This window comes from Chiloscyllium punctatum, chromosome 18, assembly GCF_047496795.1.
Source record: "Chiloscyllium punctatum isolate Juve2018m chromosome 18, sChiPun1.3, whole genome shotgun sequence".
In the NCBI taxonomy this organism is placed as follows: domain Eukaryota; kingdom Metazoa; phylum Chordata; class Chondrichthyes; order Orectolobiformes; family Hemiscylliidae; genus Chiloscyllium; species Chiloscyllium punctatum.
The window spans coordinates 11606471-11678559 of NC_092756.1; positions in this window are offsets into that span (position 1 = coordinate 11606471).

The window sequence follows — 72089 nt, forward strand, 5'->3', positions numbered from 1 at the left end:
ATGTGCAGCAAAACCCAAACACCATTCAAGCTTGTGCTGTTAGAGTGTCGGTAACCTGCATGCATTAGTACTGCTGGACACTGTGCATTACCACAGTAAAAGAGGAGCTTATTCAGCACCTGAAGCTCACTTCATCCGAATGTGAGGAGGTAATTCAGCCCAGCAACATTATTGGATAAGAATAGGGATAGCCTATTCATTCCCTCCATCCTATTACACAGGAAGTTAAGGAGCCCAGTCAAACACATTGACCTGTTAAACAGGAACCAGGGATTGCTCAATCAGGCACTTGAGCTTCTCCCATGCACCATGAGTCGGCCATTGAGCCCCCAAATCCCTTGTACAGAAATAGAAGGATGTTATCGGCGTCACAACATGCCATATCAATGAAGCAGAGACTGCACTGAGAGACTGCTCCATGATGTTCCTCCTGACTCCATTGCTAATTGTAAATAATTGATACATTAACGGTATTTTGACGGTGAAGAGGAAGACAAATGTTTCATGGGAAGTCTCAAGGAGGCATCTTCTATCTCCGATAAGGTAGACATTTGATCTCTATGGAGGGCAAATACTGTTGGGAATGGCTTACTCTTTCAAAAGTAAGGCATTGTAGCTGCTGACAGGTTTGTGAACAATGTGATGATCAGTGCAGGGTCACTCACCAACTGCACACTGAGGCAGTGAGAGTTCAGTCAGACCCTGAAGCTCTCTCTCAATCAACATGGGATCGCCACAGAGTTACATACACTACCAAGAACCACGTATCATAGGGAAACTACAATTTATCATGCCACCAATGTCTCTCAGTGGAAATAGTGTGTATTCGTCCATGATCTTCAAGTTCCAATGAAGTCAACTCTTATTCTCTCACCGTGCTACAAATTAAACATCCAGTTCCTTCTCACTCTCCTCATGGTACCATCATTCCAGTGATTATTCTGATAAAACTCCTTTGCACTGTCTCTGTGGCAGGGAGATCATTGATTATATAAGAAAGAAAGTCTGTCCACAATAGCCCAAATACTGTCTCAAAACCACTCCACAACTGCAGGACGGTGTCTTTACTACTACACATGATTCAGTTTGGAATGAAGGCTCGCATTTAATTTCCTGCCCTGATTAATGGATTCACTACATGAATTCTGTTCGTGACTTATAACCAAGGGCATTCCGGTCCTTTTTGCCAAAAGCACTTCCCGACCTCTCACCTTCTAAAAAATCCAGCATGAAAAGAACAGTATATGTTGTTCACATTCACATCATTTCTCTGCATTAGAAATAGCGGTGTTCCAAGCACTGACACAGTGATATCCAATCAGTCATGGCCTTCTGTCCAAAGGAGGATGCTAGTCTCTGTGTTCTCTCTATCATCCAATTCTCAATCCATGTAGAATACCCCTCTTACCCAATGACCGTAACTTTCTTCATCACCTGTGTGCAACCGTGTCAATCTTCTTCTGAAAACTTAAATAAACAGTTCACGGTAGTTCTCATTCGTCAATGTCACAACCAACATCCTCCAGAAAAGATTGTTTGCCTGTCCTGAACCCAGGTGGACTCTGCTCAATTAGATCATTGTTCTCCATAGTTTCGTTACAACTGACATGAAGTTATCCCCCAGTTGGTTTTCTGTTTTCACCCTCATTCCTGTTGTAAGTATGTGCGGTCATAATAGCTGCTTTCCAATCTGCAGGGTCCTTTACAGAATCTATAGAGTTTTGACTTCCCTCATATAACTAGGGAAAAGGCAAGAGAGAAGGAGGCCATTGATCTATTGTGATGCACCAGCTCTGAAAAGAGTTATCTAGCAAGCTCAGTTCTCCAAAGCTATCTGTGTACTCCTCTAAATTCATCACTCATCTGGTCCAGCAGCTTACCAACCTTCAACACAATGTGTTTTTCCAGTACGTCGACTTTACCAATACTAAAGTTTGTATCTTCCTCAGTTTTGTCAGTCACCCTGATCTCTAATATTTCCAAACAGATTTTCTGTACCTTCCTCTGTTTGGACAGAACCAATGTATTCACCTCACTGGACAGAGATGGCCTCTGTCACCTCGTGAATACATGAGAGGATGGGATTCTCGCATAATGGGTATGTCCACCACTCCTGTCTGTCAACTTCCAGGATCAAAATGGTTGATGGGCAATTTTGAGAACAGTCCTCTCCCTGGTGTGAGAGTGCACAGCTCTGTAACCTCCTCATTGTTGAAATAAACTGGCTTCATTCTTTGCACCTGGGAAAGGTATAGAATTGGGAAATATTTGTGGAAATCCCAGTAAGGACAGTGCAGTGCCCTGCTCCTCCCTATGCAGTCACTGCAGACTCAATTACACAGTAAAATATCTGTCCAGACCTTGCACAGAGTTGGAAAACCAGGCCCTCTGGTCTCCCTGAATGAATGCAGCAGCTGACAACACAAATCCAAGAAAAGTATCCACAGAACCTCGACTGACTTTCCAATGTCAGGTGCTGTATATATGGCACCCCCACTCAGTGTTGAAAATGCCGAATTCTCCTTTGTTTCTATGACTGACTGATAAACTGTTACATTTCTGTGCAGTCCCTGAAATATGAGTAGTTCTGCTCTCCATGGAAATCAATATCAATGCAACTACACAATTTTCTGTACCTCAGTCAAGATAGTAACAACACTGCTACTGATGGTGAAAATGCTGGGGAGGTGATGGTCTAGTGGTATTTTCTCTAGACTATAAATTCTGAGATTTCCACAAATATTTCCCAATGATACACCTTTCCCAGGTAATGACCCAAACCCGGAGTTCAATCCAGCCACAGCAGATGCTGGAATTTAAATTCAGTAAAATATTAGGAGTTAACAATCAAATGAAATATTGATGATTGTCAAAAAAAAGAACATCTGGCTCACTAGTGACCTTCAGGGAAGGAAATGTGCTGTCTTCACTGGTCTGGCCTACATGTGATTCCAGACCTTCAGCAATGGTAGACTCTCAAAAGCCCTTTGAAATGGCCAAGCCAACTATTCAGTTATAACACTACAAGGTTTCAAAGAAGTGAAACCAGATAGATTGAAGCACTGGCGGCCTACCGCACATTGAAGTGCAATGGTTCAGAAAGGCACGTCCCCAGCATCTTCTCAAAAGTAACTTGGAAAGAGAAATCAATACTGTCCCAGCCAACAACACATATGTGCCATTAATAAAGGAAAACAGATGACCACACTAAGGATGGAAAGACAGAGGAGACAGAACTCACTTGAAACAGAGACTTAGATATGTACCTACATGGGCATGATACTCAGGAATATGGGAAAAGGTGAAAAATAAATGAAAATGATGTCACAATTTATTTCCATATCAGCTGATTATCCACAGTCCCTGCCTTTATTTTTTATATATCTCTACTTCTCCATATATTCAACACACTCCACAAACACACATTACACTATTTCCCAGCTGCTTTCATGTCTGATGTATGCTGAGTGGACTCAAAATGCAAACTCTGTTTTTCTCTCGGCAGAGGCTGCCAAACCTGCTCGGTTTCCCCAGCACTCTGTTCCCTTTTGGTTCAAAACTTCAGTATCTTTCAGGGTTTGATTTAACCTTTATTTTTATTATTTTATGGGAGATTGTCCCATCGAGTACACACAGGTCCTCTGCAGAGCATTGCAGCCAGACCCACCTCATACCCCATTGCTGCATTTTCTATGGGTAACCCGATACCCTACTCTGTCCCTGCGTCTCCTATAGCTAACACACCTAGCTGCACATGATGGGTAATTTAGCATGGTCTATCTACTGAACCTGACAGAGGTGTATAAGAGCATAAGAGGTATGAGCTGAGTGAACAGACAGCATCTGTTCCCCTTAGTCAAAGGGTTAAAAACAAGGGAGAAGACGTTTAAAATTAAAGACAAGATATTAAGAGATGGTTTGTGTCGAGAATGCATTGCCTGAGAGGGTGGATAAGGAAGGGAACCTCACAAACTTTATATAGCACTTGTATCAGCACTGGGTGGTTCAGACTCGATGGGCCTTGTTTTTATTACATGATTCCATGTGGTGCCAGTCATGAAAGCTCTGATATATTCTGAAGCAGCAGCCAATAGGACTTGTTGTTCTGTTCCATCGAACTCAGTAAGTGGCAAGATTACAAACCAGCATCATCCCATGGAGTATGAGCACTTACTCAACCTAGGACAGGGCAGCCATTTCTGAAAACATCCAGGATAATTGACATGCTCAGTGCAAGAATCGTCCAACGACAGCATCAACATTATTGCAGCTGCTTGACACTATTATTTTAAGGACACCAATAACGTAGAAACAGACTTCCCTCCATTATTATATAAACTTCTCGTGTAAGATCGTTATTTCTTAGAAGAATAATAAATTCGTTCTCATATATTCGCATTGACAAAGAGTCTGTTTTCCTGCGAGCTGTTCATAACAGCATGCCGGCTTGTTTTACACTTCATCCACCAGCAGTAATATTTACTCCCAGTTAAACCGGCACATGAGACGCACTGCTGGTACTCCCACTCAACAGTCACTTGGATGGACCAATATCAACTGGACTGGAACTTCTCAAGGACAGATTAATGCCGGTCTAGTTCCGTTAAAATCCCAAAAGAACTAAAAAGACAATTCGATTTTCTAATAATTATTAATCAATGAGGACATTTTATTGATCTGATGTGTTTGTCGTTGTACTTGAAGTTGTGTGATCTATTTCCGTGAAACCATTTCATGCAGAAATTGAAAGAACAAAAAACCTCAGGTCACAGATACAAGGTAACGCAAAATGCCGGGGAATAGTGGGCTATAGGTCTTCAGGTAACTGGGAATAATGTAGTTTGGTGTTTTCTGGCTGGCGTAGATATTTTGGTCTGAATGGTCGGTTTGTATGCTGTATGACTCTATCACTTTACTTGTTGGAAACAGAGAATGTGGTCTCACTATTTCCATAGCTTGTGAGTATCAAATAGTGAAGAATACAATCTCCAAGGGAACACAAGATTTGAAGCTATATCTTTCTCCCTTTACTATCAAATTGTTAAGAACCCCGTTTCTTTCTTTTTAACATACCTGTTAGTGTTCCTGCACCACAAAAACGCCTGTGGTTTATTAACATATTCTGAATAGAAATTAAACACGGGCAACAGAATGCTGACCTTGCTAATGAAAGGCACCTCACAGGAATAACTGAAACGAATCTGCAGTATTAGAGTTATCCATTCTACCCAATCTGATTTGTAAAGCAGTTTCAAGGGAAGTTTTCCCTTTGTGCTGTGCTCCTGACGTCTCGACAACATCATGAACCTTTCATATTTGTTTTGAGTGCCGTTTAAAAGTCATATATAGAAAGCTGTGCCCAATAATATGAAATTAAAAATCTTCATGTTCATGAGAATCATGTCAAAGCTTTTTCAGTGGCTAAAGACAACAGAAATGTAGAAACTTGCATTAGGAGTAAGGAATCAAAACATGTGATAAGGTCGTGAACAATGTGATTGTGACCTCAATCAGACATTCTTCCTTTGCCCTTACAACGTTAGTGCATCATTCTTAGTCAAGAATCTGTCTTCCTCTGACTTAGGAATATTCAATGTCTTATCCTCCATCGTTCTCTGGGAAGAGACTTCCACAGAGACACAATACATTGAGATGATTACACCAAATCACCATCCTCTTAACAGAGACATTCTTCAGTTTTATAATCCATCCAATCACGGTAATCTCTCACACGAGCTGAAATATTGTGTCAGAATTCAACTTGAGAAAACTACTTTGAATATTCAGGGCTTAAACAAGATCACATTTTGTTCGCCTAAACCCCAGCAGATCCAGGGCCAGTCAATTCAAGACCTCCTCTATAAATAAACGCTCCTCAGAAGAGTCAGCTGAGTGAGTCTTGTCTGGATTGCATTTCACATCATTGTGGCCATCGCTCTCTCGATGTGGTTACACCACTACATTGCAAATCTGTAGAAAATCGTCCCTACTTTTAAACGTATTCTGTTTCAGAAAGTTTCAACATTTATCTTGCCTCTCTAAAATTTGATTACACGTAAAGTTTTTATTTTGTAATCCAGGTGCCCGTTTCCTCGGTGCCTCAAGCCAATCTCTCCACTGAAATAATACACTATGTTTCCATTCACCCTGACAATAGCTTTGAGCACATCAACATGTTTCCTACTATGTTCCATACACCAATATTTGGTTGTTCAATTGACCCACCTTAACCTCTTTATAGACTCATCTCCTCTTCATATCATCCTCCTTTATCAGTTTGAACAAGTTGTATTCTTCCCTAATACAGAATATTTGGCCAATGTGGCGACATTGCAAAGTAACTTAAAATGAAACGTTTTACTCCATGTCCAGACTATAAATTTGAGACAATGCGAAAGTGTTCAGCAGTCGCATCATTCAGTTCCCGTACTCAAAACAGAGTCAGATGGTGTGGAATTTGTGTGGGTAGAATGCAGCAACCATAAAAGTGAAAAGCCATAGTTGGAGTTATGTACAGGCCTATGAATTGTAGTCAGGAGCTGGGGTGCATGATAGACAAGGAGATAGAAAAGATGTGTCGGAAAGGCAAAGTTACAGTGACTGTTGGGTTTTCAATATGCAGGTGGACTGTGAAAAGTAGTGGCAGTGGTTTGCAAGGAAAGGAATTTGTGGAATGTCTACGAGATTGCTTTTTGCAGCAGTTTCTGGTGCAGACAACGAGGTAATGGCTAATACTCGATTTAGAGTTGTGCAGTGAGGTAGGATTGATAAGGAAGCTTATGGTGAAGGCAGTGTTCATAATATGATTGAAACTACTCTTCAATTTGAGAAGGAGAAAGTAGAATCAGAGTTAATATTACAGCTGAATAAAGGCACCTACAAAGTCATGAGGGATGAGCTGGGAAGAATTGACTGGGAGAGGTGTCTAGCAGGAAAGACAGTGGAACAGTAATGGCGGGAGTTTCTCGGAGCAATTTCGGAGTCACAGCAGAGATTCATCCCAAGGTAAAAGATGCATTGTACAGGGAGGATGAGGCAACCATGGATGACTGGGGCAGTCACGGCGAGGGTAAAAGCAAAAGACAAAGCAGATATCATGGCAAATGGTAGTGAGATAACAGATGATTTGGAGGCTTACAAAGACGAACAGAAGGCAAAAAAAAGGAATAATGACGAAGAAGATAAATTATGAGGGTAAGCTATAAAGGTGATATAAAGGACGACTCTAAGAGTTTCTTTCGACATACAAACCGCAAAAACGCAAAGCAGAAGTGGATATTGGGCCACTGGAAAATGACGCTGCAGAGATAGTCGTGTGGAACAAATAATAGATGAGACACTGAATAAGTATTTCAGGTCAGATTTCATGGCAGAAGACATGAATAATATCCCAAAAATTCAAGAGAGTGAGCAGACACAGCTGATTAAGAGAAGCTGCTCGAAAATCTACATGGATAAATAACCTGGATGGAGTCATTAATGGTGATTTTCCAGAAATCTCTAGAATCAGGGAGGGTCCCAGACGTCGAGAAAATTGCGAATGTGGCAACCCGTTTTTTTAATAGGTATTTTTTATTGATAAAAGATTTTTGATTTTTTTTACTAAATTACAAAAATAGTACAAACTAGTGTATTCTGCTTTTCAATGTAATAACAACACCATTATAGAATTTAAAAACAAACTGCTAATCTATTCTCCAAACTACCAAAACATAAACTAGGATATCCTGCATTACTCACAATAAACAATAGGGGAAAGTAAAATAAATAAGTAAATAAATAACTCGATACATATTCAAAATAAATTTATATCAGGTCATAACAGAACATGTATTTATACAGGATTCCTCCTCCCGGGAGCCCCAGAACCATCCCCACGGCTACACAAAGTCCCGAAACCATGTGGCTGCTATCTCTTTGTCAATGTAGTTCAAAAAGGGTTGCAACGTTCTATAAAATAATTTCATTTTTTGGTGTACCATATTGGTAAGGACGTCAAGGGGGACCTTCGAATACGCAATTCGATAAAATGCTTTTCCTCATACAAATGGAAAGATTGCTGAATAATTTCCTCCCATGCATCCAAAGAGAGGAAATTTGGGGAGCCATAAGTAGAGACATTGTATCCAACCCAATCTCCATACCCAAAATCTTTGCCAAGGCATTCGCTACTCTGTTCCAACACCTGCGGATCTTATGAATGTCCACAGACAATGCGTGAGAGTACCAATTATTTTTTCATATAGGACACATTGAAGATGCTCCAGCCTTGAACTTTGCAAGTCGTTCAGGTGCCATCTGAGCCCTATGAAGTATCATCAATTGGATAGCCTGAGTTCTGTTACAGATGGAGATCTTCCTGGCATTTTCACAGACGCCCTCCCACATCTCTAAGGAGATTTCCATCCCCAGTTCTTGACTCTAGGTTTTATATAACCGTTTTGCTTGGGAGGCCTCAATATCTAACCAGATTGATTGCCGTTCACAAGAGATACAATCAGCTACGTAGGATAATAGAGAGCTCAATTGGTATGTCCTGAAATCTGGAAAATCCAGCCCATCCCTTAGTTGTGGAAGCTGCAGCTTTTCTAATTTAATAAGGGGCCGTCTATGACTCCAAATAAAGGAGCTGAACCAACCATAAAGCTTATGCAGCGCCTGTCTCGGCAACATCAAGGGGAGCATTCTCACAGTGTATAAAAGGGGAGGTAGGATATTCATGTTGGCCAAAGCTATTCTACCTAGCCAGCATATCGGGAGATCTTCCCAGCGTTGAACGACCTATGCTATTTTCTCCAATAAATGTGTAAAATTGGCTTTACGTAGCTGATCATACGCCGGAGTATTAAAAATACCTAAGTAAATAAAACCTCCCAGTGACCACGGAGAGAGGAAGTGGGATCTATCCGGAAAGTTGAATATACTGGCAAGACTTGCCAGCGGCATGGCATCCAATTGCATAAAATTGCTTTTATAACCTGAGAACATACCAAATAAGTTAACCCCTTGAATTAAGGGTGCACAGATGTCAATGGATCATTCAAGAAAAGGAGGTCATCATCTGCATAGAGCGTAATTTTGTGCTTACCCAATCCAACCTCCAGAGCCATTATATTAGGGTTAGCTCATATAGCTTCCACCAACAGCTCAGTCACTAGCATAAATATTAATGCTGAGAGAAGGCATCCCTGATGACAACCTCTATGCTAAAGCTATCCAAACGTAAACCGTTGGTGATCACCGCTGCTTTGGGATCATTATATAATACTGTAACCTATTTAGTAAAGACCTCTCCAACATCAAACCGTTCCAGCATATAAATGAGATATGGCCATTCTACCCGATCGAATGCCTTCTCTGCCCATAGGGAGATAACTAATCCCAGTATCACTCCCTGCTAGCAGGCTTGTACCATATTTAAGACTCTTCGAATGTTATCAGCTGATTTGCAAACCTTTATATACCCTGTATAGTCATCTTTTATAATAAATGGTAAAACACTCTCCAGTCTTAATACGAACATTTTTGAGAAAATTTTAAAATCCACATTTAACAAGTATATAGGTCTATATGAAGAGCAGTCATCTTGGGCCTTTCCATTCTTAAGAATGAGATAAATATTTGCTTCTCTCAGACATGACGGGAGGCAGTCCTGATTATGTTAATAATTATACCTATTTAAAAGTGGCCTGGCCAATTACCCAATAAATCCTTCATAAAACTTAGTCTGGAATCTGTCTGGACTGGGCGCTTTGACACTCAGGAGCTGCCTCACTGCCTCACTGCCCCGTGTATTTCCTGGGTTGCTGGGGTGGATTCAAGGACAACACCTTCTCTGAGTTTAGGCCCGGGGGGGGGCAGATTTTTTTAAAAAAGACCCTCTCTTCTTCGTTCTATCCACTTCGAAATAGAACTGTATAAAGACTGTTTGAATTTTTTTGATCACAAGTCAGAGCACCAGCACTGTTTCTAATAGACGAAATGGCTTGTGGAGCCATTTTCTTTCTGACAAGGTCGGCTAGATACCTGCCAGGCTTGTCACGGTAATCTAATAATCTCTGCTTCACAAATAATAGTTCCCTCTGAGCTGTTTGAGTAAGTTTCTTGTGTCTTGAGTAAGTGTCTTGTGCTGAAAGATGAAATGAACACCTGACCAAATCCACGCTGTTGTAGCTTCGAATGCTCCTTATCAAGTAGAAGGGCTACATCCACCCACTTTTTTCAACACTTGTTAACATAATTTTCCTTTTGATTGATGAAAGGCTCCCCTTGACATTCCAGGTGCACCACCTAAACGAATGACTAGCCATGATAATCCAAGCAAGCCCGAGACCCCCCAGGAGGGAGAACCCCACCCAAAAGATATTTAATAAAAACCAAAAATGATTCACACATTAAACACTCTTTAAAACAGCTAAATCAAAACAAATAAGAAGTATTCCCAAAACCAAATAATATTAAACATATTTAAAAGGAGATTTTCCCCCTTGTTCAGAGGAGGCATTACTACCTTCCAACGATCCCGCCATAACATCTTCCAGCCAGAGGCATGCGCTCGGCCCAGGCATTACAAAGTAGAGTAAATTAATTCTAACATCTGTCAAGGCAGAAGTTAAAATACTTTAAAAAAAATATTCAACGTTTTTCTAAGGTCTGTGATTCACTGTCGTTTAGTAATGGAGGGTCTATCAACATACACGGCCCCAGCCGCGTTCAGGCGAGCCTCGAGCAGACCCTATGGTTCTCCCTTTTGTCTTTTCCGGGTCACAGAATATGAGCTAAACAAGCCTCGCACATTTGACTTACCAGTCTCCCACATCACCGAAGGGTTACTGGCCATGCCTGATTTGATATCCCAGAAGGTTTTAAATTCCTGCAGAAATATTTTATGAATTTACTATCCTTCTTAAGGAGACGGTCTATACGCCAATGTCGGACACCTATCTCGTCATCACTAGCCTTAACCTTTATATGTAGTGCGGCATGGTCGGAAAGAGTTCTATTACCTACTTTACAAAACAATATTTAGTTCAAAAGGGTCGAGTGGACAGAAACATATCGATTTTGGTATGGCACTTGTGTGGATTAGAATAAGAAAGAAAAGTCTCTACCCTGAGGGTGAACACACGTCCACACACCTACCAGCCCTAACTCCCTACTCAGATCCGCTAACTGCCCAGATCTCAAAGATATGCTCACAGAACTCTTCGGTAATCTGTCCACCCCTGGGTCGATGATGCAATTAAAATCTCCTCCTATAATTGTGTGGTACACCCCGAGAGACATCAACTTAGGGAACACGTCCATTACAAATTTAAATGGTGCACCGGCGGGCAATCGAGATTCAAAATCCCATATTACTCTCCATATATTAGGGCTTTAATTAATATATATCATCCAGACTCATCTATTATCTGTCTTTGCATTTGGAAGGGAAGATTTTGCCCAGTAAGATTGGCAACTCTCCGAATTTTGTGCTGAAAGATGAAATGAACACCTGACCAAATCCACCCTGTTGTAGCTTCGAATGCTCCTTATCAAGTAGACGTGTCTCCTGTCGAAGGGCTACACCCACCCACTTTGTTCAACACTTGTTAATATAATTTTCCTTTTGATTGATGAAAGGCTCCCCTTGACATTCCAGGTGCACCACCTAAACGAATGACTAGCCATGATAATCCAAGCAAGCCCGAGACCCCCCAGGAGGGAGAACCCCACCCAAAAGATATTGAATAAAAACCAAAAATTATTCACACATTTAACACTCTTTAAAGCAGCTAAATCAAAACAAATAAGAACTATTCCCAAAACCAAATAATATTAAACATATTTAAAAGGAGATTTTCTCCCTTGTTTAGAGGAGGCATTACTACCTTCCAATGATCCCACCAAAACATCTTTCAGCCAGAGGCATGCGCTCGGCCCAGGCATTACAAAGTAGAGTAAATTAATTCTAACATCTGACAAGGCAGAAGTTAAAAGTGGACGATCCCCCACACACCATCACCTCGATACACTTAGCAAAACAACACAAGATGAAAATATATAAAATTTAAAAAGTAAAATCCCAGCAAGTAATAACCAACCAAACAAAAAATAAAAGCATCCAGCAGAGTCCCCCAAGAGGCAAATAAACGGCACGAGCTCATGATAAGAGTCCATAAAAAGGTTAAGGAATGAGCAGCCACCTCCTCCCCCACAAGCACCAAGGAAAGATAGAGAAGAAAAAAAAAGGAAGCTAGAAGGAGGAAAACAAGAAAAGAGGGCAAAATAAAATCATCATCCATACAGATCAAATCCTGCAGTCTATCTGAGAGCATCCAGGAATTATTTTACTTTTTCCGGTGATCTGAAGTCATATACAGATCCTCCAAGACATGACTGAAGGACAGCATTGCCGGATATCACATAGATTATTGAATATTTAAATCCGTCAGACGCTTCTTTGCCTCATCAACTGCCTTGCTCTTACAGACCGCAGCCAGAGAACGACATTATCCTGGAGCCCTTGTATATCATGGCATGGCGATCCTTCCCCTCGGCTCTGGAGACCTCCAGTATCATCTGTTTTCCCCAGTAATGTTGAATTTGAACTAGGACCGAGTGGGGGCGCCGGTCCGACCTGGGCCGGCGCACAGCAACCCGGTGGGCCCGTTCAACCACCACCTGGCCCAGCTCCGACTCCAGTTTCAGCAGCTGTGGGAGCCATTGCTCCAGGAAATCAACAAGCTGCCCTTCCGCTTCCCGTTCGGGAAGGCCCAGGAACTGAATATTTTTCCGTTGTTCTCGAATTTTGAGGTCGTCAACATGTTCCTCTAAGGTCGGGACTCGATGTTCCAGAGCCCAGAATTGACCCATGAATGACTCAGCAGTGGTCTCGGTGGGCGCGGCCCACTGCTTCTCCCCCCACCCCTCCCCTGACTCGCTGTCCAAGTTTCTCGATCTCTCCGTCATGTTTCTGCAGCATGACTGAGATTGACTCCCACCTGTACTGGGTCTCTTCAATGGACGCATCAATTTTCTCTCGGAGTGTAACAAAGTCCGAGATCAGGCTCGCCTCTGCAGGTGAGACCACAGGGCGGCCGCAGACGTCTGCCTTGCTGCGAGGTGTGGGGGGTGGGGTGGGGGGTAGGGGTCACTGCCTGTTGTGAAATGCGAGACATTTGCCTTTGGTCATTTTAAAAAGCATCATCTGCTAAAGTTTGATGTATAATGACCAAGGCTGCTGGGCAAAAACTATTTTAAACAATTTAGCAAGTGAGGTGAGGGTGAGTACCCCACTTTGACTTGGTCTTGGGCAGAGCTCTGCAGACTCATACCTACTGGGTCGCCGCCATATTAGATCTCCCTGACACCCTGTCTAAAAAGGGAATAAGGCAAAAGACAGAAAATTACAAACTCGATTAGCCTAACCTCGGTCGTCGGTAAGTTCCTGGATATCATTCTGTCGGATGAGATTTCTGAACAATTGCCAGTGCATGTTAAAGTAGGGTGAAGTCAGTAAGGTTTCATCAGGGGGAGGTCATGCTAATGAATCTGTTCGAATTCCTTGAGGATGTAACAAGCAGGTTAGACCAAGGAGAGCCAGTGGATGCTATGTACCTGGACTTCAAGAAGGACGTTGACAGGTGCTTCACAGGAGGCTGCTGAGTAAGATAAGGGTCCATGGTGTCAGAGACAGGTTACTAATATGTACAGACAGTTTGACTGTCTGGCAGAAGGTAGACAGTGGGAATAAAAGGGTCCTTCTCAGGATAGCAGCCAATGACAACTGGTGTTCCGCAAGGGAACCATAACTTTTTACTTTGTAAATTAACAATCTAGATGAAGGAACTGAGGGCATACCGGCGAGGTGTTTAGGTGATGCAAGATAGGTAGAGGGACAGGTACCATTGAGATGGCAGGGAATCTACAGAAGGACTTAGACAGGGTAGGAGAGTGGGCAATGACGTGGCAGATGAAGTACACTTGGGAAAGTGCGAGGTGATGCACTTTAGTAGGAAGAAGAGAAACATGGACTGTTTTATAACTGGGGAGAAAATTCCGAAATCTGAAGTGCAGAGTGTTGCGAATTCCAGTCAGGATTGTCTCAAGGTAAATGTGCAGGTTGTGTCAGTAGCTAGGAAGGTGCTGTATCTGCCACACATTGTGTTTGAAATCTTATACGAAGCAAAAAAACTGAGTCAACTCTTACAAACAATGATATTTGTTTATTGAACACGATTAATATTAGAACAATAAAACGTATTATCACGTAATGAAAAGCATTACAATCTATCCTATAACTTTGGATGATCACATACCACCCCACAAGAAGTTGACCGGATTCCACGTGTTAAAGTCTTCTTGATCTTCTGTTGGTCTTGTAGGTGTCTTGTCTTTCAGTGGGTATTCTCGAATTACAACTCTCTGAGGGGTTTTACTTTGATTCGTATCCTTCCAAGTCTTCACGCCTTTTGGGAGGGTGTGGAGGATCTGCCAATGGAATGATCAGGTTCATTTACCATGATCAAGGACATCAAGCTCCGCCACTTGCTGTGGCAGGATTTGAACACAGGTCACTCGAACATTATCTGGGTTTATCACAAAAGAATTCAGTGATAACACCACGAGGCCACTGACTTGCCCAATCCTCCCCAGAGTGACTAACGTGTGCAGTATAACATGCACTGGGATTTGCTTCATGTTATCCTTGACTTCCTTATCAAGATATGGATGTTTTTTCTCCGTAATGCAATTCCTCTTCGGTCTTTAGTATCTCCCTAATTATTTGCCAAATTTCTTCAGCTGTCCTGCCTTTGACTGTTCTTTTCTCCCCTCAGTCCACCACAGTCAAATCGTTCCTTAGGCAATGATAATTAAACTGGCCTAACACTAAAACTCTCATGTATGACACAGTCTTCACTCTTTCAATCTGAATGTGAAACTCCAGCACGTTGTGGTTACACTTTCCAAGGCAAAGCTCATCCACCAATGCTTCCTTGTTACATAATATCAAATCTCAATTAGATTAGATGCCGTACAGTATGGAAACAGGCCCTTCAGCCCAACAAGTACACACCGACCCTCCGAAGATTAACCCACCCAGGCCCATTTCCCTCTGAATAATGTACCTAACGCTATGGGCAATTTAGCATGGCCAATTCACCTGACCTGCACATCTTTGGACTGTTGGAGGGAACTCACGCAGACGGGGAGAATGTGCAAATTATACGCAGACATTCCCCCGAGGCTGCAATCGAACCTGGGACCCTGGTACTGTGCTAACCACTGAGCCACTGTACCGCCCCATTCTCTGGTTGTTTCCATGACGTCCTGCTCTCAGAAATAATCTCACATACACTCTATGAATTTTTATTCAAGGATATCACTGTCAAGTTGATTAATTGAGCCAATTAGCATGTTCAACCCACCCTGAGTTACTGTTGTGCTCTTGTTACAAACGCTCACTCTTTTCTACCTCAGAAGTACTTTGGGGGTGGGGGGAGGACGGTGGCTGAAAATTACTCTTCCCAAGAGGTTTCTTCTCTTGCCTTTTATTTGCACTGAGACGGATTTCAATTTTTTTTGGCACAAAACACTTTGGAAATGTCTGAGTTCCCACTCGCACGATCAAATGTTTATTTTATTTTCAATAGCCACATTTGACAGTAAATATCGAGGATTTAAGAGGGCTAAAAGTGGTCATGAGATATCGTTAGCAACCGGGGTTGAGGAAAATCCCAAACACTTCTTTTCAGTAGCAAGAGGTTAACTAGAGAAATGTTTGGCCCACACAAGGACAAAGGAAATAAGTTATGCATGGAGTCAGAGAAAATAGGTGAGATTCTTAGCGAGTACTTTGTATCTGTATTCACCAAGGATAGGGACATGACGGATGTTGAAGTTAGGGATAGATCTCTGAGTACTGTGGGTCAAGTCGACATAAAATGGGAGTACGTTTTGGATACTCTGAAAGGTATTAATGTAGACAAGCCCCAAAGTCTGGATGGGATCAACCACAGGTTACTGAGGGATGTGAGTGTGGAAATAACTGGGGCTTTAACATATGTCTTTGCAGGATGATTGAACATGGGTGATGCCCCAGAGGACTGGAGAATTGCTAATGTTGCCCCCTCCTTTAAGAAGGATAGCGGGGATAACACAGGTAATTGTAGACCGGCAAGACTGACATCAGTGGTCGGGAAGCTGCTGGAGAAGTTATTGAGGGACTTGAGTAAGACGTTTTATTACGTTCCCCGTGGTCGGCTGATGGAGAAGGTGAAGTCGCAATGGGCCCAGAGTGTTATGTCTATATGGACAGAGAACCGGCTGGGCAACAGGAGACAGAGAGTCATAGTGGAAGGGGATTTCTCAAAATGGAGACCTATTACCAGTGGTGTGCAACAGCGATCTGTGCTGGAACCACTGTTGTTTGTGATATATATCAATGATTTGGAAGAAGCTATCGGTTGCCTGATTAGCAAGTTTGCACATAACACCAAGACTGTTGGAGTAGCAGATCGTGAAGGGGAATGTCAGAGAATACAGCAGAATATAGATAGATTGGAAAGATGGGCACAGAAATGGCAGATGGAATTCAATCTGTGCAAATGCGAGGTGATGCATTTTGAAAGATCCAGTTCAAGAGTGAACAATACAGTAAACGGAAACGTCCTGGGGAAAATTGACTTACAGCGAGATCTGGGGATTCTGGTCCATTGTTTCCTGAAGATGCCAACACAGGTCAGTAAAGTGGTCAAGGTGGCATATGGCATACTTTCCTTCGTTGGATCAGTAGTTGAGTACAAGCGCTGGCAGGTCATGTTACAGTTGCCTAGGACTTTGGTTTGGCCGCATTTGGAATACTGCATATAGTTCTGGTCACCACATTAACAAAAGCATGCGGATGCTTTGAATAGTGCACAGAGTAGGTTCACCAGGATGCTGCCTGTGATGGACGGTGCTGGTTATGAAGACAAATCGAGTAGATTATGACTATTTTCATTACAAAGTCGAAGGTTGAGGTCTACAAAATCATGACAGACATACACAGGGTGGAAAGCAAGAAGCTTTTTCCCCAAATTGTGGAACTCAATTACTCGGGGGCATGACTTCAAAGTGAGAGGGGAAAGGTTTAGGGCAGGTATATGTGGGAAGTTCATTACCATAAGACCATAAGACCATAAGACATAGGAGTGGAAGTAAGGCCATTCGGCCCATCGAGTCCACTCCGCCATTCAATCATGGCTGATGCGCATTTCAGCTCCACTTACCAGCATTCTCCCCGTAGCCCTTAATTCCTCTAGACAACAAGAACCTATCAATCTCGGCCTTGAAGACATTTAGCGTCCCGGCTTCCGCTGCACTCCGTGGCAATGAATTCCACAGGCCCACCACTCTCTGGTTGAAGAAATTTCTCCGCATTTCTGTTCTGAAATGACCCCCTCTAATTCTAAGGCTGTGTCCACGGGTCCTAGTCTCCTCGCCTAACAGAAACAATTTCCCAGCATCCACCTTTTCCAAGCCATGTATTATTTTGTACGTCTCTATTAGATCTCCCCTTAATCTTCTGAACTCCAACGAATACAATCCCAGTATCCTCAGCCGTTCCTCATATGCTAGACCTGTCATTCCAGGGATCATCCGTGTGAATCTCCGCTGGACATGTTCCAGTGCCAGTATGTCCTTCCTGAGGTGTGGGGACCAAAACTGGACACAATACTCCAAATGGGGCCTAACCAGAGCTTTATAAAGTCTTAGTAGTACATCTCTGCTTTTATATTCCAACCCTCTTGAGATAAGAGACAACATTGCATTCGCTTTCTTAATCACAGACTCAACCTGCATGTTTACCTTTAGAGAATCCTCGAGTAGCACTCCCAGATCCCTTTGTGCTTTGGCTTTATTAATTTTCTCACCATTTACAAAGTAGTCCATGCTTTTATTCTTTTTGCCAAAGTGCAAGACCTCGCACTTGCTCACGTTAAATTCCATCAGCCATTTCCTGGACCACTCTCCCAACCTGTCTAGATCCTTCTGGAGCCTCCCCACTTCCTCAGTACTACTTGCCTGTCCACCTAACTTCGTATCATCGGCAAACTTCACTAGAATACCCCCGGTTCCCTCATCCAAATCATTAATATATAATGCGAACAGCTGTGGCCCCAGCACCGAACCCTGCGGGACACCTCTCGTCACCGGCTGCCATTCTGAAAAAGAACCTTTTATCCAAACTCTCTGCCTTCTGTTAGACAGCCAATCCTCAATCCATCCCAGCAGCTCACCTCGAACACCATGGGCCCTCACCTTGCTCAGCAGCCTCCCGTGTGGCACCTTATCAAAGGCCTTTTGAAAGTCTAGATAGACCACATCCACTGGGTTTCCCTGGTCTAACCTACTTGTTACCTCTTCAAAAAATTCCAACAGGTTTGTCAGGCATGACCTCCCTTTACTAAATCCATGTTGACTTGTTCTAATCAGACTCTGCTCTTCCAAGAATTTAGAAACCTCATCCTTAATGATGGATTCTAGAATTTTACCAACAACCGAGGTTAAGCTGATTGGCCTATAATTTTCCATCTTTTGCCTTGATCCTTTCTTGAACAAGGGGGTTACCACAGCCATCTTCCAATCATCCGGGACCTTTCCTGACTCCAGTGACTCTTGAAAGATCTCAACCAATGCCTCTGCTATTTCCTCAGCAACCTCTCTCAGAACTCTAGGGTGTATCCCATCGGGGCCAGGAGATTTATCAATTTTAAGACTTTTTAACTTTTCTAGCACTATCTCTTTCGTAATGGCAACCATACTCAACTCAGCCCCGTGACACCCTTTAATTTTTGGGATATTACTCATGTCTTCCACTGTGAAAACTGACGCAAAGTACTTGTTAAGTTCTCCTGCTATTTCCTTATCTCCCATCACTAGGCTCCCTGCATCAGTTTGAAGTGACCCAATGTCTACTTTTGCCTGTCGTTTGTTTCTTATGCACTGAAAGAAACTTTTACTATTATTTCTAATATTACTGGCTAGCCTACCTTCATATTTGATCCTCTCATTTCTTATTACACTCTTTGTTATCCTCTGTTTGCTTTTGTATCCTTCCCAATCTTCTGATTTCCCACTGTTCTTAGCCACTTTATAGGATCTCTCTTTTTCTTTAAGACATTTCCTGACTTCCTTTGTCAGCCAAGGTTGTCTAATCCCTCCCCGGTTAATCTTTCTTTTCTTGATAATGAACCTCTGCACAGTGTCCTCAATTACACCTACAAACTCCTCCTATTTTTGCTCTCGTGTCTTCCCGGTTAGCCTCTGCTTCCAGTCTATTTTAGTCAGTTCCTCTCTCATGCCTTCATAATTACCTTTATTCAACTGTAACACCATTACATCAGATTTTGCCTTCTCCCTTTCAAACTCCAGACTGAACTCTACAATATTATGTTCGCTACTTCCTAAGGGTTCCCTTACTTTAAGATCTTTTATAGAGTCTGGTTCATTGCAAAGCACTAGGTCCAGAGTAGCCTGCTCTCTTGTGGGCTCCATGACAAGCTGTTCCAAAAAGCCATCCTGTAAGCATTCCATGAATTCCCTTTCTTTAGATCCACTAGCAACATTATTTACCCAGTCCACCTGCATATTGAAGTCTCCCATGATCAATGTAACCTTGCCTTTCTGACATGCCTTCTCTATTTCCCGGTACATGTTGCGTCCCTGGTCCTGACCACTGTTAGGAGGTCTGTACACAACTCCAATTATGGTTTTTTGCCTTTGTGGTTCCTCAATTCCACCCACACAGACTCCACATCATCCGACGCTATGTCATTCAATACCATAGATTTAATTTTGTTCTTAACTAACAAGGCAACCCCACCCCCTCTGCCCACCTCTCTGTCTTTTCGATAAGTTGAAAAACCATGGAGGTTTAACTGCCAGTCCTGACCCCCCTGTAACCAAGTCTCTGTGATGCCTACTACATCATAATCATTCACTATTATCTGTGCCATTAGTTCATCGGCTTTGTTCTGAATGCTACGAGCATTCAGGTAAAGTGCCTTAATGCTAACTTCCTTATCATTAGAGATGTTGGAAGTCATATGTCCTAATTTATCCTTGCTTTTTTCTGCATTCTCAGTCTGCCTCAATTTTAAATCCGCCTGGAAACATGCTATCCTGCTGATTATCTTTCCATTTACCTCCATACTCCCTGTCGCTTTCACTTTCCCTTCCCCCCAACTCAGAAGTTTAAAGTCCTACTGACCACCCTATTTATCCTCTTCGCTAGAACATTGGTACCTGATCGGTTCAGGTGGAGACCGTCCCAACGGTACAGATCGCCCCTGTTCCAAAACTGATGCCAATTCCCCATGAAGTGGAATCCCTCTTTCCCACACCAATCCCTTAGCCACGTGTTTACTTGCCTAATTTTCTTGTCCCTATGCCAATTGGCACGTGGCTCGGGCAGTAATCCGGAGATTTTGACCCTTGAGGACCTGTGCTTCAATTTCCTGCCTAGTGCTTCGTAATGCCCAAACAGGTCCTCCACCCTAGTCTTGCCTATGTTGTTGGTACCAACGTGGACCACAACAACTGGATCCTCCCCCTCCCGCTCCAATATCCTTTCAAGCCGGTCAGAGATGTCTCGCACCCTGGCACCGGGCAGGCAACACACCATGCGAGACTCCCGATCCGGCTTGCAAAGGATACTATACTACATAGGGCGGTGGCAGCCTGGAACGTGTGGCCAGCGGAGGTGGTAGGGGCAGGAACAATAGTGTTACCTAAGATGTATTTAGACAGAAACATAATAAGCAGGGAGCAGAGGGATACAGATGCTTAGAAAATAGGTGGCAGGTTTAGAAAATAGGATGATCTGGATCAGCACAATCTAGGAGGGCCGAAGGGTCTGGTCCTATGTTGGAATGTTCTTTGTTCTTTATCATTCATTCTAAAAAAGCAAGTTTTATACTTATTATATGCTACAATTTGAGAATATAAACGATTCATTTATTTGATAGTGCATGTCAATTATTGTCATTTCTAAATTACAGTCACAGGGTCAAAGGGATGTACAGCATGGAAACAGACCCTTCGGTCCAACCTGTCCATGCCGACCAGATATCCCAACCCAATCGAGTCCCACCTGTCAACACTCAGCCCATATCCCTCTAAACACTTTATATTAATATTCTCATCCAGACGCCATCTAAATTTTGCAATGATACTAACCTCCACCACTTCCTCTGGCAGTTCATTCCACACACGTACAATCCTCTGAGTGAAAAAAATTGCCCGTTACATATTTTACATTTTTCCCTTCCCAACCGAAACCTATGGCCTCTAGTTCTGGACTCCCCCACCCCAGGGAAAATACTTTGTCTATTTACCCTAACCATGCCACTCATGACTTTATAAACCCCTCTGTCTCCAACGATCGAGGGAAAACAGCCCCAGCCTATTCAGCCTCCAGCTATAGCTCAAACCCTCCAACCTTGGCAATACACATGTAAATCTTTTCTGAACCCTTTCAAGTTTCACCTGGTTGATCAGGTCCTGGGTTTTATTTTTCCACCTTCGTGCGTTTCAAGACATCCAACACTTCTTCCTCTGTAATATGGACATTTTTTCCAGATATCACCATCTATTTCTCCGTATATGTACATCTCCCATGTCTTTCTCCTGAGTAAACACTGATAAAAAAATACTCGTTTAGTATCTCTCCCATCTCCTGCGGCTGCACACAAAGGCACCTTGCTGATCTTTGAGGGCTCCATTGTCTCCCTGTTTACCCTTTTGTTTTCAATGTATTTGTAAAATTCTTTTGGATTCTCCTTAACTCTATATGCCAAAGCTAACTCATGTCCCCTTTCTGCCTACCTGATTTCCCTCTTTAGCATACACCTCTTGCCTTTATACTATTCTAAGGATTCAGTCGATCTATCCTGCCTGTAGTTGTCATATCTTTCCTTCTTTTTCTTAACCAGAACCTCAATTTCGTTAGTCATTCAGCACTCTCTATACCTACAAGCCTTTCCTTTCAGCCTAACAAGAATATACTGTCTCTGGACTCCGGCTATCTATTTTCTGAAGGCTTCCCATTTTCTAGCCGTCCACTTATCTGCGAATACGTGCCGCCATAAGCTTTTGAATGATCTTGCCTAATGCCGTCAAAATTGGCCTTTCTCCAGTTTAGAACTTCAACTTTTAGGTCTAGCCTAACGTTTTCCATCATTATTTTAAAACTAATAGAATTGTTGGCAAATAACTGAAGCTCACACGTTTCAGGTGAGAAATTAAATCGATTGATTATATTTAAATGTGTAAGAGTTATAATTCTATTTGATTGTTCAATTAAATGCAGACTCTGAATATTCAATCAGTCAGAGGTCAACCATTTTGCAAATGATACAGCGACAATGTATGCATTTGAATACTGAGATTCAATGTGTAGTTGTGATCACCAGCATAGTCAGACAACATGCTCTTTTTCGATCAAAACAAAATGTGCATTCTTTACCTTTGTATCATAAAAGGTTGTTCGGTGTTTATATTTTAATTTCTTCAATATAGAATCAATTGTATTGTTTTTAGAGATGATGCAGTTATTGTTCAGTTGAATAATTGTAGCTCATACCTTATTATTGCCCAATTTACAAACATGGCAAACTCCTGATCATTGTTCAGGTCGGTAAACCCATCACTTTGCCTCATGACCGACATTAAAAGTGGATTTCAAAACAATGAATTCGGGTACAGTGCTACTGGACCTCACAGCTGCATGTAGCACTCAGAGAGACACTGGCCTGGTCCTGAATCTGTGAAGAGAATTGCCAACCTGGGTCAGGGCAGTTATTCAAAACATTACCTCACAGAGAATCATTTGGAATCCACCTTGAGCGGGAGGAAAGCAACCAACAGGCTATCACTTCTCTCGGTGTAGGTATAAATGCTGTCTAAATTACATACCAATGACTGATGAGGAATCATTTTTTACGAATTCATCTTCTATCAGAGCCTGGCCCATGGAGCAGATGTATGGACGTGGAGGGTAAGAATCAAACCACACAAGTTGCTTATGGTGATGACATCTGGCATGTCCCCCAGACTCCATACATCTGCCCCCTGCACCAGACACTGGGTGAAAACGTTCACAATTGACAGTCTATTGCAGCATCTTGTGTCTTACATTAAATCCGATGAAACTATATCCAATAAATGTACCTTCATATTCACCAGTATCAAAATAAAAGTGTACATGTTTGTGGATTGTCAGATACGAATTCATAGGTCACCCAAAAGAATGTATCTGAACCAACCGGGAACAAATGGCAAGCCAAGAATCGCTTTAATCACTGAACTTGATGGATTTTGTCTGGTCAAGGTAATCACGCATATTGTGCTGCCACTTAGGTTAATGTAACAATGCACATCAAAACTGGAAGTCTTGGTCGAACGCCCCACCCCAGCTTCCTGACCTCGCACACCCCACTCCCTCGCACACCTCACTCCCTCACACAACTTACTCCCTGAAATAATCACCAACTGATGAGAATCCACAACTGAGTGAAACTTGGAACACGAAACAATACAGCATATTAAAAGCCCTTCAGCTCTCAATGTTTTGCTGGCCTTTTATCCTACTCTTAGATCAGACAAACCCACATTACCTTCAACGTACTAACTTGCATGTTCCTATCCAAGTGTCTTCTCAGCTATCCCTAATGAATCTGACTCTACTACCACCGCTGGGGGTGGATTCCGCCCACCCACCAATTTCTGAATAAAGAAGCTACCTCTGACATCTCCTCTAAACTTTCCTCCAATCACATTAAAGTTATGCCCTTTGTTGATAGCCAATTCTGCACTGGGAAAAGGCGCTGGCTATCCACTCTATCTATGTCTGTCAACATCTTGTACACCTCTATCATGTCATCTCTCATCCTTCTTCGGTCCAGGGAGAAGAGCCCTCGCTCCCTCAAACCTTCTTCCTAAGACATATCCTCCAGTCCTGGCCGCATCCTGGTAGATCTGCTCTGCAAAATCTCTGAGGCTTTCATATGTTTCCTACACTGAGGCAACCAGAACTGAAAACAATATTCCAAATGTGGTTGAACCACAGCTTTCTAGAGCTCAGCATTAACCTCGCCACTCTTAAACTCAATCCCCCATTAATGAAAGTCAACACACCATACACCTTCTTAACAACCCTGACAATTTGGGTGGCAACTTTGTGGGATCTATGGAAATGGAGCCCAAGATCCCTCTGTCACTCCACACTGCTAAGAATTCTGCCTTTAACCCTGTATTGTGTATGCAAATACAACCTTCCAAAATAAATCGCTTCACAATTTTTAAGGTTGAACTGTATCTGCCAGTTATCAGCCCAGCTCTGCATCCTGTCAATGTCCTCTTGTAACCTATACCAACACTCCACACTATGCACAACTCCACCAACCTTCCTGTCATCGGCAAACCTGTTAACCCACCATTCCGCTTCCTCATCAAAGTCATCTATAAAAATCAAAAAGAGCACAGGTCCCAGAGCGGATTCCTGTGGAACACAACTGGTCACTGATGTCCAGGCTGAATACTTTCCATCTGCTACTACCCTTTGTTTTCTATTGGCCAACCAAATTCATATCCATACGTCCAAATTTCCCTGTGTCCCATGCTTCCTTACCTTCTGAATGTGCCTACAATGGGGAACCTTATCAAAACCCTTTCTAAAATTGTTGTTCACCACATCTACTGGTCTACCTTCATCGGCGTGTTTTTTCACATCTTCAAAGAATTTCATAAGGTTTCTGAGGGATGACTTGCTCCTCACAAAGCCATGCTGACTATCTCTAATCAAACAATGGTTTTCTAAGTAATTGTAAATCCTGTATCTCAGAATTGTCTCCAATAATTAGCCCACCACTGATGTAAGACTGACTGTCCTGTCATTCCCAGGGTTATCCCTATTCCCTTTCCTGAACAAGGGAATAAAATTCGCCATCCTCCAATCATCTGGCACTACTCCAGTGGACAATGACAATGCAAAGGTTATCGCCAAAGGCACACCAGTCGCTCCCATCACTTCCTGGAATAACCTCGGATATACCTCATCTGACCTAGGAGATTTATCTATCCTTATGTTTGTACTTCAATCACTCTGTGCTTCGTATCAACCTTTCTACACCCTGTCCAAACAACTGATTCACTGCTTTACATTTCAATGCTATATACATTGCTGCCTGCCTGAGTAAGTACTTCCCTGCCTGAGTAAGTTCCCTACGTCCTCTGACTCACAGAATGAGAAACGAAGGAATACACCAATTCCTTCCTAATGAAGGGCTCATGCCCGAAACATAAACTCTCTTGCTCCTCGGATGCTGCCTGACCTGCTGTGCCTTTCCAGAACAACACTGTTAGAATCTGATCTCCATCAACTGCAGTCTTCACTGTCTCCATTACTGAGGGGTGTCCCGTCTGCACACTGAGCGGGGAATTAACCATCTAAAACTCATTGTATGTGGAGATGACTGCTCAGTTCTGGAAAGTTGCACTTGATGAATACATTTTAAAGATTAAATTAAAGTTTAACAAATGTTCTTTCAGTGCTACAGTTACAGTTTTGGTTCTTGCTTTGAGCAGACTGATAAGACCAAATGAATGACTGAAGAACACCGAGGTACAGAATATTCCAAGAGTTATGTTCCATCTTACGTTAATGCTGGGAATATGATAAGACAGACTGATGTGATCAGGGAATGAGTTGATATGTGGAGGTGTGACACTTTTTCCATCACAGAGACGTGTTTGAGGGAGGTCAGGCTAACAACTCAATATTCTGTTATAGTGTAAAATATGCGCAGGATATGAGAGGGTGTTGAATAGAAGGTGGTGTTGTATTATTAATTAAGGAATCAGTTACTGCAGTAAGGAGGGACAATACCTTGGAAGTGTCTTCAAATGAGGGTTTATGGGCCGAGGTTAGAATCGAAACGATGACAGAACACACTGATGGGTATATTTTATAGAGCTCCATTAAGATGAAAATACAGGAGCAGATATATAACCAGTTCACTGAGGTATGTAGGAAAGCAAGGCCGGAGGTGTTACCGAGATATGAAAGCAAGGCTGGAGATGTTACAGAGATAGAAAAGCAAGGGTGGAGATGTTACATAGATAGGAAAGCAAGGCTGGAGATATTACAGAGATAGGAAAGCAAGGCTGGAGATATTGCAGTGATAGGAAAGCAAGGCTGGCGAGGTTACAGCGATAGGAAACCAAGGCTGGAGATGTTACAGCGATAGGAAAGCAAGGCTGGAGATGATACAGGTATATGAAAGCAAGGCTGGAGAGATTACAGCGATAGGAAAGCAAGGCTGGAGATTTTACAGGTATAGTAACGCAAGGCTGTAGATATTACAAGTAGAGTAAAGCAAGGCAGGAGATGTTACAGAAAAAGGAAAGCAAGGCTGGAGATGTTACAGAGATAGGAAAGCAAGGCTGGAAATGTTACAACATAGACAAGCACGGCTAGAGATGTTACAGGTATAGGAAAGCAAGGCTGGAGATGGCCAAGAGATAGCGTGGCCTGGGCAGGCTCGAACAGGTTCGTGAGATATTTATAAATTCAATCACAGGATATAGGGAGAGGTCTAGCAGCTGGAAATTATAGAGATATTGAGAGATGTAGGGGCTGGCAGAATTTACAGCGATAGACGGGTCTGGAGTATGGGATAAAGATTGTGGAAATATGCAGGTGTTCCTGAGACACAGACGGATGTAGCGGCTGGAGGAGATGACAGGGAAAGATACAGACATACATATAGATAGTTTAAAAATGGAATTGAGCAATATCTTAAAAGAGAAAATATTATAGAAATGTTTGGAATAGACAAGGCACTTGGAGGAACTGAAGGAGTGAGACCTTGCAGTGTCCAATCACGAGAGAAATAGAGTCATTGTTATACAGCACAGTACAGGCCCTTCGGTTGACAGTGACACAAATAAAAATCCGTGGAGACCCTGGAAACCCCTCCTTCCTAACATCTGGGGGCAAGGGCTAGATTTGGGAGAGGTGTCCTATAGACTGTTCAATCAACAATGTGACATAACAACACCTCATTCTGTCAGATCAAACACTGGCACGAAAACCTCCTGCTGACTTCCTTCCCTCAGCTGATGGATTTGCGTCCCTCCACATTGAACAACACTTGGAGGACGCACTTAGAGAGTGACAGAGCTGGAGAATGCATAATATGTGGGCTATTTCAAACCCACCACCAAGACGGGCTAAGCAGCAGTACTGCTGATCGAGATGGTTGGGCCCAATAGGACATAGCTGTGAGACTGAATCTGTACCGGGGCAGGGGGGAGCGACTGAGAGGGAGAAACATACTTGACCTCATCTTCACCCACCGGCAGACACATTGATCAATGACAATATTGGGAATGTTAACTACCACACAGAGTATTCCTAGAGACAAAGTCCCACATTTATGTGTGTGTGTATCGGGACAGATTTTGAAAAGATCTAGACCTCAGCACTGACCTGTGTGAGGTGGTTCAGGTCATTACCAAAAGCAGCAGAATTGCACTGAAGCACAATTTTCACTGTCACTGCCTGGCATATGCTCCACTTTACTCTGCCCATCAGACCAGGGGATAAACCATTGTTCAATGGAGAATACAGGAAGGCCTGCCAAGAGCAGCACCAACGAATTAGACCTAATCACTGCAATCCTGTCACATGCAATCAGGGTGAATTGTGTGGTCAATTGAACAATTCCCTGGCGGAGGAGAATCCACAAATATCACCTTCGTCAGTGATGGAAGAGCCCAGTAAAACAATAGAAAAGATAAGGCTGAAACATTCATAACAATGTTCAGACAGAGGTATCGATGGGATGACATACTTTAGTCTCCTCCATATGGCATTCTTCACCTAAATCGATTCACTATGTGTGGTATCTACAAACGGCTGAAGGGATTGAATAATGCGAAGGCTGTGGCCCTGATAACATTGCATTCAAGCTGTTTCTGCCGTGATACAACACTGGCACCTGTCTGTCAACGTGGGGAACTATCTGAGTGTGTCCTGTGCACAGATAGACAAAACATCAGACCATCAATGGCTGCCCCATTGCTCTAATCCCTATCATTATGAAAGTGATGCCATCTACAGTGGGATCAAGTAGCACTTCTACAGCACCAACCTGCTCACAGAAGTTCAGATTGGGCTCTGCCAGGGCCACTCATCCTTTGGGCACATTGAAGCCTTGGTTTAACGATGTACAACAAGAACACACACAGCTGAAATCTATACATGAGGCGAGAGTGACTGCACTTAACATCATCATAACCGCATTTGACCAAGTGTCGTATCCAGGATAAATGGCAAAAATGGAGCAGATAGGAATCGTCTGCACGGGCTGAAGTTATACCTGGTAGAAAGGAAAGAGGCTGGGGTTGGTGCGGAGCAGTCATCTCATCTCCAGGACAGCTCTGCAGCAGTTCCCCAGGGAAGGGGAACCTGTAGACCAGAAATGGAAAGGTAGGGCACGACAGGATGATAGGGATGCTCTCACGTTAGACAGAGACGACTGGCAGTAGTTTAACTGGACAGTCATCATGCCTCAAGCAAGTGAGAGGTTGGGTAGGACAGCCCTTTACAGTCACCTCAGTCAGTGCAGAATTGAACCCACACTATTGGCATTAATCTGCATTACAAAGTAACCATCCAACTAATTCAGCTAACCAAGTCCTCACTCAGCTCCTTGGGGTAGATACTGTGACATTATTCGATTCAGATATATTGTTATACCTCTCTGGAGCAGGTGGAACTAGATGCAAGCTTCCTAACTCAGAGAGAGGGACAGCATCAGTGAGCTATAAAAGTGCTCTCTGCCCTAGGCCTTTTAATTTTCAGCTGCTTCATAAATGATCGTCTCTGGGGATGTTTGCCAATGATTATACAATGTTCAACACCATTCATGATTTACTCAGATACTGAAGCAGTCTTTGTCCAAACACAACAAGGATCTGAAAATATGAAGGAGTGTGCTTAACAGTGACAAGTACCATTTCCATTACACAGGTGCCAGACAACGATTACCTCGAACAATAGCAAATTGAACCATATCTTCTAACGTTCAATGCCACCATCACAACTGAACACCCACCTAGCAATATTCAGGGGATTACCGTGAACTATATAATTTCATTACCCATTCCTGTGAAGGGCTTATGCTAAAACGTTGAATCTCCTGTACCTCAGATGCTGCCTGACGTGTTGCGCTTTTCCAGTGCCACATATTGACACATATAAATTCATTGGCTACAAGAATATGTCAGGGGCTAGAAATCCTGCAGGAATAACTTACCTCAAAATTTCCGATAGCCTGTCCCCCAACTATAAAACATATGTTGAATGTGTGTGTGATTAAATACCTCCATTTGCATGTTAGTGCAGGTTCACCCCTCATCCACTGACACTCAGTAGCAGCAATGCCTGCCATCTACACGTTGCTCTGCACATATTTACCAAGGCTCCTTACAACGTACCTCTGAACCCCCGACCATCAAGAAGTACAAGGGAAGCAGATACATGGGACCCCCACCATGTTCGCGTTCTGTTCTAAGCCATCGACCATCCTGATTGGGAAGTATATTGCTGTACCTTCAGTGTCACTGTTTCAAGTTACTCCCAAATGGTATTGTAAGCCTACCTACAGCACGTGGACTGCAGCGGATCAAAGTGGCAGCTCACTCCCACCTTTTCAAGGACAACAAGGGATGGGCAATAAATATTGTCCCAATCACATTCCATGAATGAATTAACATTAAAAAAACTGTCCACACCTGCCCAATGCTGGACACTGTGCTTTGGATTTTGAGAGCTTAGGCTGGTTGGGTCCAGGCATCAACCTGTTTGTTGTGAACAGCTGAAGGGATAATCTGTCATTCTCTCAGGGGCACGGCCTACATACCGAGCATCACATAGATATTGATATTCACACCCAAAATTACTGAGCTCTGAGACAGACATAAGCAATTCAAAATCTAATCATATTTGACTAACACACAGTAATATTGTTACCACAAAAATGATCATGAGTGAGTATTAGCAGGGAGAAAGTGAGGACTGCAGATGCTGGAGATCAGAGTCAAAAAATGTGATTCTGAGAAAGCACAGCCGTTCAGGCGACATCTGAGGAGCAGGAGAGTCGACTATTAGTTTACAATATTAATATAAGGGAAAATGATTGTAAATTTTCAAAGTCCTATTACTGAATAATAATGTGGTCTTGGGTGTGGGAATGAGATTCATCATTTCAATGTTCCTGAATGTGAGTTGTGCACTGTTTTCATCATATTGTAGTTATAAAAGTCAACGTGATATATGGGTGGATTTTGTACTTACTGGACAATCTAAAAGTTTGTACTATGAAAGGATGTCAGACCTTCGGTGAAGAGACTTTGCTGTTAATGGTTAGAACAATGCTGCTACCATTTACACAGAGATTTCCAGCTCAAGTCAGACACGAGGTCGTTAAGCTGGGATCATACTGGCTATCAATGGAGCTGCATAATTCGGTTCGGATACTGACATTGTGGAGCTAACATACACTGGATATGGTTTATAAGGGATTCAATGTAAGTTGCCATGGGCTGCAGGAGTGCATCACATTTATAACACCTTCATTCAGGATTGAGTCCAAGGTGCGGAATTACAGAGATTAGGTGGCACACAAGAAGTGATATACTTGCAAGACATGGCTGTTTACAGGTCGTTGTTACAAATGTTGAACTGCGGCATGTGCTAGTCCATTGACCAGTCTGGCCCACACACATCTCCCCGTTGTTCAGGTATGTCTATAATCAGTCTATTGTGAGGGATTGTGTGAGCAACTGCCCAGCTCCAGTTTGAGAACTCTCCAGACAGAACTTGGAGATGGCCAGTGTTTTGGAGGTCATGGTGAGGGCCAGTAACACTGTGTCTGAATTCTGGCTTTTCCTCAAAGTCATTTCCAACAGCTTTGCTACCTGCAAGATAATGTGTTTACTGATCTGAACATGAATCGGCTGTTTACTACAGTCACTGAATTGTGTTATAGTTAGCTGTGCGCTCTGGTATTTCAATTATTGTTCACGTCAATTGTTTTCATCTGAAAAACAATGATGTTTAGTTTACTTTAAAATATGTAAGAAACAAAGTGATATTAACACTTCATTATACAAAATGTAAAAGTGACCCGTTGTATATTTCCCACGGACTAATAAAAAGAAAACAGTCAGATATTGCCTGTAAAGCAGGATTCTGTGAACAGGACTATGTCTCTGGCAAATTCACCACCCTCTCGGTTAGGTTCTATCCCACTGGCAGGATAAATCCAGGCTGAGGAAGCAGCGCCATGGTATATAGTCAATATCGTGCTCTGCATTGATGCTGGATCCTGTGGCTGCTACACTGCTCTGTGGCATGTTATGAGGGTATCAGTAAAAGGGAAACATATCATTTACCACAACATCACCGATCTGCTGCTGCAGATACACCTCTCCATTTCATACACCGGTCAGAATGGTCACTGCACAGCCCTTATGGGGAGTAAGGGCTATCTTCACATTTTGCAGACCCTCCTCACCATGAATGGATTCCTAATGGGACAGACGTCAAACAGATTGAGCAACAAATGATGATGCATCTATGAGGTGCAATGGGCCATCATCAGCAGCAGAATCATACTCTGTACAACTCAGTCTGCAACCACACAACCGATATACCTTACACTGTACAGTAAACGGCATGACACGACGTACCTGCCACTGTAGATTAACCATCACGGCCTGACACACCTCCTACTGTACAGTAATCGTCACGGCCTGACATACCTCCCACTGTACAGTAATTATCATGGCCCGACACATCTCCCACTTGTTAGAAACAAAATCAATAAAATTTAGATGAGACCACCAAAACTGGAAACAAGAAAATTTATTACGAACTTGCAAGTACGGGCTTCAACTGCATAAGCAAAATGAAGCAAATGATAACTTAGGTTAGAGTCCAGTTATACCCTTTGAACTGAGTAAGGTCATCTCACCAGACTCCTAATTACCCAATCTCTCTTACTGTGCCATATCACTGCCCAGCTGTGCTCCACCCTTATTACTTCCCCCTTCGTTAGTTTGGTAACCTTTCTTTCTGTAAATGCTGACACGTACATTTATTTTGTCAAGATCTGGTTTAACATTTTGTATCAATTCTGCTGGGACATTCCATCCTCGGACATTTCATTAATTTGTATCATTTTGTATAGCTCAAGCATTTCGGTTGTCTCAGCTTTTTGCTGAAAGCATAATTTTACAAAAATAACTTTTTGTTGTAGTAATTACACACCAAAGTTAGTATTCTATTAACCACAATTATACACTGAAAAGTTCCGAAATACTTGGAGGGTTAATAGAACTCTTGCTGTACCCTTTTTCTGTATGCTTTTTATATATCTGCAAAAAAAACACTTTACCCCATTTCTAACAATCCGCCCATTTCTTTTCTTAACCATTTGTTGTTTTTGCAATCTTATTTTCTGCACTCTGTTCACCCTATGGTGTCGAGGTTCACAATCTTGTCATTTCTGTCCTTCTAAATTTGTCTTTTTTCAAACTCGAGGAGTAATCTGTTACTCTCTCTTTCTTGCGCTTGTGCTATTGTCATGACCATTATTGGTTGTTGTCCTCCAAAAGACATTACCAGCTTAGTCATTATCCATTTTAACACATTAAACCCTACCAGCAAACCCATAATTATTTGTAGCACATAAATGCCTAAATTCACTTACCATTTTCCCAAACCAGTCAGTCGCCAGTTGCCCCATCCATTCATCTTTTCAGAGTTCATCCCAATTTATCTGATATTGTTTATCTTTTTATTTACTACTTCTGCCTTATCTTACACTATGGAAGAGGTGTCAGGGATGAAGGTGCAACATTCTTTACCATTCAGAGTACAGGTTTCCCCTTTTTCGGCCAAAAGATAATCTAAAGCCATTCGATTTTGTAAAGTTGTTAGTCTCGTGGCAATCATTTCATTGGTCATGGCCGATATTTGGGATAGAGTTTCCCCATTGCGCCGGGGATATCATTAAGTAAATTTTCAAGGGCGGCCGCCAGTTTCTGTATTTTCACTCCTGCCCTTTTAGTGCCATAGTTCAGGAGTAGTGTCCACAGTAGACGCTCTCCTTCAGAGACCTCTTGGGTCTTACTCTTTTCCCACCTTCCTTTCTCAGGTTGGGATCATGCTTTAACAGCAGCCACTCCAACCTTTCTGGTCTTGAGGAAGTGGTTCATCAACTTCATGACAATAATGTATTTCTACACATTCGATTACACGAACATATTTTTACTCGGGAATAAATGGTTCGGCCTTCAGACCGCATACGCAGTATATTCTGTTTAATATTCGGGGAGTGGTCGTGGCAGTGTCTTGACTGAGTGGACACAAGATGATTTTTCTAGTTGGAAAGGTGCAAACTCGAGTCGCTGTGTCTGCACAAGCAGGCCTTTCTGATTACAGAAACAGGTCGTATTCACTGCTCCTTTCGGTGGGGAAATTCGAAGACTATCAGTAGCGCCATGATTTTTCGTGGCTGGCCTTGGGAACCATCCCGCAAAGTTATATTTGTTCCTTTCAGATCTCCACTTTGTATTATTTGAACCCACATCAAATTGTTGTATATCGTATACTTCTTTTGTGTGAGCGGTATTACCGAGGTATGGATCCCAGATTCGCCATGGTGTAGGATCCAACAGTCGGCAAGTCTCTCTTGTTTGGCATAATTCTGGCACAGTGGAGTGAAGTGATTTTTCCCGCGTCCCTGAATAGTTAGTATTACAAACATTACAATACTATACCAGTATCTACCCATCTTTGAACCCTGCCTACCGTCCTGTCTTAACCTCGTAGGTTTCAGGGAGACGTGAGTCCACACAGCCCTTACAATCAATAACAATATATATCATATAACTTTCAGAGGGTTGTCTGTAGGATGAGTGTGCCACTCCGCCAATGGGGCGTACACAGGACCTTTGACGCGAGTGTGATGACTCCACCCTTTCTCAGCAGTTCGGATGGCTGTCTCAGTAGTCAGGAGAGTTAAGAATGGTCCCTCCTAGCCTGGGTATAGTTTGGTATCTTTCCAGGTCTTGATCAGGACCCACTCCCCCGTTCGTATCTGATATGCTGCAAACTCGAGTGGCTGTGTCTGCACCAGCAGGCCTTTGTTTCTAAGAATAGATAATGAAGAGTCAAGTGCCACAATATAGTTTTTCAAAAACCTGTCATTAAATTCAGCTCTAGGCACCTCTCCTTTCCCTCCTAGAAATGGTAGTACAAACATCATTTCATAAGGAGAAAGGCCGATATCATATCTTGGGGCAGTCCAAACATGTAATAGACTAACTCCTTTCCCCGACTATTAATTAGTTCTCGTTCTTGCCATATCTTTCCAAAGGTATGGACTACTCCGTAAGCATATTTAGAGTCAGTGTAAATTGTTCCATCCCGATTCTATAAGTGTTTTAAAGCTAGATTTAATGCGTACAATTCACAGGTCTGGGCTGACCATGTGTAAGGCAGACGGTCTGCCTCCACTGTTTGGTTTTTGTTATCCATTGTGCCTTTTTCCTTCCACTACTCCCGATGATCCATGTATAAACAATCTAAACCCGTCAACTAAAGGTAGATCTCTCAGGTCCTGTCTAATTTTGGTTTGATACTCTATGATATCTAAACAGTCAGGTTCTAATTTCTCTTTTTGAGTGCGAGCAGCAGCAGCTAAGGTAAGACTGTTTGTTTTAAAAGTACTTACCGGTAGTGGGCAGCGGTGTTTTTTTTCACTCTCTCTTCACAGAAAGAGCGGGAGCAGCAAGGGGAAGTGACGACGACCGGAGAGGCAGCCGGGAAGGAAAGCAGTAAGTATAAATACTCACCCTTCGACGCTAACGGTCATTTTGAGTGCGAGCAGCAGCTAAGGTAAGACTGTTTGTTTTAAAAGTACTAACCGGTAGCGGGCAGCGGTGTTTTTTTTCACTCTCTCTTCACAGAAAGAGCGGGAGCAGCAGGGGGAAGTGACGACGACCGGAGAGGCAGCCGAGACCCGGAAGCAGGTAGAGCGTAAGCTTACCTGGGTAGGTTTGTTTCACCTTTAAAAGCGCGCAGCTGAAGAACCCGAGGCACTACGGAGGTAGTGCCTCCCACCCGCCCTCCTCCTCTAACCTAATAATAAGATCCGTTGTGGTAAGTAGGTAAGTGCTGAATTTTGCTTGTTGTATTCTTTAGACCCAGTTATGTTTTAAAATAAAGGTTAGCTTTAGAGGGATGGCAGTGAAGGAAGTGCAATGTTCCTCCTGCAACATGTTTGAGGTGAGGGATGCCATGGACGTCCCTGCTGATTACACTTGCAGGAAGTGCACCCATCTCCAGCTCCTCCAAGACCGTGTTAGGGAACTGGAGCTGGAGTTGGATGAACTTCGGATCTTTCGGGAGGCAGAGGGGGTCATAGATCGGAGCTATAGGGAAGTAGTAACTCCAACGATGGCAGATAGATGGGTGACAGTGAGGGGGACTGGGAGGAAGCAGTCAGTGCAGGGACCCCCTGCGGCCGTTCCCCTCAAGAACAAGTATACCGTTTTGGATACTTGTGGGGGGGGACGACTTACCAGGGGTAAGTGACGGCGCTCAGGCCTCTGGCACGGAGCCTGTCCCCGCTACTCAGAAGGGAAGGGTGGAGAAGAGCAGAGCAATAATAATTGGGGACTCGATAGTTCGGGGCACATATAGGCGGTTTTGTGGGAAAGAGAGAGACTCACGTTTGGTATGTTGCCTCCCAGGTGCAAGGGTATGTGATGCCTCTGATCGTGTTTTCCGGGTCCTTAAGGGGGAGGGGGAGCAGCATGAAGTCGTGGTCCATATTGGCACCAATGACATAGGTCGGAGGAGTGCTGAGGATGTTAGACAGGCTTTTAGGGAGCTAGGTTGGAAGCTCAGAGTTAGAAGGAACAGAGCTGTTGTCTCTGGTTTGTTACCCGTGCCACCTGATAGAGAGTCGAGGAATAGGGAGAGAGAACAGTTAAATGCGTGGCTACAGGAATGGTGCAGGAGGGAGGGATTTCAGTACTTGGATAACTGGGGTTCTTTCTGGGGAAGGTGGGACCTCTATAAACAGGATGGTCTGCACCTGAACCTGAGGGGCACCAGTATCCTTGGGGGGAGGTTTGCTAGTGCTCTTGGGGTGGGGGGGTGGTGTTTAAACTAACTCTGCAGGGGCATGGGAACCCAGACTGTAGCTTTAGGGTGCAGGACCTGGAGTGTAGGGAGGTTAGGAATATGGCATCAATCTTAAAGGAGGGTGCCTGTAAACAGAAGAGTGGCTTGAAGTGTGTATACTTTAATGCCAGAAGTATACAAAATAAGGTAGGTGAACTTACAGCGTGGGTTGGTACCTGGGACTTAGATGTTGTGGCTATTACGGAGACATGGCTAGATCAGGGACAGGATTGGCTGTTGCAGGTTCCAGGGTTTAAATGTTTCAGTAGGGTCAGAGGTGGGGGTAAAAGAGGGGTGTGTGTGGCTTTGCTTGTCAAAGATAGTATTACAGCGGTGGAAAGGAAGATGGACGAAGATTTGCCGTCTGAGGTAGTTTGGGTTGAGGTTAGGTATAGGAGAGGTGAGGTCACCCTGTTGGAGTCTTTTACAGGCCTCCTAATCGTTGAAGAAAGGATTGCGAAGATGATTCAGGAGAAGAGTGACAGTAATAGGGTGGTTGTTATGGGGGACTTTAACTTTCCTGATATTGATTGGGAAAGCTATAGCTCAAGTTCGTTCGATGGGTCAGTGTTTGTCCAATGTGTGCAGGAGAGTTTCCTGACACAATATGTAGATAAGCCAACAAGAGGTGAGGCTATACTGGATTTGGTTCTGGGTAACGAACCAGGCCAGGTATTAGAACTAGAGGTAGGTGAGCACTTTGGGGACAGTGACCACAATTCGGTGATTTTTACTCTAGTGATGGAGAGGGATAAGTGTGTACTACAGGGCAAGAGTTATAGCTGGGGGCAGGGAAATTATGATGCGGTGAGGCATGACTTAGGATGTGTGGATTGGAAAATTAGATTCCAAGGCAAGAGCGTAATTGAAATGTGGAACTTGTTCAAGGAGCAACTATTGAGTGTCCTTGATAAGTACGTACCTATCAGGCAGGGAGGAAAGGGTCGTGTGAGGGAGCCGTGGTTTAATAAGGAATTGGAATCCCTTGTGAAATGGAAGAGGGCGGCCTTTGTAAAGATGAGGCGTGAAGGTTCAATAGGGGCGATTGAGAGTTATAAGGTAGCCTGGAAGGACCTGAAGAGAGCTGAGAGCAGCAAGGAGGGGACATGAAAGGTCCTTAGTTGGTAGGATTAGGGAAAACCCTAAGGCTTTCTATAGGTATGTTAGGAATAAAAGAATGACTAGGGTAGGAATAGGTCCCATCAAGGATAATAATGGGAAGTTGCGTGTGGAGGCTGAAGAGACTGGGGAGGCAGTGAATGTATACTTTTTGTCAGTATCCACTCAGGAACAGGACATTGTTGTCGATATGAATGCTGAGGCACGAATAAGTAGAATGGATGGCTTTGAGATATGTAGAGAAGAGGTGTTGGAAATTCTGGCAAGCGTGAAAATAGATAAGTCCCCTGGGCCTGATGGCATTTATCCTAGGACTCTCTGGGAAGCAAGGGAGGAGATTGCAGAGCCATTGGCCTTGATTTTTGTGTCCTCTTTGTCTACAGGAGTAGTGCCAGAGGACTGGAGGCTAAAAAACGTGGTTCCCTTGTTCAAGAAGGGGAGTAGGTATAATCCTAGTAACTATAGGCCAGTGAGTCTCACTTCTGTTGTGGGCAAAGTCTTAGGGAGAATTGTAAGGGATAGGATTTATGCACATCTGGATAAGAATAATGTGATCAAGGATAGTCAGCATGGTTTTATGAAGGGCAGGTCGTGCCTCACAAACATTATTGAATTCTTTGAGAAGGTGACTAAGGAGGTAGATGAGGGGAAAGCGGTAGATGTGGTATATATGGATTTTAGTAAGGCGTTTGATAAGGTCCCCCATGGTAGGCTACTGCAGAAAATAGAGATATGGCATTGAGGGTGAGTTGGAGGTTTGGATTAGGAATTGGCTGGCTGGAAGAAGACAGAGGGTAGTGGTTGATGGCAAAGGTTCATCTTGGAGTGCCATCACTAGCGGTGTTCTGCAAGGATCTGTTTTGGGACCATTGCTGTTTGTCATTTTTATAAATGACCTGGAGGAAGGGTTAGAAGGTTGGGTGAGCAAGTTTGTGGATGATACGAAAGTCGCTGGAGTTGTAGACAGTGAGGAAGGATGTGGCAGGTTACAGCGGGATATAGAGAAGCTGCAGAGCTGGGCAGAAAGGTGGCAAATGGAGTTCTATGTAGCTAAGTGTGAGGTGATTCACTTTGCTAAGAGTAACAAAAAGATGGGGTACTGGGCTAATGGTCGGATACTTGGTAGTGTGGAAGAGCAGAGGGATCTTGGTGTCCATGTACACAGATCTCTGAAAGTTGCCACCCAGGTAAATAATGCAGTGAAGAAGGCATATGGCGTACTTGCTTTTATTGGTAGAGGAATTGATTTCCGGAGTCCTGAGGTCATGCTGCAGTTGTATAAGTCTCTGCTGCGGCCGCATCTGGAATATTGTGTGCAGTTTTGGTCGCCATACTATAGGAAGGATGTGGAGGCACTGGAACGGGTGCAGAGGAAGTTTACCAGGATGTTGCCTGGTATGGTAGGAAGATCCTATGAGGAAAGGCTGAGGCACTTGGGGTTGTTTTCATTGGAGAAAAGAAGGTTTAGGGGTGATTGATAGAGGTGTACAAGATGATTAGGGGGTTAGATAGGGTTGACAGTGAGAAGCTTTTTCCACGTATGGAGTCAGCTATTACAAGGGGGCATAGCTTTAAATTAAGGGGGGGTAGATATAGGACTGATGTTCGGGGTAGGTTCTTCACTCAGCGAGTCGTAAGTTCATGGAATGCCCTGTCAGTAGCTATGGTGGACTCTCCCTCTTTATGGGTATTTAAGCGGGCATTGGATAGGTATATGGAGGATAGTGGGTTAGTGTAGGTTAGGTGGGCTTTGATCGGCGCAACATCCAGGGCCGAAAGGCCTGTACTGCGCTGTATTCTTCTATGTTCTATGTTCTATGTTCTATGTTCTAATTCTCGTTTGTCTCGGGGTTCTCCCATCCACAAGAAGGTAGCTGGGTTTAAACAGGTGTCTATCGCTAACACCAGGTCATCTTTTTCCATCAAGATGGCCTCGTCCACCATCTCCCTGCCGTTTGGTTTAACATAGTTCTGACTTGATGGTGGTGGGTGTTATTAACTAGTATAAGTCTACTCCATCTGCTGTCTTTGCAGCTACTCAATCTCTTAGTCCCTTCCCCCTTTGTAGTAAACAACGGGGCACCCTGAAGATCTGAAATTGCAGGTATTAGGGAGTGTGTGACTGGTCCATGTGGATTTAGGTCGTTTGTTTAACTACCTCTTTGACCAGTCAATTTCTCCTTACTTCCAGGTCATTCACCTTCTGATGTCCATTTATATGAATTACCATTATTTCTCTCGGGAGTAACAGAGATTCCAGCAATTGTTTTATGAATTCCTCATGAGCTAGTTCTTTTCCTCTGCTATTTATCAGTCATCTTTCTTGCCAATTTTGTTTTGAAGTTATGTGCATTCCAAACGCATATTTGGAGTCTTTACATATCGTTCCTTTTTAATTGTTTTCTAAGGTTTTGAGAGCTCTTTCTAGCGCATAGAGTTCACACGTTTTGGCTGACCAGCCGTTAAGCAGTATTTCAGCCTCGATAATGTTTCCCTCTATCCCGTCTACTGCAGCATATCCATTGTTCTTTTTTACCCTCAATCATCCGGGAGGGCCCGTCGATAAACAACCAAGTTCCTGCATGCAACGGTACGTTTATTAAGTTCATCCGCAATTTAGTCTGATATTCAGTAATATCAAGGCAATCATGTTCTGGATTGCCAGGAGACACCTCCCTCTCCCCGTCACAGAAATGCAGCTGGATCCAAGCAACTGTCTGTGACTAACACAAGATCATCCTGTTCTCTTAAGATTGTCTCATATTTCAAGATCCGAGAGTCTGTGAGCCATTATCCCGCTTTCTGATTTTGTATGATCTCTACCTGATGAAGGGTGCTCACTATTAAGGCTCCCCCAAAAGTAAGTTTCCGACTCTCTTCTACCAATACGTCTGTTGCCACCACTGCCTGCACACACCCTGGTCAGTAATGTACCTTTCCATTCTTTAATTAACAATGAATTAATGCGGTTCATGTTTTAAATTAACGATGAATCAATATAACAGGTCACTGAGAATCATAGAGTCATAGAGATGTACAGCATGGAAACAGACCCTTCGGTCCATACTGTCCATGCTGACCAGATATCCCAACCCAATCTCGTCCCACCTGCCAGCACCCGGCCCATATCCCTCCAAACCATTCCCATTCATATACCTATCCAAATGCCTCTTAAATGTTGCAATTGTACCAGCCTTCACAATTTCCTCTGGCAGCTCATTCCTGACATGTAACATACTCTGTGTGAAAAAGTTGCCCGTTAGGTCTCTTTTATATCTTTCCCCTCTCATCCTAAACCTATGCCCTCGAGTTCTGTGAATGAGTGAAGGAATCCTGCCAATTATTATTGATTCAGGCTAAGAAAATTGTATTATTATAAATATTAATTATTAGTCATATATATTATAATTCAGGCCGGAAACGCAACAAGTGACTAAAACATTTTAAAAACTGTAATCGCGCATTTCTGTTTGTTTACCAGTCACTTGTGACTTCTCACTCTGTTTCTGTAATTGTTTGCTCGAGCACATTCATTTTTAAGAACCTCAACAGATCCTATGGCACCATTTGCAGTTAATCCAGTCCCCAGTTTGGTAGCAATATCTCGTCATGTGCGCAAAACTGATTCTTTGTGCCTCTCATCACAAAACTGTCGCCATAATCCAATTAACCTTTCCATTCCCACTCCCTTTGGCTTAAACTTTAAGGATGACGTTGCTGCCCCCGTATGGGCTAAGAAAACTACGTCCTCTTTGTAAGGTCCAACCTTTCAATTTATCAAGGGTTCCAGGTGGGTCCCTGGGGCAGGAACTCGTGACACCCCTATTTTTCATCAAGGTTCATAAACAGCACTGCCTTTACTTCCTTTTTCGGATCTGGACACTCTATCTTAAAGTGACCTGTCTTTCCATAGTAATAACATCCCACCTGTGGGGATTTCCACTTTGATCCTTGTTCCTGTCTACCAGACCCCTTAACATCTCCTCCCCGATCCTTGCTCCTCACTTTATTTTCAACATGCTGCCCGCTACCATTTCGGTTTCCTTATCGTTTTAGTTTTGTCATTTTTCTTTATTACCTCATCAACCGTGGCTATCATTATTTTTGCCTTCTGTTTCTGCTTCTCATGTTACGTTGCCAGATCAATTACTGAGCCGTTTTAACAAAATGAACAGCTTTAGGGCAACCTCATGGCCATTCCTCATCACCCAATGTTTTGTTTAGAGCTTGATTTTTAAAGAAATATTTCAATATTTCTTGCTCCCTGTATTCTCAAATATAATTCGTCAATTTATGCTTGTCTTACCTGAAAGCCTGGTCCTAAATATACATGTAGGAATCTTACTTGTAAATTCACTATAATTACCTGATTTTAGTCCTTTGATTTAAATCCAAATCAGTCTTCTTAAGTAGTCCTGACCAGTCATTGCTCAATTACTGTGCTGTAGATTGTTAAGAAAAACTTCTAATGCATGAATAATGGCCGAATCCAAGGTCACCGATTTTAACCAGAGGATATATATATATTTGACTTATTATAATCTAATGTTGAACTGAAACTTCAACTGTCCTCCATAAATCGCTTTTATGTAAGGATAAAAGAGATTAGTTAGAAACTGATAGTAAGGCAGTCATGACCTGTAAAAAGAGCGGGAGTTCTGTGGCAATACTTAGCAACCAGTACCATTTTATTTCATAATCTGTAAAATCCTTAACCTTATCATGTTAAAATTTCCATAATAGAAATCAGATTCAAAACATTTCCTGCTCTCATGCTCCGGGGAACATTCAATCACCAACAAACAAATGTGCATTCAAACTGAATCACAAAGGGTTAAACTTATTACTCGCTGGACAGCACTCACTCTCACACTCTCACACTCTCTCACACTCACACTCTCTCACACTCACACTCACTCACACTCACACTCACACTCACACTCACACTCAGATTTTCCCGCAATGAATCCTCTAGCCTTTGAATATTTTCTGGACGTCTGGCCATACGTTCGTTACGAAGTGCACCCTCAGTAGCCGTTCAGCTACTAGCCCTTCTGACACGAAGCATAATCTGACTCCTCCTAACTGTAAGGCTGTTTTTCATTGACATTTTATCTTTCTTTTATCCTTTCCTCGCGTACGAGGATTGTACTTCCAGTCTCGTAACATTTTTCCGACAGGGCTGTCCGTTTAATGCGGTCCTCGGACATCCCTTTAGTTTCTTGTACTACACTTAAATCACTATTATTATTTCCCATTTCAATACGCGGCCGTTTCTTTCTGGAACTTAATTAACCTTACTGAGGTTCGCTGTCACCTTCTTCAGCACCCACTTCAGGGTCCTGACCTTCGCGTGGGGGATTTCCCCTCTTAACAACCAGTCAAAGGCTGGGTGGTTGAATCAGGTAGACACCTCACTCTTCAAATTTATTTCACCTCTATTTCACTCTTCACCTTAATTTATGTGTTGCCAATTCCCCGTAATTTCTGTACGTCCCAACCACTTAAGGTCGTCCCGACCACCAAGAGAATACTTTAGGGTCCCTTTTCATACCTTGGCCTGACCACAAGAGTTACCTGGTCGAATCCGCACTTCCTTATCCCGCGGCAATACCAGGTTGCCTACCCAACGAACTTCATGCTACGTGTCAGCGCGCCCTGTTCTGTGGCAATACCTAGCAACCAGTACCATTACCAACCCCGGTCGCTTACCCCACCGAACTTCCAGCCGGGTATTTTGTGCGCCCTGTCCCGCAGCAATTCCCCAGATATATCCACTGACAACCGTCATAACTGCTACCTACCCTGGTTGATCGGGTTCGCCTAACCCGGCCGCCCAGAACTCCAGTTCACTAGATCCCTGGTCGCTGGCTACATGGACACTCCCGGATGGATCCACCTGGCAGCAACTACCGCTACAAACCCCAGTTGTCCAGAGCTCCATTTCCCCAGATCCCCGGATATATCCACCTGGCAGCAACTACCGCTGCCAGCCTCCTGGATACATCCACCTAGCAACAGTATCAACGACTACCCACCCTGGCTGACTGGATTATCCTATTCTAGTCACCAGCACCCCGGTTCCCCGGATCTCTGGATATATCCGAATGACAGCAAATACCGCTGCCTACCCCGTTCGCCTGGATAAATGCTTTAAGACTTTTCTTAGCCGTGTTTTGCGTACACAAGAGTCACTCGCCTGGACCCGCCGCGTCTCAAACCATCTTGTTTCTCGGGTCTCTCAGTCCGGATCTCACTCGCCCAAAGCTGCTGCGGCAAAGAGCGAAACTAAAGACCGCCAAAATCAGCGAGGTGCACCTTCTTCATTTTCCCAACGATTGCCGATCGACCGGAGCATGGGATACCAGGACGAGCGCCCAAATCTGTTAGAAACAAAATTCAATAAAATTTAGAGAAGACCACCAAAACTGGAAACAAGACAATTTATTACGAACTTGCAAGCATGAGCTTTAATTGCATAAGCAAATGAAGCAAATTAGAACTTAGATTAGTGTCCAGTTAAACGCTTTGAGCTGAGTGAGGTCATCTCTCCAGACTCCGAATTACCAATCCTTATTACTATTTTGCCTCTACCCATCTATGTACCACGCCCATTGCCCCTTTCTTTCCAAGTTGGCAATTTCCCCCTTGTACGTGCTGTAACTCTTATCGTGATGTTCCCTTTAACTTCTTTCATTATTCCTCGGTACATTCCATTCTTGTACATATATCTTAACAATATATCTTTTTCGTGCTTCGCTGAAATGTTTCAGTAATTTTAACTTTCTGCTGAAGCTGTTGTTTTAACCCTTATGGGTAAAAAGATTTTTTTAAAAAAATAATTCTACATTAAAGTTAGTACTTAACTATCTATAATTATGCAACAAAAATTAGAGATATTTTTCCCTAAATACCTGCAGAGTTAGTAGTTCTCTTGCTGCAGCCCCCCTTCTGCACGCCCCCTCTATACCTGTAGAAACAACATTTTACTCCATTCTAACAATTACCATCCCCTTCGATAACTACATTCCCTGCCCAGCCTTCCACTAATCTTGGTATCCTCAAACGTAATAACAGGGACTCCTATATTTTCACTCAAAATGTTTATGTAAATGATGTACAACAGTGGTCCCAGCACCAATCCTTACAGCACACTGCTGGTCAGAGGCCTCCAGTCTGAGCAACAACACTCTACCACAACCCTCTGTTTCCTATTGTGATCCCATTGTGTATCCAGTTGGCTAACTCTCCCTGATCCCTTGTGACCTACCTTTACTAACCAATGTATCATGCTACACCCTGACCAAGGGTTTGCCGAAGCCAGAAACAACGTCTGTTGCTCTGCCTTCGTCAATATTCTTGCTCACATCTTGAGCAAACTCTAGTCAAGTTTATGAGACGTCATTTCCCACGTACAAAGCCATGCTGGCTGTCCGTAATCAGTCCTTGTCTTTTCAAGTGCATGTAAGTCCTACCTCTCAGAATGACATCAAACAACTGGCCCACCCTGATGTCTCGCTCATCAGTCTGTAGTTCCCTGGCTTTCTCTTGAAGCCTTTCTTAATTAATGACACAACATTATAATCATAGTCAGAGAGTCCGACCGCACTGTTCAGTAAATGCTAGACATACTCTAAAACTGATCACCTCCCACCTGCCTGTTCACGGATCATGTTCCTTCAAACCATTCCTATTCCTGCACTAATCCAAATGTCTTTTAAGAATTGTCATTGTCTGCACATTCACCCCTTCCTTGGGAAATTCATTCCACACACATCCCACCCTCTGTGTAACAATGTGCCCCTTTTCTTTTAAATGTCTCTCCTCTAAACGTAAAAATGTAGCTCCTAGACTTGAAATCCCCCTGTCCATGGGAAAAGACAACACCCATTAATTCGATCTAACCCCCTCATAATTTTATAAACTTCTATAAGGTCATCTGTCAACATACATGTTTCAATGAAACAATACCAATCTATCCAACATTTCTTTATAACTGAAATCTTCCATACCCATCCACATCCCAGTATATCTCCTTTGAACACTCTCCAGCTTAATAATATTCTTCCTATAACTGGACGACCAGAAATGGACACAGTATTCCAGAAGTGGCCTCACCAATGACCTGTATAATCTCAATGTTACTTCCAAACTCCTGTATCCAAAGGACTGAGCAATGAAAGCAAGTGTGGCAAGCACCTTTTTTAACTATCCTGTCTGTCCATGTTGCAAAGTTCAAAGAATTATGCACCTGAACCCCGAGTTCTACAACACTACCGAAGGTCCTACCATTAATTGTATAACTCCTGCCTATGTTTGTTGTACCAAATGCATTACCTCGCATTTATTCGGATTGAACTCCATCTAAAGTGCTTCAGCCATTCACGCATTTCATTAGGATCCCTTTGTAATCTTAGAAAACCTTCTTCACTGTCCACAATGCCACCCTCCAGTCTACCAGCCTATCACACATAGCTCTCTATGTTACAAATATCTCTGCTAGGGGCCCTACAATTTCTTCACCAGCTTCCCACAATATCCTGAAATACATTTTATCAGGTCCAGGGGATTTATCTGCCTCTGTGTATTAAAATCTCCAGCACCTCCTTTTCTATAATGTGGACTTATTTCAAGACATTGAGTCACAGAGATGTACAGCATGGAAACCGACCCTTCGGACCAACTCCTGCATGACGTATTTAGTCACATTTGCCAGAATCTTGCCAATATCCCTCTGAAACCCTTCCTCTTCATATGCCCATCCACATGCCTTTTAAATGTATTTCTATCAGCCTCCACTATTTCCTCTGGCAGCTTATTCCATACACTCTGCGGGAACCAATTGTCCTTAAGATTCCTTTGAAACTGTCTCCTCGCACTTTCAAGCTATGCCCTGTCGGTTTGCAATGCCCCAACCTGGGGAAAAGACCTTGCCTATTGACCCTATCGATGACCATCATGATTTTTAACGCCTTTATCAGGTAACTCCTCAGCCTCCCAAGTTCAAGTGAAAACAGCCTGAGCCTATTCAGCTTTTCCCTGTAGCACAAACCCTCTTAACCTGGCAACTCCCTTGGTCATTTTTTCTGAACCCTTTCTTGTTCCACAACATCCTTCCTGTGGCATTGAGACCAGAATTGCACACTGTATTCCAATAGTAGTCAGGTCAAACATTGTTTAGTTCCCTGATCCCCCCAGTATTTATCCACAGTAAGTTCGAAAGTGAAACATTTGTTTCGGATCTTGTAGTTTCACGCACCGTTGGCTTCATTGATCATTAAAGAGACCAGTTTTGTCCCTATATCTTCTTTTGCAGTAAATACACTTGTAAATCTCTTTGGATTCTCCTTAACTTTCTCTGCCAAAGCTTCTCTTGTCCCCTTTCTGCATTCCTGATTTCCATCCTAAGTGTATTTCTGCAGCCCCGATGCTCCTGAAGTAATTTCCTTGAGTCAGCCGTTTTGTGCCCCTTTTTTCTTGATTAGAGCCTGGAAACTCAGCCAGTGTTTCCTAATTCTGTCAGCATTGAGCTGTACTCTAACAGGAACATGCTGGAACTGAACGCTCCTTTTATCTCGGTTTTAAGATATTCCTACTTGCCAGACTTCCATTTACCTGCAAATAGCCTCCCCAGATCTACTTTAAAAATTCCTGTCTCATACTATCTTGCTCCATTGTATAACTTGAACTTGTGGACTAGGCCTGTCCTTTCCCATCGCTATTTTCAAACTAATACAATTGTGGTGACTTTCCAAAGTGTTGCCCCACTAACACCTCAGTCCCGTTCCCGACCTTGTTTCCCAATGGGAGGTCAGGTTTAGCCCCATTCTGCAGTTGGGCTATTTACATAATGACTGGGATTTTCTGGAGCAGATTTAACAAATTCCTTCCATCCAAATGCATAACACAGTAGCAATCCCAGTCCAGTTTGGAAAGGTTAAAACCCCCTACCGTTACAACCCTACTCTTCTAATAGGTATCTGAGATCTCCTGATATATTTGCTCCTCCATCTCCCATTCCCTATCGCTGTAGTATGACCGTAGCAAATTGATGACTTTTTTTATTTCTCAATTCCACCAATATCGCATAACTGGGCGGTCCTGCATGAATACTTCTTCTAGGTACTGCTGTGATGTTTCCCCCAATCAAAACCACCAGCTCTCCTCCTGTTTTGCCTCCTGTTCTATCCTTCCTGTAGCATCTGTCCCCTGTCCCCGGTCCTGCCCCTCCCTCAGCTGTGTTTCTGTAATACCTATGGTATCCCAGTCCCATGTTCCCATCCATGCTGTGGCTTCATCTGCCTTATCTGTCAGGTCCTTTGCATTGAAAGAAATGCAGTTCAATTCATCAATTTTCTCTCATTGTCTACTATGTCCTTGCCTGCCTTGTCTATTTACATTGCTCTCTTGAATATCTGTACCAGCTTCAAACTTCCTTCTGATCTTATGACTGTTTGGTGTCCCAGACCCCTGCCAGCTGAGTTTAAATCCTCTCGAGCAGCCCCAGCAACTCTCTACACCAGGGTATGGGCCCCCTCCTGCTCTCAGGTGTCTTCCCCACCGTGCCTACCTATGCTGACACCTTCAGACATCCAGGGACATGTCCACCAAGGTTCCTGTGTTCCTCAGTACGCCAGGTGTTCCTACCATTCATGATGGATATCGTTCGCTGATTAGACTTCCCACAGTGCATTACCTCACAGTGATCAGAAGTAAACTCCATCTGCCATTACTCTGCTCAGTTTATCATCTGATCGATATCAGGCTAAGACTATGCTCCTCACTGTGGAAAACACCCTCACCTTTCATGTCATCTGCAAACCTACTAATGATGCCTTCTGCTTTCACATGCGAGATATTAATGTACATAATAACTAGCAATGGTTCCTGTACATATTCCTGTGTTACATCCGCTGGGCAAAAGTTTCCAATCATGAAAAACACCCTCCACCAACTGTGGATCCAATGTACCAACTTGCGTTGGATTCCATTGGCTCTTCCCTTTTGGACCAGCCTTCCATGTGGGACTTTGTCAAATACCTTAATGAACTCCATGTAAACCACAACATCTGCACTGCCCTTATCAATATCAGAGGTCAGTCCTCGACCAAATCCACAAAGACAATCCCTAATGTATTCCTGTCCTTTCGAATGTTGATTCATCGTGAGCCTCAGACTGTTTCAAATAATTTCCCTCCCAATGCTGTCAGACTATCTGCTCTGGAATTACCTGGCCTACCCCTGCTGCCCTTCTTGAACAAAGGAACCACATTAGCGATCCTCCTGTCATTCGGCACTTCACCTGTGGCCAGCAAAGTATTAAATATATCTACCAGAGCCCCAGCAACCTCCTCCGTTACCTCTCATAACAGCCTGGGATATATTTTGTTCCTGGAAATTCCTCCACATTTTTGACTGTGAATACATTTAAAGCCTCCTTCTCATTGACCTTAATATGTTCCAGAGCATCACCATCCAAACTGAAATCCCCGGCTACAATGCCTTTCTCCTGTGTGAATACAGATGGGAAGCATTCATTGAAGACCTCACCTACCTGCTCTGGCTCCATGCACTGATCGTCCCTTTGGTTTCTAACAGGCCCCACTGCTTAGTTGGGAATCCCCTTACTCTAACTGTACTTATTAAATATCTTGTGCCTTATCGTTAACATTATCTGCTAAGGATATTTTGTGACCATTGTTTTCCTATTCATTTTTAAGGAACAACCCCCTTCCTCTCCCCCCCCCCCCCCACCATTGCTTTCTATATAATGCCTTTGTTACACATTATTGTTAGCGTCGTCCAATTTGGCTGAGTTTCCGCAAGGTTGTGAACCATTGAATATTTATGTTCCACATTTTGTTCACCCTGTAACCTTAGCTCTCTTATGTCTAAATCTCATTCATCTCTGTGTTACAAATCCAGCTAGCTTATTGTAGAGACTTTGTTGATACAAAGTTCTATACTCTTTTCCACAATTTCCTATCACAAACCAATTCCCTAATACAGAGTTTTAGTTTAACCTTATCCCATCCTGTTCCTTTGTGCTTGTTTTTAGCCACATCCCCATGCTGTTCCGATGTGTCACCTTTTCTAATTGGATTTGGAAAACACTTTCATGTGGGTATGTCGTGCAGACCACGTGAGGATGGGCAGAAGTCCTTCTCGAAAGAACAAGTGTTTGGGCTTTTTGTACGTCAGCAATGGTTTCATGCATATTTATGGATTGTTAATTATAATATTTTAAATTATTGATTTCAAATTCCACCACTTCAGAGCGTGGTATTTAAATCTGACTCTCCTGAACATTTGCTGAGGTTTGGGATACAAGCTCTAGCAATAATACCACTAGGCCATCACTTCACCTGCTCATACGTTGCTCATCCCTGAGCACTGATACCAGTGCATCATGACGCTAAACATATTCTTCTGTCACAATTGTTTGATCCTGATACCTTCCTGCACTCTGGTGATATCACTCAGTATCTCTCTATGTGGTATCCCTTACTGTGTGGGTCGAATTGCTGCCTCTGTCAGTGCCTTTCACTCATGCAGCTACTCCAGATCCTGAGCTAACAAAATTCTCCACTCCAGAGAAACAGCACAGGCCAGGGATGGAGACTACGATTTTCCAGATTTCTGTGGGACTCAGTGCCATTCTGTATGTGTAACCTTCACTACATCAGTGTAATTTTCCATTCTGTCTATTTGTCTATCTTCTGTAGGTACTCAGAAAGACTCAATAGACTTCACACCTGCTGGGTGTCTCTTCCATCACCACATTGAAGATGGTTGGTCAGCCAGAGAGACAAAGGGCAGGGAGATGTGGAGCCTTCAATAAATCCTGCAGTGATGTAAGATCACTCACAATGCACAGAGCAGAGCGCAATGGGAGGGCTCCAAACATCAGCTAACAAGCCATGACATAGATACAGTGCTGCAGGGGGAGCACAGTACGGCCACAACTCTGGCTCAATCACTACGTCTAATTTAACTTACGTTGTATTGAGACAACATAGAGAGTTCACAGTTATCAATCCAGACCTAAAGTCTCTTAGTGAACATCAGTACAACAGAGGGGAAAGCAGGCCTCCACGAAAGAGTGGGAATGCTGCCTGGGATATTTCTGTTTTGTGTACCTTCTCCAACAATGCACCTATGGTATGTCTTGTGGTTCAGTGTGTTTAATAATTTTTAACTCCTATAAGAGTTCCTATCTCTGTCACATCCTTCTTTCCATAGAGGCCCTCCGCATATTTGAAACGTACTCTATTCCAGACTATCATCCCTATCACTATACCTTGCTTCAGTGTCGACAACATGCCTTATCTCCGTATTCTCCTTCTCTTTAACTGGGTACATGGTCATGCTGCATGAAAACAGAACCTTCAGTCCAAGTCATCAATGCTGACCATTTTTTCCAAAACTCAACAGCGTTTGCCTGTGTTTGACCCATGTCCCTTCAAACCTTCCCCACTCCATGTACCTCCTAAATGTCTTTTCCATGTTTTAATTGTTCTTGTTTCTCCCATGTGGCCCTGGCAGTTAATTCCGTCTATGCACCATGCTCTGTGAATGCTGCCCCTCAGCTCCCTTTTTAAGTCTTTGCTCTCTCACCTCCCGTTTATACCCTCTAGCTTTGGACTCACTTACCATTGGCTATTCACCATTCTTCCTCCCTGCATGGTTTTATAAACCTTTATAAGGTCACTCCGTATAAGCCTCCTCTGTCCAAGGGAAATATTGAAGACAATGTTACAAATATCTCCAACTCATGTATCAAAGTGTTTGCCAAAGACGGCAAGTGTGCCAAATGCCGCTTTCACCACTCAGTCCACCTGTGATGCCACTTCCAAAGAACAATGTAACTGCACCCCTTGGTCTCTCTCTGTTTGACAACACTACCCAGGGCTGTACCATTAACTGTGTTAGTCCAAAACTCAATACCTGAATTAAAATCCATCTTTCATGCCTTGGTCTACTGGCCCAGTTGGTCGAGATCCTCTTTGATAACTGTATTCACTGCCCACTACCCCATTAATTTGATAATCCACAAAATTACTAACAATGACTCCGATATTGTCAAACAAATCGTTTATGTAGATGATGCACATCAATGGAGCCAGGCCTGATCCTGATATCACACCGCTGATCACAGGCTCCAGTCTGAACAACAATCATCTCCCACCACCGTCTGTCTCCGACTGAAAGCCAATTTTGTTTCCACTTAACGAGCTCAACCTGAATACATGTGATCTAATCTTACAAACCTGTATATCATGCTTAATCCCATCAAAGGTCCTGCTGACGTTGGTGTAGACAATGTATGGTCACCACTTCAACAAAAGCAATCAAGTTAGTGAGACTTGAATTTGAACGCACAAAGCCCTGCTGACTATCTTTCATCAATCCTTGCCTTTACAAATGAATATCCTCCTTATAACTGGGCGATCAGAACTATCCAGAGCATTGCAAAAGAGTCCTCACAAATGCCCGTACAATATCATAATGACGTCCCAAATCCTATATTTAATGGGCTGAGCAATAGTCAGGCATGCAAAGCACTGTCTTATCCATCCTGTGATGCAAACTTTAAGAATTATGTACCTGAACCCGGAGGTCCCTCTGCTCTAAAACACTAACCGAGGCCCGAACATTAATTGTCTCAGTTCTACCCTTGTTTGTTTTACCAAATGCATTACCTCGCATTTAGTCAGATTGAATTCCATCTGCAGTTTTTCAGCCATTCACCCATTTCATCAAGATCCCTTTGTAATCTTAGATATCCTCCTTCACCGTCCACTATGCCACCCTCCAGCCTTCCAGTTGGTCACACATGGCTGTCAATGGTACAAATACCCTTGCTAGTAGCTCTCAATTTCTTCCCTAGCATCCCACAATGTCCTGTGATACACTTAATCAGGTCCTGGGGCTTTCCATTCCTTTGGGTTTTAAAACCACCAGCACCACCTTGCACTATAACATGCACTCCTTGCAAGTAATAGAGATGTACAGCCTTCGGTACACCTCATCAATGCTGACTAGAAGATCAAAATAAATTAATCCCATTTACCAGCATTTGGCCCGTGTACCGCTAACTCTGACTATCCAAATACCCATCAAGATATCTTTTAGATGTAATTGTATCAGTCGCCGTTAATTTCTCTCTCAGCTTATTCCATATACACATCACCATGTGCGTGAAAAAGCCATCCTTTCAGTCCCTTTGTAAACCCATGCCCTCTCGTTTTGGACTCCCCAACCCTTGGGAAAAGGCCTTGAATGTTTACCTAATCCATTCCGCTCATGTTTATATAAACCTTTTTAAGGTCAATCCTCAGTCTCCTACGCTCCAGGGAAAATAGCCCAAGCTTATTCATCAACAACCCTGGCAATATCTTGTAAATCTTTTCTGAGTGCTTTCAAGTTTCACAACATCCTTTCTATGGCAGGGAAGCTGGAATTGCGGAGAACTCCAAATGTGATCTAACGTATTACTCTTGTTCCCTGAGTTACTCGGTCTTTGTTCACAGTAAATTCTGGAGGAACAAAATGTTTACGGTCTTAGCCATACCTGACAATGAAAGCCAACACAACATACGCATTCTTACCACCCTCTCAACTTGGGTGGTAACTTCAGGGACACAGGATCCCTCTGTTCGTGCACACTGTTCAGAATTCTGCCTTTAACCATGTAAAGGTTTTCTGCAGAATCCTCCAATCTGAAACCATCCCTATCTTTGTAACTTCCTACAGTCCCTACAATACTCATAAACTGTGAAACCTCCTCAAGTCCCTATATTCCTAATGCCTGCAAAATCCTGCAGTCCCGATATACCTCCTTAACTCTTGAAAATGCTACGGGCCTCCAGTGCCTTTCTGGGGAACATTGCAGAGGAGGGAAGAGTTGTAGAGACTGCGCAATGTTACAGACTTAGGAAGGGCTGCAGAACCAGGAGGATGGTAGTAATGTAGGAAGGGACGTGGATCCTGAGGAGGTTAGAGTGAGTGGGATTCATAGAACCTGCAGGATGGGACCAAGAATGGATTGTGGAACCTGAAGGATGTTATGATTTGAACCACCAATCATTTTTGATTGGACCATTCAGCCCGTCCTAGAGTCAAAGAGATGTACAGCATGGAAACAGACCCTTCGGTCCAACACTTTCATGCCTACCAGATACCCCATCCCAATGTAGTCCCACCTACCAGCATCTGGCCCATTTTCTTGCAAAACCTTCTCATTCATATTCCCATCCAGATGTCTTTGAATCAGCCTCCACCACTTCCTCTGGCAGCTCATTTCATACACGTACCACCCTCTGAATGAAAAATTAAATGCCCCTTAAGTCTCTTAAATATCTCTCCCCTCTAACCATAAATCTATGCCCTCCAGTTCTGGACTTCCACACCAGAGGGTAAAGACTTTGTCTCTTTAGCCTCTCCATGCCCCTCATGATTTTATAAATCTCTATAAGGTTGTCCCTAATGATTTTATAAACATCTATACGGTCACCCCTCAGCCTTCGATGCTCCAAGGAAAACAACCTCAACCTATTCAACCTCTCTCTATCGCTCAAACCCTCCAATCCTGGCAACATCCTTGTAAATATTTTCTGTACCCTTTCAAGTTTCACAACATCCTTCCGATAGGAAGGTGACCAGAAATGCATACAATATTCCAAAAGTGACCCAACCAATGTCCTGTACAGCCACAACATGACCTCCCAACTCCTGTACTCAATACTCTGACCAATAAAAGAAAGCATACCAAATGCCTTCTTCACTATCCTACCTACCTGCGACTCTGCTTTTAAGAGCTATGAACCTGCACTCCAATATCTCTGTTCATCAACACTCCGTCAAACATTATCATTAAGTGTATACGTCCAGCAAAGATTTGTTTTTGCAAAATGCAACACCTCGCAAAAATCTGAATTAATCTACATCTCCCATTGTAATCGGAAGTAACCTCTTTCGCTGACCACTACACCTCCAATTTTGTTGTCATCAGCAAGATTACTAACTATACCTCTTATGCTCACATCCAAATCATTTATGTAAACCATACAAATTATTGGAACCAGCACCGATCCTTGTGGCACTCCACTGGTCACAGGCCTCCAGTTTGAAAACCAACCCTCCACCACCATTCTTTGTCTTCTACCCTTGAGCCAGTTCTGTACCAATTGGCTAGTTCTCCCTGTATTCCGTGAGATCTAATCTTGGTAACCAGTCTCCAATGGGGGACCTTGTTCAACGCCTTACTGAAGTCCATATAAATCACATCCTCCTCTATGCCATCATCAATCTTCTTTGTTACTACTTCAAAAAACTCAATAAAGTTTGTGAGACATGACTGCCCACTCACAAGGCAATGTTGACTATTCCTAATCAGTCCTTGCCTTTCCAAATATATGTACATCCTGTCCCTCACGATTCCCTCCAACAACGTGACCACCGATGTCAGGGTCACCAGTCTATAGTTCCCTGGCTTTTACTTATTGCCTTTCTTAATTAGTAGCAACATGATAGCCAACCTCCAGTCTTCTGACTCTGATATCCTGTTTCTAGAAATCTTTACGGGAATGAGTGAGCACAGTTTCAGGTTCCCAGGCTGGGAGATGTGAGTTCAGGTGTGAATCTATTTGCTCATTCTGTCTGGGTGCCTGACACTGACCTGGTGCTGCTCTGGTATAAAGCACTCTCCGTGCAGCTTGTAACATCCAGATCTACAGGATTGACCAGACCTCACCTCATGGAAGCCTTTATTTAGAATGTTCTTTCTTTTAATATTTTTAAATGGCAGTTTTGTGAGATGCAGGATGTGAGGAGTTGTCATTGTTAAAATAATGAAAGTTTCTCATTGACCCTGAAGGGGGTTCGTGGATTCTGCTGTTCCCTACAGACTGTCACTCAGAGGGTTATATCACCAGGGAATCTGAGTGCAGATGGTCTTTGCTTGGGAGAGTGTGAATTTCCCAGTTTATGTCGGCTAGGACAGTGTTTTTGGACAATGTGTACCAGTGTAAATAGCTCACCGACTGATTCAGCGGAGCCCGGAGCACCAGCAGTTGGGAAACCTCATGCCAATTGTATGTGGCAAAAGTGAGAATTGCAAATGCTAGAGATCAGAGTCTCGATTAGAGTGGTGTTGGAAAATCACAGCAGGTCAAACAGCATCCGAGGAGGGAGAACATCACACGGGAGCCTTGGTTGACGAGAGTTTGAATGTCGAGTAAAGAGGAAGAGGGAGGCTTACATAAGGTTGAGGAAACAGGGTTCAGACAGAGCAGTGAAGGGATCCAGGATAGCCAGAAGGGACCTGAAGAAAGGGATGAGGAGAGTTAAGAGAGGGCATGAAAAATCCTTGGCGGATAGGATCAAGGATAACCCCAAGGCATTTTATGCGTATGTGAGAAACCTGAGAATGACGAGAACGAGGGTAGGTCCGATCAAGGACGGTGGTGGGAGATTGTGTATTGAGTCGGAAGAGATAGGAGAGGTCTTGAACAAGTACTTCTCTTCAGTATTTACGAACGAGAGGGACCCTAATGTTGAAGAGGAGAGTGTGAAACGGACTGGTAAGCTAGAAGAGATACTTGTTCGGAAGGAAGATGTGTTGGACATTTTGAACAACTTGAGGATAGACAAGTCCCCCGGCCCTGACGGGATATATCCTAGGATTATGTGGGAAGCAAGAGAGGAAATTGCAGTACCGTTGGCAATGATCTTCTTGTCTTCACTGTCAACGGGGGTGGTACCAGGGGACTGGAGAGTAGCGAATGTTGTGCCCCTGTTCAAAAAAGGGAATAGGGATAACCCTGGGAATTACAGGCCAGTTAGTCTTACTTCTGTAGTCGGCAAAGTAATGGAAAGGGTACTGAGGGATAGGATTTATGAGTCTCTGGAAAGACACTGCTTGATTAGGGACAGCCAGCACGGATTTTTGAAGGGTAGGTCTTGCCTTACAAGTCTTATTGAATTCTTCGAGGAGGTGACCAAGCATATGGATGAGGGTAGAGCAGTGGATGTAATGTACATGAATTTTAGTAAGGCATTTGATAAGGTTTCCCATGATAGGCTTATGCGGAAAGTCAGGAGGCATGGGATAGAGGGAAATTTGGCCAATTGGATAGAAAACTGGCTAACCGGTCGAAGTCAGAGAGTGGTGGTAGATGGTAAATATTCAGCCTGGAGCCCAGTTACAAGTGGAGTTCCGCAGGGATCAGTTCTGGGTCCTCTGCTGTTTGTAATTTTTATTAATGACTTGGATGAGGGAGTCGAAGGGTGGGTCAGTACATTTGAAGATGATACGAAGATAGGTGGAGTTGTGGACAATGAGGAGGGCATTTGTCGTTTGCAAAGGGACTTGGATATGATGTAGAGCTGGGCTGAGGAGTGGCAGATGGAGTTCAACCCTGCCATGTGTGAGGTTGTCCTTTTTGGAAGAACAAATAAGAATGCGGAATACAGGGATAATGGTAGGGTTCTTAGTCAGGTGGAGGAACAGAGGGATCTTGGGGTCTATGTACATAGATCTTTGAAAGTTGCCACTCAGGTGGATAGAGTTTGTAAGAAGGCCTATGGTGTATTATCGTTCATTAGCAGAGGGATTGAATTCAAGAGTAGTGAAGTGATGTTGCAGCTGTACAGGACTTTGGTTAGGCCACATTTAGAGTACTGTGTGCAGTTCTGGTCGCCTCAATTTAGGAAAGATGTGGAAGCTTTGGAGAGGGTGCAGAGAAGATTTACCAGGATGTTGCCTGGAATGGAGAATAGGTCGTACGAGGATAGGTTGAGAGTTCTCGGCCTTTTCTCGTTGGAACGGCGAAGGATGAGGGGTGACTTGATAGAGGTTTATAAGATGATCAGAGGAATAGATAGACTGTCAGAAACTTTGTCCCCGTGTACAACAGAGTGTTACAAGGGGACATAAATTTAAGGTGAAGGGTGGAAGGTATAGGGAGATGTCAGGGGTGGATTATTTACCCAGAGAGTGGTGGGGGAATGGAATGCGCTGCCCGTGGGAGTAGTAGAGTCAGAACCATTGGCGACCTTTAAGCGGCATTTGGATAGGTACATGGATGGGTGCTTAATCTAGGATAGAATTTCGGCACAACATCGTGGGCCGAAGGGCCTGTTCTGTTCTGTATTGTTCTATGTTCTATGTTCTATATGTTTTGCCCAATGTTGATGTTCCCACTCCTCGGATGCTGCCTGACCTGATGTTTTTTTCCAACACCACTCTAATCTAGACTCTGTTTGCATGTGGGGCTTGGCACCAGACTGGGTGAGAGCAGCTCCTGAGTAAATGCCAGATATGGAGCTTGGGGTCCTCCTGCTGTGTTTGACCTTGTGCCAGATCGTTATCTCCCTCTCATGAGTGAGCGTGCCATGTTCTCTAGTCCTGACAGTGTCCAGTCCCTGGAAACCCTTCAAGCTGTTGAACATCTCCCTTCTCTCTCACTCCCTCCAACCCTTCCAACCTGGCCTTGGACTCGTATCTCATGCAATTCTAAATGACCAATTTTATCACAATGCATTCCTTTGAGCTGTGTGGGAACAAACCTTAAGTACTTTTGGGCCATTGGAAGAAAAAGACAACTCCCCTTCTCGACCATTGTCAAACAGAGTCTGCTTTTTGTCTCTCTCCCAAAAGACGGATGAACCATCTTTTCAGCATCCACCCCGTCCATTCCCCTGAGGATCTGTACATTTTAATGAGGACAACTGCCCTCCCGATGACTGTCAGTGGTACAGCACTGAAATGACATGTTTGTGTTCCTCGATTTTCTGCAACTGCTTTCTTTTGCTCGACCCCTCCCTCATTCTGAAACCTCCCCCAGTCTGGACAGTGCTCCAAACCACTAATTACTGACAATGCTCCAAAGTCCCTACCGCTGTATACTTCTCACAATTGTACAATCCTCCTTGTCATGTGAACATCTCCAGCTGCTACAGTCCTTCTCAATTATTGTATCTCCTACAGCCCTCACCATCTCTGTATGCTCTAGTCACTAAATTTCTCAATGCATTTGTAAACCCCTCCAGCCCCTTCAAATCTGCTTATCCCTCCATTGTCCTGCAGTTCCTCAAAACATCCCTCTACATGGAACTTCCACCAGAGACCACAAGCCTCCAGACCTCTGTAATCCCATGCAGTTCTCTCCATTTCCGTTCCAACCTTCAGTCCCGACCCCCCTACTTCCATATACAACATCACCAAGTCCCTACAATTCTCCAGAACTGTGTAACCCCCAAAAGACCTCACAATTCTATCTCGATCATTGACTGCCTGCAGTAACTTGAAACTTTGGCAATTAGAGTCAGAGAATCATAGAGATGTACAGAATGGAAACAGACCCTTCGGTCCAACTTGTCCATGACAATCCAGCCGCACCAACTAGCACATTGCCCATCTCCCTCTAAACCCTTCCTGTTCATATACCCATCCAGATGCCTTTTAAGTGTTGCAATTGTACAAGCCTGCAGCACTTCCCCTGGCAGCTCATTCCAAACGCGTACCATCCTCTGTGTGAAATATTTCTCCCTTAGCTCTCTTTTATACATTTTCCCTCTCACCCTAAACCTATGCTCTATAGTACTGGACAGACCGACCCCACGGAAAATACTTTATCTTTTTATCCTATCCATGCCCCTCGTAATTTTGTAAACCTCTATAAAGTCTCCCCTCAGCCTCCGAAGCTCCAGGGAAATGATTCCCAGCCTGTTCAGCCTCTCCCTATAGCTTAAATCCTCCAATCTTGGCAATATCCTTGCAAATCATTTCTGAACCCTTCAAGTTTCACGACATCCTTCCGATAGGAAGGAGACCAGAATTGCACACGGTATTCCAAAAGTGTTCTAACAAATGTCCTGTACAGCCGCAACATGACCTCGCAACTCTTGTACTCAATACTCTGAAAAATAAAGGAATGTATACCAAGTGCCTTATTTGCTATCCTATCTATCTGTGACTCTACTTTCAAGGACCTCTGTACTTCATTTGAATAATTGGATAGACAATTGGAGTGGCCTGAGGTCTTGTGGGTAAAGCTAGTTCAGTCTATGCTGTTAGGCAGAGCCAGTGAGTTATTTGCAGTGCTGTTTCATGAGTGGTCAAGTGATTATGCACATGTTAAACAGGCTATTTTAAGTGCTTATGGATTCGAACCAGAAGATTATCGACAGTGGTTCAGACACATAAAGAAAGAACCAGGAGAGACTTATGTGGAGTTCTATAGAATGAAACATAGTAATCTTTCTGCATCATCGCCAGTCTCCATGCGTCTCTCTGTCATGGTGAGCTGCTCCAATCCTTTCCTGCCTGTGTACACCATCAAGTTGATACAACCCTACTGATTTCTGCCATGTCCTGCAAACCCATTTTTGTGAATTCTGCCGACCACTAATACTCTCCCTATCTGTGTACATGCCTCCAGCCATTACATTTCCCTGTACTGTGCAGCCCCCACCGGACCCGAAAGGCATCGCTCTCTGTGAAAACTCCTTCATATCTATATCCTCCAACGTGCTGAAACCCGCTTTCACCATTGCAACCCCCATTATTTCCTAACGTTGTTGAGTCTCTAAAACCATCCCTACCAGTTTAATCTACTCCACTGCATACTACACTCCCAGTCTGTGTAATCTCTTCAATTCCTTCAGTTCCTATACACCTATGTATAGATGTGACTGCTTTCTGGCCATTGTATCCTCGTTTATATCTGCCAAAGGGTCTGCTCACTGACGCACATCCTCTGCTTATAAGTGAATCTGGTCTGTCACAAGCCTCTCTATGACTCTCTCCTCCAGTCTGAACAAGCTTCCCTATCCCTGTCATATCTTGCAGCATGCACACCACTCACTCGGTCTGACATACCTTCCAGTGCATAAAATCATATCTCCTTCTAACTTTATCCAGTTTGCAACTTCCCCCTATCCCTGCAACATTCTCCAGTCCATACCACCCTCCCTTTCCCTGTAATATTCTCCAGTCCATACCAACCTTCCTATCACTGTAATATTCTCATGTAACGATTCACAGCCCTACACACATTCCTTTCTCTGAAGTCTAATCAAAGACTATTTATCTCTCTAACTTCCTCCAAAAAATAAAATGTTTACTCATACGAACATTCTGAAGCAATGACTCGGAGATTCCGGTGTTGGGCTGGGTGTACAAAGTTAAAAATCACACAACATCCGGTTATAGTCCAACAGGTTTAATTGGAAGCACACTAGCTTTCGGAGAGACGCTCCTTCATCAGGTGATAGTCAATCACAATCACCTGATGAAGGAGCATCGCTCTGAAAGCGAGTGTGCTTCCAATTAAACCTGTTGGACTCTGACCTGGTGTTGTGTGATTTTTAATTCTGTAGCAACTGTAAATATGTTTAAACCTTGCTACATTGTTGCGCCCCCAAACATCTCTCCAACTTTGGGACCTCTATCCATCCATCAAAGGCCCTCTCTCGGTGACACACGCCATGCATTTGCAACAAGGCAGATGGAATGGCAGCATTAACTGAAGAGAACAGAATTGATTGAACTGTTATTATGGAGGGGTGGCTGCAGAATGACCATGGCTGGGAAGTGACTATTGAAGGGTTGTAGGGAATTAGGCAGGATCAGCAAAAAAAAACTAAACAACGTCCCGTTTTGTTGTGAAGAAAGGATGCAATCAGTGCATTAGTGAGACAGCCAATTTAATCTGGGAATCAAAATACAGTGTTATTTTGAAAGGACAACTTCCAAATAGCAAGGGATATCTAGAAGATCAAATGAAAATCCATGTAAGTTGGTAAGTTGGACACAATATTTTCTTGGTGATAGTAAACAGAGGCATGTGCAGTGGTGAATTTCTGATTTGACGTCTGTGGCCAATGGTGTTTCACAAGGATCAGTGCTGCGTTGTCTGTGTGTAATTTATATCTGAGATTCAGATGAAAAGGACAGCAGTTTGATTAGCATTTTGCAGATGACATTTGGAAAGGCATGGAATGATTAGGGATAGTTAGACTAGCTGTGGAGATAATTGGAATCCAGGGAAAACCGCACAAGGAGCGTGTGACCACAGCACCGCCCCACCCACCCCCTTTCCATGGCCACCTTCTGCCCCAAGTGTAACAGAGACTGTGGAAGGCCACATCGGTCTGTACACCCAACTCCAGACCCCAACCCTGAGATGGGGAGAGAGTAAGCCTCGTCTTTGACCCACCACCAAAGAGATGATGAGATAGGAAGGTTGAATCCGCTCGCAATTATCCCAGTGCGTTTGTTACAAATTCAAACAATTTCCTGTTAATGCAGTATCTAATAACGTGATATCACTCAAGATTTCTCCATGTTGTATCCATCGCTGTGTCAGTCTATTTGCTGCCTCTGTCAGCATTTCTCCCTCCTAGATCCTGAGTCAAGAGAATTGTCCAATCCAGAGAGACGCAGCAGCACAGGCAAGGGATGGAGACTGGGATTTTCGAGATCTCTGCTGGACTCAAAGCCATTCTGCATGAGTTATCCTCATGGCATCAGTCTAATTTCCCATTCTGTCTATTTCTGTCTCATGCAGGTAATCAAGTCGATCCTAACTCTTGTCTCATCCATTACCTCATTGAAGCTGTTTAGTCAGCCAGAGAGAGATGGAGAGGGAGATCTGAAGCCTTCAGCCGGTAAGATCACTCACAGTAAACAGCACCGGGTGGAGGTAGTAGACTTATGCATTCAGACCTGGAAGACCAGACATAGATACAGAGCTGGGCAAGGAACAGCGACATTCTAGGCTTCATTCCAACCATCTTGTGAGGGCCCTGTTTTCACCTCTGCTGTACTGGTCCTCGATGAGACAGCACAGGGGATCGTAGGCATCACTCCTGGCCCATGCTGCGTTAGTGATCTCTGTAATATTCTCAACTCCCCATAATCCTTCCTCTGTTTTGAATCTCCTCCCGTCCACACCACACCGCTGTCTTTGTCTCTGTCAGGTTCTCCAGTCCCTAACACCCTAAACCCTAAACCTCTCCAGTAGATACTAAATTCCTGCATCCCTGCAAACCCCGACAGTCCTGTCTATCCCTGTAAGCTCCTCCCACCAATACCGCCCTCCATGTCAATGTATTTGTCTTTAATCTCTCCGTCGGTCCCGACCTATGTAATCTTCTCCACTTCCTCCAACCCTTCCTTAGCTGTGAAAAATTTGTAATCTCCTATCCTACTCCAATTCTTTGATCTTTTTCTTGTTAAATTTCATCCTCATTCCCGACACCATACCCCTCCCGACCACAGGAACATCTTTCAGTTTCTGCAACCCTCCCCATTTGTGTAAATGTCTCCAACTCAGCTGCCTAGCATTCTCCATTGCCTTCCTATCTATGTAGTCTCCAGAGTCTAGAAGCCTTCTTATATCTGTAAACATCTTCAGTCGCAACCTTCTATATCTCTGTTAGTATGCACAATAATCTCCGAGAAGAAACAGCCCCATGTCTGTGCCTCTGTCTGCCTACTTCTTCCTTTCTCCATCCCTATCCCTATCTCCAGAACCTAATCGAGCTCCCTCTATCTCGGTAAATTCCTCCAATCCCCAAATCCCTTTGTCCCACTTACATTCTTGACCAGATGTTACTCTGTTTAACTCTAACATCATCGAGTCCCTGTAAGCCTCACTATCTCTGTAAACTGTAACCATCTGTTCAACCACCACCACCCCCACCCCACTACTGAGGAATGACTCCCTGCATTCGCCATAAGGCAGATGGAATGACAGTGAACAGATATGATGGAACTGTCATTCCGGAGATTTAGCTGCAGAATGACCATCGCTGGGAAGTGAATATTGAAGGGTTGTTGGGATAAATTAATAGAGCCAGAGAGATGTACAGCATGGAAACCGACTCTTCGGTCCAACCCATCCATGCTGAGCAGATATCCCAACCCAATCTAGTCCCAATAGGCAGACTCGGCATAAAGCCAACAAGTTGTGAAGGAAGGCTGAGGTTAATGCATTAATGAGAAAGTCATGTGGATCTGAATATGAAAAATTGAGCTGAGAATAAGCAAGCAGCTGCAACCGTTAGCACGAATTCTTTTGTAGGCACCAACCAGAGATGGGAATGTCAATATAGTTACAGTCAGGACACTGAATGTACTTATGGCAAGGGCAGTGCAGTAGCTGTGTGTGATCATGCTCTCCATGCCAACTGATACAGCAATGAGTATCAGTGCTGTAACGGATAGAATCCTGTATTGTATGCGAGATGTTTTTCTACAACATCATATCATATTTGTAGATCAAATGCTGTATACTAATAAATATCCAATATTCCCATTATAAAGGAGTTTTGTGAGCAGAGACCCATAATATTATGCAGGACATATTGAATTTGTGCTCAGATCAGGAGATGTAGGAGGGGAATGAGGCAATTTGGCCAACTGAGAATACTCTGTCCTTCAATTAGATCATGGCTGATCTGTAACCGTTCAACTCTACTTTCCTGTCTTTTCCACAAAACCCTTGTTTCCCTGATTCATTAAAATCTGCAGGAGGTTACACAGCAGTTGGAGAGATAGACAGAAATGGCAAATTAAGTTTAATCCGGACAAGTGTGAGATGATGTCAAATTCAAGAAGAACGTTAGCATACTGAGGGATATTGATATACAGAAGGATCTTGGTGCAAGTCAGTAACTCCCAGAAAATGGGAACAGAAGTGTTTCAGATGGGAAAGAAAGCAAATGGAACACTGGCTTTCATCAGTCACAATGTTGGGTAAAGTGGTCTGCATCTGATGCTGTGATTCTATAAAATGTTTGTTTGGCCACATTTGGAGTACTGTGTGCAGTTCTCATCTCCACACAATAGGAAGGATGTGGAGAGGGAACAATAGAGGTTTATTAGCACGTTGTCTGTGTTAAGGTTTTTAAGAGTGCGTTAGGTGTAAGAGGAAATTAAACAAAGTTGGATTGTTTTGTGAGAGTATCAGAGGCTTACAGTTGACCAGGTACAGGAGCATTACATTTGGGACAGGGATATATAATGTAGATAGTCAGAATCTCTTTTCCAATGTGTAAGTTTCAAATACTAGAGCGCATAGGTTTAAGGTGTGAAAGAGAAAGTTTAAACGAGGTGTGTGAGGCAAGTTTTTTTTTACGTAGAGTGGATGTTACCGAGGGAGGTCGTAGAAGCTGAAATGTGAGTAAAATTTTAAAGTGGGATTTAGACAGAAACATGAACGGGCAGAGAATAGAGGGATATGGACCCATGTGCAAGCAGATAGTATGAGTTAGAATAGTATCTTGGACATCATAGACGTGGTGGGCCGAAGGGCCTCTTGCTGTGCTCTACTGTTCTAATGTCTAACTTGCCATCATCTGCCCAATCAGAGTCCCTCATAATTTTGGATTTTCATTCCATTTCTCTCTCATTATCGAAACTTCAATGGGTTCAACCTCAACCGACTCCACCTCTTCTCATTACAAAATCCCCCCATTCCCAGGATCAGCCGAGTGAACCTTCTCTGGACTGCCTCCAGTGCGACAATATCTTTCCTTCGAGCACTCATTCGAGGTGTTTTCTGACTTGTATCTTGCATAGTTTTATCTAGAGCTGCCTATTTTTAGACTCCATTCCCTCTGTACTAAATGCCAGCATTTCATTTGCCTTCTCTCTTACCTGCTGACCTTGTGAGCTACCTTTTTTTCAGATTGACAAACAAGAACTCCCTCAAACCTTTCAGCTGTCAGTCTGAAACCAAATATTGTTAGCCTGACAGTAAGTCGGGAGCATACTGACATTGTTAGAAAGGATATGCCAGTATACAATAATTGGCCAGTTAGAAACACATTTGAAAAAAGAGAATTTGTTTCTGATCCTGTTGGATTTAATTTGTTGGTGTGAATATAAATAGCAGAATTGTAAGGGTGTGGGAGGTGTGAGGTGGTATAGGAGATATAGTGCATTTGAATTATCAGAAGCCTTTATGCAAGTTTCAATAGAGGCTAAAGAGTAACTTGGTAGAGAATAGTGCCCCTTAAAGATCAATAAGGTTACCCATGTGTGGAACCAGAGGAGATGGGTGAGATATTAGACAAAATAGTCTTGTCAATATTTACTGTGGAGAAAGACTTGGAAGCTCGGGAACTTGGGGAAATGAATAGAGATGTCTTAGAAAGAATCCTCAACAGAGAAGAGAAAGTGCTGGAATCTTAAAACAAATAAAGGTCGATCAATCCTCAATAGCTCATTAGGTCGATCCTAGAATATTGTGGGAAGCTAGTGAAGAGATTGCAGTGTCCCTAAACGAGATATTTATGTTATCGTCAGATACAGTGAGGTGTTGGAAGACTGTAGGGCGGCCAATGCCGTTCCATCACTTAAGGGCTGCAGGGAAAAGCCAGAAAATTACATACCCGTGAGCCCAGTGATGGCGAAGTTGTTGGAGGAGATTCTGAGAGAAAGGACCTCCTTATATTTACAAAGGAACGGGCTGATTCGAGATGGTCAGCATGGCTTTGTGAGTGGGAAACCGTGTTTCACAAACCGGATTGACTCTTCGAGGAGGTGGCCAAAGATAGATGAAGGCAGAGCAGTCAACGTTGTCCACATGGACTTTAGTATCTAGCCAAGAGGAAGAAGGGAGCTTATTTAAGGTTGGGGAAGCAATGATCAGGCAGGTTTCGAAAGGGTAACATGGAGCAGCACGGTGTCTCAGTGGTTAACACTACGACCTCATAGCACCACGGACTCCGTTTTGATTCCAGCCTCAGTCGACTGTCTGTGTGGAGTTTGAGCATTCTCCCCGTGTCTGTGTGGGTTTTCTCCAGGTGCTCCGGTTTCCTCCCACAGCCCAAAGATGTGCAGATTAAGTGTCTCAGCCATGCTAAATTTCCCATAGTGTTCAGAAATGTGTAGGTTTGGTGCATAAGTCAGGGCAAATGAAGAGTAATAGGGTGGGAGGAATGGGGCTCCGTTGGATATTGTTTGGAGGGTTGGTATGGAGGCGTTGGGCCAAATGGCCTGTTTCCACACTGTAGGGATTCTCTGCAGGTACCAGGAAGGAACCGAGGAATGGACTTATGGCAACTAGAAGGATGCATGAAAAAGCATTGTTGGGAAGGATTAAGGAAAACCGTGAGGCATTCTCCACTTATGTAAGGAATAAGAGGATGTTCAGAATGAGGATAAGGCCAAACTGGTATAGTGGAAGGAACTTGTGACTGGAGTCACAGGAGGTAGGGGTGGTCCTTAATGAATACTATGTCTCAGTATTCACTACTGAGAAGGGTCTCGTTGTTAGTGAGGACAGCGTGAAACAGGCTGATGTACGTGAACAGGTGGATGTTAAGAAGAGGATGTGCTGAGAATTTCGTAAAAGATAAGGATAGATAAGTCGCTGAATCAGACTGGATGTGTCCAAAGTTAGTACACGAAGCGAGGGAATGGATTGCTGCGCACCTGGTGATGACCTTTGCACCCTAACTGTCCACTGGAGTGTTACCAGATGATTGGAGGCAAGAAAATATTATTCCCTTGTTCTGGAAAAGGAATAAGGATAATCCTGGAAATTTCACACATGTCAGATTACTAGAGAGTACTCTGAGAGACAGGATTTATTATTCCTTGGGAAACCATAGTTTCATTAGAGATAGTCAGCATGGTTTTGTAAAGGGCAGGGCATGCCTTACAAGTCTTATTGAATCTTTTGAGAATGTGACAAAACACCTTTATGGCTCATTCAGAAAGTACGGAGGCATGGGATACAGGGAAACCTGTCTGTCTGGATACAGGATTACTGGCCCACAGAAAACAGACGGTGATGATAGATGGAAAGCATTCAGCCTGGAGCTCAGTGACCATTGGTTTTCTGCAGGGAGAGGTTACAGGACCTCTGCTCTTTGTGAGTTTATGAATGACTTGTATGTGTGAGCGGAAGAGTGGGTTAGTAAGTTTGCCAATGACACGAAGGTTGGTGGAGTGGTTGATAGTGTGGAGGGCTGTTGTAGGTTGCAACGGGACATTGACAGGATGCAGAGCTGGGCTAAGATGTGGCAGATGGAGTTCAATCTGGAAAAGTGTGAAGTCATTCATTTTGAAGATTGAATTTGAATACAGAATTCAGGGTTAAAGGCAGGGTCTTTGGCAGTGTGGAGGAACAGAGGGAACTTGGGTTCCAAGTCCATAGATCCCTCAAAGTAACCACCCAATCTGAGAGGGTTGTTAAGAAGGAATATATTGTGTGGGGTTTCATTACTTTGGGGATTGAGTTTTAAAGCTGTGAGGTTATGCTGCAGCTCTATAGAGCCCTGGTTAGACCCCACTTGGAATATTGTGTTCAGTTCTGGTCCCTTCATTGCAGGAAGGATGTGGAAGCTTTATAGAGGGTACAGTGGAGATTTACCAGGATGCTGCCTGTACGGGAGAGCATGTCTTATGAAGAAAGGTTGAGGGAGCTAAGGCTTTTCTCATTGGAGTGAAGAAGGACGAGGGGTAACTTGGCAGAGGTGAACAAGGTGATAACAGTCATAGAGTGAATAGAGAGACTTTTTTTACTCTGACATAAATAGCTATTACAAGGGGGTATAATTTTCGGGTGATTAGCGGATGGTGAAGGGGAGATTTCAGAAGTAGGTTCATTACATACAGAGTGGTGGCTGAGTGGAATGCGCTGCCAGCGGTGGCAGTAAAATTAGATGCATTAGGGACATTTAATATACTTCTGGATTGGCACATGCATAATAATGAAATGAAGGGTATGACATTTAGAGTCATAGAAATGTATAGCATGGAAACAGACCCTTCAGTCTAACCCCTCCATGCCGACCAGATATCCCAATCCAATCTAGTCCCACCTGCCAGCACCCGGTCCATATCCCTCTAAACCCCTCCTATTCATAAACCCATCCAAATGCCTCTTTAATGTTGCAATTATACCAGCCTCCACTACTTCCTCTGGCAGCTCATTTCATACATGTACCACCCTCTGTGCCGAAATGTTGCCCCTTAGGTCTCTTTTATATCATTCTCCTGTCACCTTAAACCTATGCCCTCTAGTTCTGGACTCCCCGAACCCAAGGAAAAGACTTTGTCTATTTACCCTATCTATGCTCCTTATAATTTTGTAAACCTCTATAAGGTCACACCTCAGCCTCCGACGCTCCAAGGAAAACAGCCCCAGCCTTTTCAGCCTCTCCGTATAGCTCAAATCTTCCACCCTGGCAACATCCTCGTAAATCTTTTCTGAACTCTTTCTAGTTTCCCAACATCTTTCCAATAGTAAGGAATCCAAAATTGCACGCACAGTGACCGAACCAATGTGCTGTATAGTCGCGACATGACCTCCCAACTCCCGTACTCAGTACTCTGGCCAATAAACGAAAGCATACCAAACGCCTTCTTCACTATCCTATCTACCTGCGACTCCACTTTCATGGTTCTATGAACCTGCATCCCAAGGCCTCTTGGTTCAGCAACACTCCCTAGGACATGACCATTAATTGTATAAGTCCTGCTAAGATTTGCTTTCCCAAAATGCCGCAACTCACATTTATCTGAATGAAACTCTATCTGCCACGTTTCATTTGATCTTATGGTCTGATAAAAGATTGGCAAATCATGTCCGAAGGGACTTGTTCTGTACTGTTCTGTGTTCTCCGTGTCGTATAGTAAACTAGGAAATTAGCTCAGATCAGTCTAAAAGGATATGGCGTTCAGTCGGAGCTAGTCAACGGGACAGAAAATTGGGCTTGATGGTAGGAGACCGTGGGCGATGGGAGACATATTGTTTTTCTGACTGGAGGTATGTGACCAGCGGTGTAGTGTGTCCACAGTTGTTTGTCATTTGGATAAATGGTTTGGATGGCAATATTGGTTTCCTGTTCAGTAAGTTATTTGGGTGACACTGAAATTGGTGGTAAACTGGACAGTGATGAAGGTTATCTGAGATAGAACAGGATGAAGAGTACTGCTGGGATAGTGGACTGAAGAATAACAGATGGAGTTTATTAGATAAATGTAGAGTGTTCCATTTTGGTGAAACAGACCAGGGTGGAACTTGTACAGTTAATGTTCTGGCCCTGGGTAGTGTCGTCATTTAGAGACCCAGGGATGCAGGTACACAGTTCTTTGAAAGTGGTGTCACAGGTAGACAGGCTGGTGAAGCAGGCGTTTGGGGTGGTTACCTTCACTGGGGAGAGCATTAAGAGTAGGATTTGGGACGTCATGTTGTATCTGTACAGACATTGGGTAAGCCAACATAAAAGCGTGATAGAGAGTCGAGGAATAGGGAGAGAGAACAGTTAAATGCGTGGCTACAGGGATGGTGCAGGAGGGAGGGATTCTGGTATCTGGATAACTGAGGTTCTTTCTGGGGAAGGTGCGACCTCTATAAACAGGATGGTCTACACCTGAACCTGAGGGGCACCTGTATCCTTGGGGGGAGGTTTGGTCGTGCTCTTGGGCTGGGGGGGGGATGGTTTAAACGAACTCTTCAGGGGCATGGGAACCTAGACTGTAGCTTTAGGGTGCAGGACCTTGAGTGTAGGGAGGTTAGGAACATGGCATCAATCTCAAAGGAGGGTGCCTGTAAACAGGAAAGTGGCTTGAAGTGTGTATACTTCAATGCAAGAAGTATACGAAATAAGGTAGGTGAACGTGCAGCGTGGGTTGGTACCTGGGACTTCGATGTTGTGGCTATTACGGAGACATGGGTAGAACAGGGACAGGATTGGCTTTTGCACGTTCCAAGGTTTAAATGTTTTAGAAGGGTCAGAGGTGGGGGTAAAAGAGGGAGAGGTGTGGCATTGCTTGTCAAAGGTAGTATTACAGCGGTGAAAAGGACGATGGATGCAGACTTGCCATCTGAGGTAGTTTGGGCTGAGGTGAGGAAGAGGAAAGGTGAGGTCACCCTGTTAGGAGTTTTCTACAGGCCTCCTAATAGTCCGAGAGACGTAGAAGAAAGGATTGCGAGGATGATTCAGGAGAAGAGTGAAAGTAACAGGGTGATTGTTATGAGGGACTTTAACTTTCCTGATATTGACTGGGAAAGCTATAGATCGTGTTCGTTAGATGGATCGGTGTTTGTCCAATGTGTGCAGGAGGGTTTCCTGACACAAAATGTAGACAGGCCAACAAGAGGTGAGGCCATACTGGATTTGGTTCTGTGTAATCAACCAGGCCAGGTGTTAGAATTGGAGGTAGGTGAGCACTTTGGGGACAGTGACCACAATTCGGTGACTTTTACTCTAGTGATGGATAAGTGTGCACTTCAGGGCAAGAGTTATAGCTGGGGGCTGAGACATTATGATGCGGTAAGGCATGACTTAGGATGTGTGGCTTGGAAAAGTAGACTTCAAGGCAAGGGCGTAATTGATATGTGGAATTTGTCAAGGAGCAACTATTGAGTGTCCTTGATAAGTATTTACCTGTCAGGCAGGGAGGAAAGGGTCGTGTGAGGGATTCGTGGTTTAATAAGGAATTGGAATCCCTTGTTAAAGGGAATAGGGTGCCCTATGTAAAGATGAGGCGTGAATGTTCAATTGGGGCTATTGAGAGTTATAAGGTAGCCAGGAAGGATCTGAAGAGAGAGCTAAGAGCAGCAAGGAGAGAACATGAAAAGTCCTTAGTTGTTAGGATTAGGGAAAACCCAAAGGCTTTCTATAGGTATGTCAGGAAAAAAAGAATGACTAGAGTAGGAATATGTCCAGTCAAGATAGTAGTGGGAAGTTGCATGTGGAGGCTGAAGAGATTAGGGAGACACTGAATGATTACATTTCGTCAGTATTCACTCAGAAACAGGACATTGTTGCCGATGAGAATACTGAGTCACAATTCATTAGAATGGACGGCTTTGAGATATGTTGAGAAGAGGTTTAGAAACTCTGGAAAGGGGGAAAATAGTTACATCCCCTGGGCCAGAATGCAAGGGAGGAAATTGCAGAGCCATTGGCCTTGACGTTTATGTCCTCGTTGTCTACAGGATTAGTGCTAGAAGACTAGAGGATAGCAAATGTGTTTCCCTTGTTCAAGAAGGGGAGTATGGATAACCCTAGTAACTATAGGCCCGTGAGCCTCACTTCTGTTGTGGGCAAAGTCTTAGAGAGAATTGTAAGGGATAGGATTTATGAACATCTGGATAGGAATAAAGAGATTAAGGATAGTCAGCATGGTTTTGTGAAGGGCAGATCGTGCCTCACAAACCTTTTTGAATTCTTTGAGAAGGTGACTAAGGTGGTGGACGAGGGTAAAGCAGTAGATGTGGTGTATCTGGATTTTAGTAAAGCGTTTGATAAGGTTCCCCATGGTAGGCTACTGCAAAAGATACGGAAGAATGGCATTGAGGGTGAGTTGTAGGTTTGGATGAGGAATCGGCTGGCTGGATGAAGACAGAGGGTAGTAGTTGATGGTAAAGGTTCATCTTGGAGTGCAGTTACTAGCGGTGTTCCGCAAGGATCTGTTTTGGGACCATTGCTGTTTGTCTTTTTTATAAATGACCTGGAGGAGGGAAGAAGGTTGGGTGAGCAAGTTTGTGGATGATACGAAAGTCGCTGGAGTTGTTGACAGTGAGGAAGGATGTGTCAGGTTACAGCGGGATATAGATAAGCTGCAGAGCTGGGCAGAAAGGTGGCAAACGGACTTCAATGTGGGTAAGTGTGAGGTGATTCACTTTGGAATGAGTAACAA